The sequence below is a fragment of the Antechinus flavipes genome, chromosome 2, assembly GCF_016432865.1.
Source record: "Antechinus flavipes isolate AdamAnt ecotype Samford, QLD, Australia chromosome 2, AdamAnt_v2, whole genome shotgun sequence".
Taxonomy (NCBI): Eukaryota; Metazoa; Chordata; class Mammalia; order Dasyuromorphia; family Dasyuridae; genus Antechinus; species Antechinus flavipes.
Genome location: NC_067399.1, coordinates 516,770,125 through 516,842,213, shown reverse-complemented (window position 1 = coordinate 516,842,213; position 72,089 = coordinate 516,770,125). Strand labels below are relative to the sequence as shown.

At 34.1% G+C, this 72,089-nt stretch overlaps 1 long non-coding RNA gene across 1 annotated transcript; it reads right to left on the bottom strand.

The window, feature by feature from the left end:
* Window positions 1-32,511: 32,511 nt before the first annotated feature.
* On the bottom strand, window positions 32,512-62,799 carry LOC127551116 (uncharacterized). Its single transcript, XR_007951012.1, has 2 exons — window positions 62,607-62,799; window positions 32,512-32,854 (listed from the first exon to the last, which is right to left on the bottom strand). It is a non-coding gene; the product is annotated as an uncharacterized LOC127551116 (long non-coding RNA).
* Window positions 62,800-72,089: the final 9,290 nt, after the last annotated feature.

The window sequence follows — 72,089 nt, the reverse complement described above, 5'->3', positions numbered from 1 at the left end:
AAGGACATGAGCTGAATTATTTTTGTCTTTATGCCCCCCTTGTACCTAGCACTGTACCTCATGCATTTGATAAATGCTTGTTGAAATGAATTTCTTGAATAATAAATTCAGCCTGATTTATAGGCTCTGACATACAATTTGCTAACTGAAAAAAAAAGTTAAAGATAATCAGGAACAGAAAGAATAAACCCTAATCCACATTATAATGGCAACTTTCATGTAGCAAAAAGTATACTAAGCTAAATGCCAGACTGGGAGAATGAGACATTTTTGCAGTCATTAATCAAGGGTCAAGATGATATGACTGCCTGGTAATGACTCACTTTTAGACATCACCGACTGAATATTCAGTTGACCTCTTAATTTAATATGTCCCAATGTGAACTTTGGATCTTTCCACTAATCACACTCCTACCATGAAACTTCTCTATTACTGTAGAGTATACTACCATCCTCCTACTCCCTCAGGTTCATAACTTAGAAGTCATTCTTAATTCTTCAGCATCTCTCACCATTCATATCCAAGGTGTTGCCAAGGCCTATTGATTTCACCTTTGAAACATATTTCAAATATACACCCTTCTTGCCTCTGAAATTGCCTCCAATGTAGGGCAGAACTTAGTTAACTCATACTTTGACTATTACAATAGACTTTTAGTGCATGTAATCCATCCTCTAAATACAAAAGTGATGTTTTCTAAAGCACAGATTTGAAGACACCACCTCCCTCCTTAATTCCATTAGCTCTAGGATAAAATACAAAATCCTCTGGAATTCAAAGCCTTTATAAATTAATGCAACCCACTCCAATCTTCCAAGTCTTCTAATACCTTATTCCCTGCCCTTAATTCTTTGATCCAGTAACACTGGGATCCTGGCTATTCCATGAACAAGATGTTTCATCTCTTGGCTTTAGGTATTTCTTGGGCTGTCCCCTGTGTCTGGAAGACTCTCTCTGCTCATTTGTGCTTACTGATTTCCCTGGCTTCATTCAAGCCCCAAGTAAAATCCCATCATCTCCAGGAAGCCTTTCCTACTTCATCTTAATTTTAGTGCCTTCCCTCTGTTAATTAATTTTTTATTTATCCTATATATAACTTTTATATAAATATTTTTGTATATATTTGTTTGGTTTTTGTCTCTCCCATTAGATTGTGAGTCCTCTGAGGGCAGGGCCTGACCTATTTTGTCTCTTTTTGCATCCTCGGTTCTTTGTACAATGAGGGCACAGCACAAGCATTTAATAAATATTTATTAATTAATTGACTAGGTGATCTCTAATGTCCTTACAACACTAAATTTCAATGATTCTGTGAAAGGAATTTTGGTAGTAGACATTTGGAAGCAGTTTTTTTTTTTTTTTTTTCCTTTTTAGTAGTGGTGGTGCTTGCTAATAAGTTGTGAATCCTGCATGTGGGATTAGGTCCATCCATAATGAGGACCAGGGAAAGGAGCCAAAGAGCAAGTGAATTGGGGATGAAAATAATAAGGGAAGGATTCAAAGTGAAATAGTGCAGGGTCAAATTGGTGCAATGACAATCAGAGGAATCTCTTTTTCTCTCTGTAATGTCTTTAATAACATAATGATGAATAAACCACAAGGAACCACAAGTGAATTAGAAGGCTGGGAGTCTGTGTGAAAACTGTTCAGGGACATTTAAGCTGTTAAAGAACTTTTACAGACAGAGAATTTTCCGTGAGAATGATTGACTGATAGCTGAGCTATGTCAGAGAAATGTTTGGAAAATATTACTAGATTGATTAGAGATGGCCTGAGTCTGGGAAATGCAGTTTCTGTGTAGATCATTTGGTAGTTGTTTTAATATATTTTTACGTTACTCATTTTTTTTTCCTTGGGTCAAAAATAAATATTGGAACATTTAAATGATTTTGTTTGATTATTATATCATATTTATCTGATTATTGTTCAGTCATTTCAGTTATGTTTGACTCTTCATGATGGAGAGATTTGCCATTTCCTTCTCCAGCTTATTTGATAGGTGAAGAAATTAAGGCAAATGTGGTTAAGTGATGTGCCCAGGATCACACAGATAAGTAACTCACAAAGAGGAGTCTTCCTGATTCTAGGCTCAGCACTCAGCACTAGTTGCCTTCTTCATATGATTAGAGATTATTAAAATATCATAAAGTAAGAATAATATAATTTTCCAGTGGATAGATCAAGTCAAGATTCTAATTGTATAGTTCATTTGCCCCTTCCTACACACACACACACACACACACACACACACACAGAAAAAGAGAGAGAGAGAGAGAGAGAGAGAGAGAGAGAGAGAGAGAGAGAGAGAGACAGAAAGAGAGAGAGATTAACAAGGCAAGGATATGCTATTCATCATCAGAAAACTCTAGTGATAGAGAAACACAGAGATTAGTATTCTCCTTGAGTGTTCCACTAATGTCAGGTGGAGAGTACTACCACTAAGGTGAGCATCACATTGCAAGCACCTGGCCTCATATCACTGAAAAGTCAAAAGGGTCATTGTCCCCTTGTGGTTAAATGAATAATGTTTCACAGCTAAGGAATCAATGAATCAATGAGTGGATAAATGAAAAAAAAATTATCATATATGTAACATATGTATATAGATAGATAGATAGATAAAAGAGATACTGTACTAAAAGCTGGGGATGTGAATAATAATTGGAAAATAGTTCTTGCCTTAAAGGATCATGCATTCTAATAGGGAGAAGTAATATATATAGGGGAGCAGAAAGTAACAATAACTTTGGTGAAGTTACAAGTTTTTGGGGTTTTTTTATGCACAAAAATTAGAAAGAACACGCTTGACCCAGAGAAAAGATATGAGGAAGTATCTCCCTTCACACCTTTGCAGAGTTAAGGGATTCACTGATATGAAATATTGCACATATTGTCAGATTGATTTTTCCAATATTTTTATGAGTTTTGAGTTTTTTCCCTCTTCTTTCTCTCTCTTTTTTAAAGTCTTTGTTTTTAAAGCATAGGTCTCTGACAGATTAAAGTGAAGGAATATAGCATAATTTAAGTGATATAAAAATGAAAGGTATCAATAAAAATATTTTTCAAAGATACTTAGATGAGAATAGAAGGAAATTTAGAAGTAAACACAAATAGAAGAGCTTTGAGATTAATAGGTTGGGACACACATATATGTATAATACACGTCATACTATATTGGAATAGAAATTCACAGAATCATATATAATTCTCTTTTTGTAAGGTACTTTGTATATAAAAATGTTTTGGGGGGAGATAAGTTTAGAATTTAAAATATTTTAAAATTTTACTTAGAGGAAAAGAAACTTTTAAGGGTAATGAGTAAAAGGAGTAGTCTGCCTTACATTTTTTTAGAATCAGTGACAGAGTTGAAGCCTACTGGTTTCCCTGCTTAGATGGCTTCGTTCAAGTGCCAAATAAAATACTCTCTTCTAAGGAAAGCCTTTCCATGCCCTTCATCATTCTAGTGGCTGACTTCTCTCTATTAAGTATTTCTTATTTATCCTGTATATACATATTTGTTTATTTGTTGTTTCCCCAATTAAATTTTGTAAAACTTCGTAAGCTTCATAAAAGCAAGAATTCTCTTTTACCTTTCTTTGCCTTCTTTGTACATAGCTCAGTGACTGAAACATAGTAGATGATTTATAATTTTTTTTGACTGACTGGTTCTACAACTAGAAAGCAGGAGAAGGAGCAGAGGAAATTATGAGGCAATAGGGCAACCATTAAGGAGGCGGTAGTGAAGGATGGCTAGGACCAGTGTGGATGTCTGCAGCTGCTTAGGCAGTCCTCAATTAGGATAATGAGGACCTTGTGAAGAAGCTTGGATGAGAAGGATGGTGGTGAAGTCCTTCTCTGGGCCCAGAAACAAAACAGCTGGTAAGATGATTGGGGAAGGAAGAAAGGAAGCCACCTAGGTGATCCTCGGAGAACTTAAGGAGAGAGTTCAAAACAGAAGGAAAATTAGCTTGAGAGACAAAGTCCTGAATTAAAAAAAAATTGTTTTGCTACTAACTGGTTTTGCAACCTTGGACCAGTCACCTATTTTTTTTTTTTTTCTTGGCCCATGTTTCCTCTTCCCTAATAATTAGGTTGGACTAGATGCTATCTAGCTCTGAATTCCTATGATTCTCCTTTGCTTTGTTAATTTTTTTTTTTTTTCAGAAACATGTATCTCCTTGCATATGGGAGAATAATAAGGCCAAATGGCTCCTCTGGACACACAGCAGGAAGTATAGTAGAGCTACAGAATAGCTGTAGACCTCATTAGCCACCTGCTGACATGACAAAGCAACCAGGGCTTTGGAGGTCCTGGCCTTGCTAGGCAGTCAGATATTTTGAAAGCAATCCCTGAATGCAAGGCACTGAATGAATCGCCAAAGGAAAAGAGATAAAGAGAGACAAAGAGACAGAGGGAAAGAGAGAGACAGAGAGAGAGACAGAGACAGACAGAGACAGACAGAGACAGAGACAGACAGACAGACATATAGAGACAGAGACAGAGAGAGACAGAGACAGAGAGAAACAGAGACAGAGACACAGAGACAGAGACAGAAAGAGACAGAGAGACAGAGACAGACAGAGAGAGACAGATAGAGAGATAGAGACAGAGAGACAGAGACAGACAGAGAGAGACAGATAGAGAGATAGAGACAGAGACAGACAGAGAGAGACAGAGAGATAGAGACAGACAGACAGACAGAGAGACAGAGAGAGATAGAGAGAAACAGAGACACAGACAGAGACACAGACAGAAAGAGACACAGAGACAGAGACACAGACAAAGAGACAGAGAGAGACAGATAGAGAGAAACAGAGACAGACAGACAGATGGACAGAGACAGATGAGACAGAGGAGACAGAGAGAGAGACAGAGAGAGATAGAGAGAGACAGTATCCAAATTCCTTGATCTGATAGAAAGGGTGTTTTTGATAAGGATGGAGACCATAGCCACTGAAAGAAAATTACATGTTTCATAAAATGGTAAACAATGAATAAAGCCACCTCTATCTTTCATACAAACTGATTAGTTACAATCCTGGGCAAACCACTTCCCTATTTTAGGATCTAACTTTCTCCCTCTGGGAAATGAAGGAGCTGTGTTAAATAATCCTTAAGACCTCTTCCAGCCTCAACATTGTCATAAGGTTTTAAGGATATTTTTTTCCCTCAAGGCTGTGCCTTCAAATCCTCTTTCATTTCCCGACTCAAAAAACATCCATGTGAAATTGCAGATTGTTTTTCTATTCTCCTTTCTCTCCCCTCAAACAATACCCTCCCCTACCTCCCAACCCCCCACACACAATTTTCCTAGATATGTGAGGAAATGACTGATTTAATTATCTGTGGGATATAGGGACTAAAGAATATGGATTCATTGGTGGAATGGAGCAAAAGTATAATGCTTCCACTCCCTCTTTGAGGCCGATATACTTCATGCTCGTAACTAGTTTTGTTTAAACCTAAGAGTAAGTAGACTTTTCCAGTTACCAGCCTAGGAACCACAGATATATCTCCTTTCTTCAAAACAAAATCAAATAAAACAATCCATAAAAATAGAACTTTGGTTCAAAGATAGAGTGTTTTGGCATACCTAATTATCAAGATTAATTTGTTAAAATAAAAAACTACCAGATTTCCTACTTCCTTTCCTCCCTTTACAGAAAACCTCTCCCCGTAAAGGACTCTTGATGTCTCAGAATCTCTATCCCCACTCATCATAATATCAGGCTTGTTAAATACCCCCACCAGCTGGTGTCCTTGGATATCCCCAACTGAAGAGATTTCACAGTTTCTGTCCCTGGGACTTGTCTTAGGTGCCAAAAATCCTATTTATATCTCTGCCAGTATAGTGCCCAGGGCTCTGGGTTTGGGCTATTTTTGGCAGAAATCCTTTGGAAAATTACCCAATTGTTCCCTTGCAGTGTCTGCCACTCTAACTTGGTTTCCTTATATGAATGAGTGCTTTAAATTCCTGACCAGAGTTTGCACAGGCTAGAAAATGATAACCTGTCCTCTTGTAGGGGACGCTGACTTATTAATTTTATAACGAAGCCTCTACTTCTATAGGGTTGATGTATAAAATGTAAGAGGTATGTCAGTCACCATATTACAGAATTTCTTAAATTTTTTCTACTGCTGACAACTTTTCATCCAGGAAATTTTTATATCCCCTGAATATATAGGCAAATAAAATAAACATACAAATCAAACATTTTCTGATAATCATAATTTTACAACCCCTATATTCAGTTAAATGACCCCATGTGGGATCACAACCCACAGTTTAAGAAGCTTTGCCATATTATACTACTATTAGTGGCCACTGACAAAGCTAATGCTGTAGCTTTTGCTAAATACATTAACTACTAAAACTTTACTGCCCCACAATGTGGGGGGGAAGGAGGGAAGAGAAGAAAGTATGAGTAGAAATTTGCTAATAACCATGGAAGAGATAGGACATTTCCTACTGAACCTAAGTTCTACTTTTGTGAACTATTTTTGAGGTTTTCTTGTTTGTTTGCTTTTTAGTAATATAAGTAAAAAAATACTATTGTTGCTTAGGGATGGAACTAGGAAATCATAATTGCTCTCAATATTAGAAACAAATAAGATTGATGGGCTAAAGTACATCAGAGTAAAAGAGAGAATGGAAGCATTAGTCAAGCAAATACTTCCATTTATGATATAACATTCTTTGGTCACTGAAGTCTAAGAAATTTTTGTTTTCACTCATGATTGATGCAAAGCTCTGTCAATCTTCAGGTTGTCCAAAGTAGATTGAGCTAAATTATGCCCCCTTACACTATTCTTTATGATTGAAAAGTTGAATTTCCAGGCCTAACTACATTTTATAAATACTCTCCAGAGAACTGAACTACAAAATAGTAATTAAAAAAGAAAAAGAAAAAAAAAAAAAAGCTTGGACAGTTTCATGGCAGTCATTTTTCAGCCAAGAAAGGTAAGCAACATAAAACAATGAAAAGGACCTATAAGAAAATAGAAGAAAACCAATCAATAAATACTATTTCTTTAGCTGCCATCTAAAGTTTTCAGGCTCAGCTTCATTAACATAAGTTTAGAAACATCCCATGGAAAGTGTGATACTGCCTTTGTGAAACCTAAGCACCTATTACCTTTTTAGTATTATAAGGGAATGAAAAGGGGGGTGGGGTGGGGAAAAAGCATGTCACAAAGTCAAATGCTTTCAGAATCTTAAAGGTTATCTATTTCTATCCATACCTGAACAAGAATCCCTTTGTAACACTTAATTTGAGGCTTTCAGACTTTTAATTTCCTTTGTGTGGCATCTTTCTAGAAATGTGTCTATCTGGGTCTCTCTATCCTGTTTTCTTTTTTATTGACTCACTCTCTTGCTCCTCTTCTTCCCAGAGCTCAATATTATTTCAATTATCAATCTGTTTTCTATATTAATTTGTGATCTATGGACAATATAAAGGTCTTCAAGTCAGTTGATACTAGAGGGAACAGATGCATCAATTGACTTAAAAGTGTACTTGACCCTTTGAGGTACTCTTAAATTCTAATCCTTTAAGCATGGACACTTAGAAGGGAGCTATATTTAGTTGTGTAGGCAAAGAAAATGATGGAGAGTGAGAAGATAATCTAGCTGCCTCATTTCACTTTCCTGACTTCCTTTAAGACTTTCATGACTTTTTTAAAAGTTCATCCCAAATCACTTTCTGTATTAGCAGTTCATGCTTCTCTTCCCTGTCCCCTATCTCCATCCATGCCTTTCCACAGAGATTCCCTCCTATTTGCACAGTCTACAACTTATATATACATAGTTTCACATATCCTCAATTAGAATATGAGCTCCCTAAGGGCAGGAATTAAGTTTTTGCCTTCCTTTGAATCCCTGATAATTAGTGTAGTGTCTAACCCATAGTAAAGAGTTTAGTCAATACTTGTTCACTGGTTCTAATCTTTAAAATTTAAACAATTCATTCAGGGAATTTTACTGAAGTGTTTCTACATAGTTTTATATGTTTTAAGAAGTTATGTAATATGTATGTACGTGTATGTGTGTGTTTAAAAGACATGATTCCTGTCTGAAGAAGTTTATCATCTACAGGAAGAAGTATAACAAATAAATGTATAAATATGAAAAAAAATTTAAAAACCAAGAAAAAAGAAGCATTTTAACGCATTTAAATACACATTTAAAATGTTGTCCTTTTCATGTATGGATATTTGAATTGCTGAAAGGGAGAGGTAAAAAGAATTATCTTAAGAAAACTCACAAAATCAAATCAAGAATAAGCATAGTTTCTATAACATATTGAAGAAAGATATAAACTGTTCTGAGGACCAGATACAAAAATATCCCTCAGATGAATGTACTGAGAGAACCCATTTGAAAGGAGAATAATAATTAGGGTGAGAAATGACACAAAACACCATGGTCCATCAAATAATTTGTATGTGACAGTTTTTCAGAATTCTAATGATTATAATAAAATATGATTTTAAAAAAATCTGTTTGGGAATAATGGAAAACTTCTAACAGAACCTATATAGTCATATACCATGAAACAATAGAATCATTGAATGAGTTAGAGATACATGTCTACTTAGAAGGCACTGTTGATTTGAAGTATTAGGATTTTAAGAAATATTATATGAAGAAGCCACCAGAAGAATAGAAGAGGCAAAAAAAAAAAAATCTGAAAATAGGAGTCAAGATCAAAGTCACAGGAGGTAAGGAGGAGGCATATTATAGCAAACTAATGGGGACTGAGTTAACTAGAAGAATTCATTAAAGTCTGATAGACTTTACAACTGCTGGAAATTCATTGGAAGAGATATAAATTCTGCTGCTGTATAGAGCATTATTGAAATTTATTGCACTCACACTTCATCTACAGCTGGAAGAGAGGAAATTTTTCAACAGTGCCTTATTGCCTTCTATTGCCCTCTCTGGTTGGAGAAGGAGAAACAGAAGGAAAAAAGACTGGATTTGTATTCATTTTTATCTAAGAAGCAGTTTGGTTTTGCTGAAAGCTGAATGAGTTAAAATTAAATTCCCACTGTTGGAAGAATTGGCTAGGAAAAAGCTGTACTACTCTATTGCTATCTACAACTAAAGATGGAGCAAATACTCAAAGGTCTAAAATAGTTCTGAGGCTCTTGACTGTGCTCTGGATTCTGGTAATAGCACTAAAAGAGGGTACCATTTTCATAGCATCCTTCTAGGGGTTGCTATATGCTAAAAAGAGTTTGCTACTGCTTCACCAGCTGGATAGCAGAAATATGGCTTTGCCCAGCAGGCGAGCTGCCAGAACCAGAAGAGGACTAGATTGTGGCCAAGAGTTTGGCCCAGAAGACGACATGTATTATAGATTGCTATTTAAAGGGATCTAAGGCATCAGAGTTCGCTGTCCAGTCATGAGTATTCCTAGGCACTTGGACTTACTCATGTACCTCCTTCCAAATTTCTATGTGTCACCTACTCTTCCACACAGATACAATGTGACTTAGTCAAATAGTATAATTCACATTTAACTATAGCATGAAATATATTTTCATTATATCTACTCTTGACTTCTATTAAGTAAAGGTTATTATCATTACTGTTTTGGACTATTAATAATTAAATGTTTTGGTTACTCTTACTTCCCTTATTACTAAACAGATGTTTCATATTTTAAGAGTTCATGATTGCATTGTAACTGATCTTTTGTAAAGAGTAAGTATGCTTGTGGAGACTCAGGAGCCCCAGTGGCAAACAATAAAGGATTTATATACATGCTCACACACACACACACACACGCATAAGACCATAAGAGAGTGGGTAGCTGTGTGGAATATCAATTCCATTTCCCTGATAAACTCCAGACCTACCAGAATGAGTGAAATTTCAGCAATCAAGCCAGACCCAAAAGCAAGAGTAAGGGCCCATAACAAATACATGCTAAATATAAATAACCATAAGATGACAATCATAGGATGTAAATTAAGAGTTAACTGAGGTAACTGTGGTGATCAGAAATATTTGGAAATCTTTGAGAAAAAAATAGTGAGATGGTGCTTTTGAAGCATTGTTTAAAGAAGGAAACATAATGCTGAGTCACAAGGATCATTAGTGATCAACCAGTTCAACATCCTCATTGCACAGATGAGTAAAAACAAATAAGAAACAGTATAAATATGTGAGAGGCCATTACAGAACAGAGTCAAATGACATGGAAGAAATACCAGATGAAAGATTAGATCCCATGGGCCAGGGTACGCAGAAGTTGTCTGGTAACTGGGAAAACTCTTAACTCCATGATGTAAAGTTTTTATTTAATCCCTGAACCATGTGGGGATCATTACAGGACTCTACTTTTTAAAAAGTTTTATTGTTGTGTTTTGTTCATATTACAAATATTTATAGATACTCCTACTTCATGAAAGGTCTCTTACAACAAAAATAAAACAGTTAAGTTAAACTAATAATGCAATGAGCTCATCTTGAAAGTACATGTAACATTTCACATATATAGTATCTTTTATCTCTCTTATTTAAAAAAAAATAACAAATCTGTTTTTTCTTCTTCCCTCAAATATTCCATTGGGAAAAAAAGAAAATAAAACTTCATTTCTTGTAACAAATATACATAGTCAAGCAAAATAAATTCCTTTGATGGCTGTATATGAAAATATATGTATCATTCTGTAGGCTAAATCCATCATTTCTCTGTAATAGACAGCACATTTCTTCATCATGAATAGTCATCAGAGTCCTTATAGCTTTTAAATTTGTTTGATTTTAGAGTTTTCTCATTGTATAAATTGTTTCCTGATCCTCATTTGTTTTCATTTTTATAGTATTAATTAATAGTATAAACTGCTCTTTAGATTCTGCTCAACTAATCTGTATCATTTCATATAGCTTTTCATACTTTTTAAAAAAATCATCTATTTCCTCATTTCTTATACACAATTGTATTCCATCACATTCATATACCACAACTTATTCAGCCCTTTTTCAATTCATAATGCTTTAGTTTGTGAAGTTTTGATAAAGATGCCTAAGGAAGAGCATTCTGTAACTAGTAACTTGAAACTTAATGTAATTAATTTATAAAGAGAAGACATTTTGTGGAAGAGATATCAGAACAGATTTTGCATTTGTTTAGGTTGTGGGTCCTTGGGACCACACCACACTTAATTTTGGAGGTATAATGAAGGTGAAGTACAAAGTTATGTTAGAGAAAGAAAATTAGCAAAAGTTGGCAATGGAGGATGGCTCTCCTCCTTGTTTTGAAGAAAGAGAAAGGAATGGAATAAGAAGGGAGAGAGCCAGACAGACAGACACACAGAGACTGAAAAACAGAGACAAAGATAAAGATAGAAACAGACAGAGACATACAGAGAGACTGAAAAACAGAGACAGATAGAGAAGAGAAGAGATAAAAGACAGAGACAGAGAGAGGAACATAGAGAAAATGATACAGATAGAGGGACAGAGATAGAAATAAAGACAGGCATTGGGAGACACACAAAAAAATAAAACTGGTAAATGAGAAATTGAGAAAGTTGATTTCCCCATAACAAAATGCAACCCTTAGTTTCATATGTGTCTAGTTTTAGCTATTAGTGGGATGTCCAGATAGAAATAATTTATTGATGGTAAGAAACATAGGATAAGGTCAGAATAAAGTAAATTGGGATTATAATGATTTAAAGTATTTTAGAGAAGTAATCCAAAGGAATATGTGGAGAGAACAAAATAAAGTGTCCCACTAACACCTACAGTTAGATAATTTACATAGATAAGAAGTAGCAAAGGAGGCTGAGAATGAATGATTGATTACATAAATCTGAGAAGACTTTGATGCCCCTAAAGACTAAACTGAAAAGAACTCTGAGGAGAAAAAAAAATGACTAAGTGCCAAAGGCAACAGAAAAATCAATTGGGAGGGGAAGGCAAGGAAGAGAGAAAGAGAAAGTGTTTTCATAAGTGTCCTGCTGTCTTAGGATCCTAGGCTTAGAACTTGAAATCATTCTAGAAGCAATCTAGTTTGAAACATTCTTTTAAAAAATAAATAAGAAGCTAACGCCTAGAAAGCCTAAGGAACTTATCTGGGTTCATGAGCTAGTAGGTATTAGAGGCTGGATTTGAACCTACATCATTATCCCTCTAAAATTCTGTAATTCAGTAACATTGGCTTCCTCACAGTTTCTCACATAAGACACTGCAACTCCTTATTCCAAACATTTTCACCAGGATGTCAAGAATATGCTCACTTCCTCCTCATCTCCATTTACTAGCTTCCTCGAAATGGAAGCTGGACATTTCTACTGGGCCTATATTCCAAAGAGATCTTAAAGGGGAGAAAGGAACCTATATGTGCAGCTCTTTTTGTAGTGACAAGAAACTGGAACCTTAATGGATGCCCATCAATTGGAGAAAGGCTGAATGAGTTCTGGCATATGAATGCTATGGCATATTATTGTTCTATAAGAAATGATCAGCTGGATGATTTCAGAGGGGCTTGGAGAGACCTACAATGAACTGATACTAAGTGAAATGAGTAGAACCAGGTTATCATTATACATGGCAATAACAATATTATATAAGGATCAATTCTGAAGGATGTGACTTTCCAGCAATGAAATGATTGAGGACAGTTTCAATGATTTTTTGATGGAGAGAGCTATCTACACCCAGAGAGAAGTCTGTGGGAACTGAGTGGGGATCACAATATAGCATTTTCACTCTTTTTGTTGTTGTTTACTTGCATTTTGTTTCCTTTCTCAATTTTTCTTTCCTTTTTGATCTGATTTTTTGTGCAGCAAGATAATTGTATAAATATTTATATATATTGGATTTAACATATATTTTAACATATATAACACATATTGGATTACTTATCATCTATGGGAAGGGGAGGAAGAAAGGAGGGGAAAATTTGGAGGACAAGGTTTTTCAAAGATCTATGTTGAAAAATTATCCATGCATATGTTTTGAAAATAAAAAGCTTTCATAAAAAAATTTAAAAACCAAAAAAAAAAAAAAAAAAAGAAAAAAAATCTAAGCTGGAGCCTCACTTTATGTAAACTCTTCCCAGTTCTCCTTAATCTTAGTTCTTTCTCCCCTACATCACCCCAATATGATGCCTAGATCTTTTTATGAAGTTTGTATGTTGTCTCTCCCATTATACTGTGAGATCCTTGAAAATGGAGTTTATTCCTCTATCTTGAATCCCAAGTGTTTAGCACAGAGCTTACCAAATAGAAGACACATGAAAAAATATTAGTTGACTGGCTGAGTGACTGAATAATTTTGTTCCCCCCAAAGTATTATTTTCCATTATATATAATATATTGCATATGTATGTGTCTCTGTGTGTGTGTGTGTACGTGTATAATTTTGTAGATATGTCTAATTTTGGCTATTGTTAGGATAACTAAATACAAATTTCCATTTAGAGAAATCAAGGACAACTCGTGTGAAGGAGGTAGTGTGTGTGTGTGTGTGTGTGTGTGTATTTTTTTCATTTTTGAAAATTGTGTAGTATGGGATAGATGGAATTAGAAGAATTTTTTTAAAATGCTTGTTAAAAAAATTAGTAACTACAAATACAAAAAAATTTTTGAGGGTATTAAGAATGAAAAGGACTAGAAAAATATAAAGCACAAAAATAAAGATTAAATAAATGGGACAATTAGAATGGGCCCCAGCAGGGCCTTTGTTAATTCCTGTGTGGGTAGCTAATTTTGGGGGATAGAAAAACAATGTGCTCTAGCTCACTCTGCCAAGTGTTAGAAGTTTATGTCATGCCAAATATTTCAAGGTTTGGGGCCCCAGCAGAGCCTTATTAGTCCCAACCTATGGTTGAATGGTTACTTCCCCTGGGAGAAGAGAACTCTTGCCTTAAAAGTCTCCTCAGGCCAACTACTTCCTGAATGCTGCTTGGTTCTGCTTGTTTTGTTGTTGTTGTTGTTGTTGTTGTTGTTTTAATGATAATAAAGTGAATTCCTTCTAGAAATAAGTTTAGTCTCTTGGTAACTCTTACCTAATGAACCTGCTCTCCTACTGAAGTGACTATGTGGTAGAGGTGGCTTGTGTACTGAGTCTGAAATCAGAAAAAGCTGAGTTAAATAATATACTCATATATTTTTTAGTTGTATGACCCTGGAGAAGTCACTTGTCATTGTTTACCTTAGTTTTCCAGTAGTAAAATATAAATAATAACATCTCCCAGGATTGTTTTAAGGAAAAAATGAGATAATACTTATAAATATTTAGCACAATGTTTGGCACATGTAGGTGCTATATAAATGTTAACTAACATTATTTTAGAAGAGTTATTTTATAGTCTCAAGAATTGCAGAGTTGGAAAGACCCTTCTTTTTTTATGATAATTTTTTTCTTTTTTTTTTTGCTTTGTTCATTAAGAATGATACTCCAGAAAGATATATCCCCAAATTAAGCTGCCTTTAGGCTTTTGTTCTTCATTCTGTTCTACTCCCATCTCTATCCCCACCTCACTTTCCATAGGAAACTAGAAGGTAGATAGATGAGTGGCAATTAGGCAATACATACCCTTTTGTATAGTTAGAAAATCTATTGGGTTATTTAGAAAAAAGAAAGTCTTCTGTTTTATATGTCTTTTGATGGATAAACAGATATTTAAATAGATGCCTTTGTATGCAAGAATTAAATAATTGAAGGTAAATTAAAAGTTAGAAAGTTTTAAACTGAATTATGACCTCTAATTTAAAAATTGTCATCCATCCTTTAAATTAATGAAATTTTCTATATTTTAATGATGTTGTTAATAATAAAGTCATCTTGAGCTCAATAGGTAAGCTAGTTTATCATACCTTGAAAGATAGCCTATATCTAGAGTTTACTAAATAGATGAGCCAACAATTCAGAACCCAGAATAATGTATCAATCCATAATGAGAATAGCTTTTAATTAAATCATTGATAAAAAAAAAAGGATAACTCAATATTCATCTTCTAAGAAAGCTATTTTAATAATGATCCAATTGTCCTTTCTTAGCAATAAAGTCAAGCATTTTTAGAAAATATTCAATGACTCAGTCCCAGGAAAACTGGATGTCTTCATGTCTGTTTACTTCAATGAAAAAGCAAAGTTAATTAGACCAAAATCAAATATAATGTCTATTTAAGCCAGTGAAGCTTGTATTATTTCATGGTCTTTTCCTCCAAAATGGATGACTCTTATGGAAAAGCTTTGTCAGTCATGAAGGTGATTGAAAAAAAGCAAAAATGAGTCAATGCCAACCTATCAGTACCCATGAAAACACATTCAAAAAAACATACCTATATAATGATAGATTAACTATTGGTTAGAGAAATGCAAATTAAAACAATTCTCAGATTGGCTAAAATAGCAGGAAAAGATAATGATAAATGTTGGAGAGGATATGGGAAAACTGGACACTAATGCATTGTTGATGAAATTATGAAATGATCCAAGCATTTAGGAGAGCCAATTGGAACTATGCCCAACCATGCAACTGTGCATACCCTTTGACTCAGCAGGGCCATTACTAGGTCTATATCCCAAGGAAGTCATAAAGGATGAAAGAGAACCCACATGTGCAAAAATGTTTGTAGCAATTCTTTTTGTGGTAACAAAGAATTAGAAAATGAGTAGATGTGCATCAATTGGGAAATGGCTGCATAAGTTGTAGCATATGAAGGTAATAAATTATTATTTATAATATAAAGGTGTATATATATATAAAGCATATAAAGGTAATAAAAAGTTATGAGGAAGCTGGTTTTAGAAAGGCCTAGAAAAATTTATATGAACTGATGCTGAGCAAAACAAGCCAAAACAGGTACATTGTACACAATAACAGCAAGAATGTGTGATGATCAATTATGAAAGACTTGGTACTTTCCCATGGTTCAGTGAACTAAGGCAATCCCAATAAACTTCAGATAGAAAATACCATCTGCATCCAGAAAAAGAACTATAGAGATTGAATGTAAATCAACACATGCTATGTTCATTTCTTTTGTTTTTTCTTTTTTTTTTCTTCCTGTGGTTTTCCCTTTTGTTCTGATTTTTCTCTCCCAAAATAATTCATAAAGTAATCTACTTAAAAATAAATTAAATTAAACTGTGAAAAAAATAAAAAATTAAAATAAATGCATTAGGAAAAAAAATAATGGTAGATTAAACTGTGAATTTTTGTGCTCAGGACAAAGAACAGAAACCATATCCAGGGAAAATAGTGTTCTGTGAACCATCATCTAAATCAGGAGGCAGACATAGAAACCTTGGGATACTGGGGTGCTACATGCAGAATTGGAGTGAAACATAAGTAGAGCAAAGGAATTTGTACCAGCTCTTCATCAATTAATTTGCAATTTAAACTATTGTTCTTGCTCAGTAAGTGTTGTCATTTTTTTTTTTATATTGTGAGTTAGCAAATCCTGTTCATGTCCATAAATACAATGCCCTGAGGCAAAGCCTCAGTCTCCTTGCTCTAGTTTTGCCATTGTTTTGAGATGCCATTTCTTTTATGCTCTATTTTATTTTATATGATTTCAATCAAGCTTTCATTTCTCTTCCTCTCACTTCTCAGTTAGGGAAAATGTTAAAGTATATTTACTTTGCCAATTTGTCATTTGTCAATTGTCATTTATCTGTGTCTATTTTAATCTATAAAATGTGACCATATTTTATTAACCATATACATGTTCCATGTGAGTCAAGCAAATATACACACATCATGCTGTTTTCACCTTTGTGCATTATCAGTATAGATTGTTCCTCCAATTTTCTTCTCCTCTATTTATTCTTCTGTATTTTCAAAGTCAAACTCAAATTCAACCTCATCTATAAAGACTTCTCCAATTATTCTAAAAGAGAGGTGTCACATTGAAATAAAAATGGATCCCTACTGACTGCATGTTGACTTAGAAAACCTCAAATTAATATTATCTCAAGATGGCAGAGAGGACACATGTTTCTGTCTGACGGTCTCTTACTACCTTCACACTAATTATGAAATCCAATCTCTGAATTAGCTTTGGACTGGCAGAATCCACAAATATTGAGAATATAACAAATCACTAGCAGAAGACAATTTTGAATATCATGAGGAAAGATCTGTTTCAATGGGCCATGGAGAGAAGCAGGTCAAGAGCAAGCAGGCTGAGCCCAGACTTTGAGTGCAGGCAGCACAGACCCCAGGCAGCAAGGTGGAGAATTTATGGGGAGGAATCTACAGAAGTATTAGTTACTCTGCCCTGACTGCTAGCCAGCAGATCAGCAAAAAAGTTATAAAACATTCAACACAAACACAAAAGGTAAATAGTGAAGCCTGAAAATTCAGAATCTCACAAGACTTGGACACACACCAGTAGCAGGAGTGAGTCAGCACTGACCCAATGCAGCCACTGCTGCTTGTAGAGGAAGCTGGGACAAACAACCCTGTCCTAAAAGCAGACATTAATTTTTTAAAAATGAGTAAAAAAGCAAAAAGGGCGCTGCCTATAGATAGTTTTTAATAGTAAAGAGAACAGATTTCAAACCCTGAGGAGACTAAAAGCAGGTCATCTCCAAAAAAAGACCAGAAAGGTTATATAAATTGGTCCCCATCACACAAGACTCTCCTAGAACTATAAACTATAAAAGATCTTAAAAATGAGCTCGAAGAAAAATAGGGAAAGGAAATGAGAACTTTAAAAGAGGGTTTAGAAAAGGCAGCACAGAAATTATGTGAAGAAAATTCACTACAAAATAGTGAAATGGAAAAAGCACATAACTCCTTAAAAATAGATTTGACAAAAAAAAAAAACCAAAAAAACAGAATTTGTAAAATGGAAAAAAAAAAAAAAGCTCCCCCTGAAAAAAGAGAATCTGTGAAATGCAAAAGGAAAATAATTCCTTAAAAAATAGAATTTGTGAAAAGGAAAAAAAATTCCATAGAACAAAACAACTCGTTTAAAAATTCAATTGGACAAATACAAAAAGAAGTAAAAAAAAGTAAATGAAGAAAACAATCCATTAAAAATCAGAATTGAATGAATAGAAATGAATGACTCAATGAGACATCAACAATCAGTCAAGCAAAATCAAAAAAACAAAAAAGAAAAAATAGAAAAAAAATGTAAAATACCTATTTAGGAAAACAACTGACCTGGAAAATAGATCTAAGAGAGAGAATCTAAGGATTATTGGACTTCTGGAAAACCATGATAAAAAAAAGAGCCTAAATACTATTTTCCAGGAAATCATTAAAGAGAACTGCCCTGATGTCATAGAATCAAAAGGTAAAATAGCCAACGAAAAAAATTCACTGAACAACTTCTGAAAGAGACTGTAAAATTAAAACTCTAAGAAATATTGTGGCTAAATTTGAGAACTATCAGACCAAAGGAAAAATATTACAAGCAGCCAGAAAAGAAACAATTCAAATACAAAGGAACCAAATAAAGTTTACCCTGGATCTAGCAGCTTCCACCTTAAAGGATGGAAGGCCCTGGAATCTGATATTCCGAAAGGCAAAGAAATTTGGAATGCAGTCAAGAATAAAGTACCTTGCTAAACTAAGCATTTTATTTCAGGGAAGAAGGTGGACATTTAATGAAACAGGTGAATTCCATTCATTTTTGATGAAAAGACCAGAGCTAAACAAAAAATTTAATGTCCAAGTATAGAATTCAAGAGAAGCATAAAAAGGTAAAAAGAAAAGAACTCTTGAGAACTATATTTCTGTTATGGTTATACATAGAAAGTTCATGTATGATTTGATTTTACTGCTATAATATAAAAAAGAACCTAGAGGTGAAAAGGGGAAAAGAGGGAAAGTGGAGGTAAAATAAAAGAAATTACATTTCAGGAAGAGGCAAAGAAAACCTATTATAATTGAGGGAAAAAAGGAAGGGGGATGAACATTGTGTGAATCTGACTCTCATCAGATAGAGCTCAAAAAGAAAATATTAGACATATTTGGTATCAATGAGAAACTTCTCTTACCTTATAAAAAAGTGGGAGGGAAAAGGTGAAAAGGGAAGGGGTAGACTAAACAGGAAGGAAAACAGAAATAGAAGAAAGGTATAAAAAATGGGAGGGACTCTAAAGGGGAAAGGCTGCCTGAGGCAAGTAATGCTCACAAATAAAATGATGGGGAGAAGGGAAAGGGGAAAAGGAAAGAGTATATAATTTGGCGTTATTAAGATGGCAGGAAATACAGAATTAGTAGGTTTAACTGTAAATGTCAATGGGGTGAACTCTCCCCAAAAGTAGAAGCAAATAGACTGGATTAAAAGCCAGAATCCTACAATATGTTGTTTATATGAAACACATTTAAAGCGGAACAATATATACAGAGTTAAAAGGCTGGAGCAGAATATATTTGCTTCAGGTGAAGTAAAAAAAAAAAAAAAAGCAGGAATAGTCATCCTGCAAAAGCAAAAATTGATCTAATTAAAAGAGACAAGGAAACTATATCTTGCATAGATAATGAAACAATATCAATACTAAACATATATGCATCAAGTGGTATAGCATGGAAATTCTTAAAGGAGAAATTAAGAGAGTTGCAAGAAGAAATAGACAGCAAAACTATAATAGTGGAAGATCTCAACCTTGCTGTCTGAAAACTAGATAAATCAAACAACAAAATAAATAAGAAAGAAGTTAAAGAAGTAAATAAAAGACAGAAAACTGAGGTATGATAGATCTTTGGCAAAAATTGAATGGAGACAGAGAGGAGTACACTTTCTTCTCAGCAGTTCATAGAATCCATACGACCATATATTAGGACATAAAGACCTCAAAATCAAATGCATAAAGGTAGAAATAGTAAATGCATTTTTTTTTCAGCACATGATGCAATTAAAATTACATTCAATAAAAATCCAGGGGAAAATAGACCAAAAGGTAATTGGAAACTAAATAATCTCATCCTAAAAACTGAATGGGTGAAACAGCAAATCACAGATACCATTAATACTTTTATCCAAGAAAATGACAATAATGAGACAACATACCAAAATTTGTGGGATGCAGCCAAAGCAGTAATAAGGGGAACTTTTATATCTCTAGGTGCTTACTTACATAAAATAGAGAAAGAGAAGATCAATGAATTAGGGTTTGCAACTAAAAAAAGCTAGAAAAACGGCAAATTATAAACCCCCAATCAAATGCTGTAATATTCTCTCTAAAATGTAATCTTTTCTTGTTGGGGTTTTCTTGGGATCTCTGCATGCAGCCTTCATTTCACTTCAGTAATCACCACAAGTACAGCCAGGGATTAAGGTCCAAATCCTTTATTGTCTCTTTCCAAGTCTTATCTCCTTTCTTGCAGCCCGGTTAGCTTTCTTATAGTCCAGATCTTTTATTATCTCCTTCCTGGGACTGGGCAGCTTTCTGGAGAGCCTTTCAGTCTGGCTTTGGTTCTGAGAGCTTGAGGTCCCACCTGCCTTCTCTGGCTTCTGAATCTCCCCAACTGAATCCTGGCTAAGGCTCCTAGTTTATATATGCTCTCTTAAAGGTGTGAATCTTATAGAACTATAGTAAGTACTAAGTACCTGTACTGAACTAGAGAACTGTTAAGCACCATACTAAATTAGATAACTATTGTCTCTGTCAATTCCACTGACTTAGCACCTTGTTTCAAGTTCTGGCCCATAACAAAATGCCAAACTTGAAATTCTAAAAATAAAAGGAGAGATTAATAAAATTGAAATTAAAAAAAAAAAAACTATTTAATTAATAAATTAAACTAAGAGTTGGTTTTATGAAAAAACCCAACAAAATAGATAAACCTTTAGTTAATTTGATTAGAAAAAGGAAAGAGTAAAATCAAATAGTCTCAAAAGTGAAAAAGGAGAACTTACCACCAATGGAGAGGAAATTAGAGCAATAATTAGGAGTTACTTTGCCCAACTTTATGCCAATAAATTTGATAACCTAAGTGAAATAGAGGAATACCTACAAAAATATAAATTGACTAGATTAACAGAAGAGGAAATAAATTACTTAAATTGTCCCATTTTATAAAAAGAAATAGAAAAAGCTCTTAATCAACTCCCTAAGAAAAAATCTCCAGGGCCAGATAAATTTACATGTGAATTCTACCAAACATTTAAAGAACAATTCACTCCAATACTATTTAAACTATTTTAAAAACTAGGCAATGAAGTTCTCCTATGCAATTCCTTTTATGACACAGACATGGTACTGATACCTAAACCAGGTAGGATGAAAACAGAGAAGGAAAATTATACACCAATCTCCCTAATGAATATTGATGCAAAAATCTTAAATAAAATATTAGCAAAGAGATTACAGAAAATCATCCCCAGGATAATATACCACAACCAAGTAGGATTTATACCAGCAAAGCAAGGCTGGTTCAATATTAGGAAAACTATTAGTATAATTGATTATATGCACCAAATTAATTTAAACTATATGATTATCTCAATAGATGCAGAAAAAAAGCATTTGATAAAATCCAACATCCATTCCTGTAAGGGTCCTGTAAGAGAAGCCAGGTGAGTGCAGTTAGGATGCACTCCTAGGCCTATGGCCTGGAGATCCCTGGACATGATTAGTTATGAGTACATAGGGACTACCTTAGTGGTTGGGATCTCCAGCCATGCTGGGAATCCTGAACACTCTGAAATCCCGTCAGGAACAGGAAGTATCTCTGTCTATGATTGGCTTTCCTGTGACCTCATGGACCCAATATAAGCTCAGTGGGGGAGGAGCCCAACCCTTTTCCACTTGGAGCTTGGTCATGGGGAGAGAGACTAAGAAAGTGCAGGAGGTCTTAGAGTAAGATGTAAACCACATGAATAAAGTCTTTAAGCTTGCTTGCCAAAACACTTGGGTGCTCTGTTGTACTTATACTGCGTCCATATGAGATTGCAGCCAGAGCATCTCTGAAGGCCTCAGGAAGAGGTAAAGTTGATATTAATATTTACCAGAGATTTCTCTGATGCCCTGGGAATTAGAAGAGACTGGCAATAGCAAATGCAATTATAGCATGTTGCACATTCCTATTAAAAACACTATAGAGTATAGGAATAAATGAACTTTTTTTTAAATAGTCAGTAGCATCTATTTAAAACCATCAGCACACATCATATGTAATAGGGATAAACTGGAACCATTCCTAATAAGATCAATGGTGCAACAACGTTGCCCACTATCACCATTACTATGCAATATTCTATTAGAAATGCTAGCTTTGACAATAAGAGAAGAAAAAAAGATTAAAGGAATTAGAGTAGGTAATGAATAAACCAAATTATCATTCTTTGCAGATGACATGATGGTATAGTTAAAGAACCCTAGAGAAAAAAACAAAAAACTATTAGAAATAATCCATAACTTTAGCAAAGTTGCAGGATGCAAAATAAATTCACACAAATCATCAGCATTTTTATACATCACTAACAAAACCCAACAGAAATAGATACAAAGAGAAATTCCATTTAAAATAGCTGCCAATAGTATAAAATATTTGGGGATCTGTATTTCAAGAGAAAGTCAGGAACTATATGAGCAAAACTACAAAACACTTTCCACACAAATATAGTCAGATCTAAACAATTGGAAAAATATTAAGTGGTCTTGGATAGGTTGAGCAAATATAATAAAGATTTCAATACTACATAAACTATTTATCTCATGCTATACCAATCAAACTCCCAAGAAACTATTTTACTAACCTAGAAAAAAATAACAGCAGAACTTCAAGGGAATTAATTAAAAAAAAAAAAAAAAAAAAAAAAGCAAATGAAGATGGCCTATCTGTACCAGATCTAAAACTATACTATAAAATAATGGTCATCAAAACCATTTGATACTGGCTAAGAAATAAATTAGTTGATCAATGGAATAGGTTAAGTTCATAGGACAAAATAGTCAACAATTATAGCAATCTAGTGTTTGACAAACCCAAAGACCCCAGCTTTTGGGATAAGAATCACTATTTGGAAAAAAAAAAAGATGCTGGGAAAATTGGAAATTAGAATGCACAAACTCATCATTGACCCACACCTAACACTGTACACCAAGATAAGTTGAAATGGATTCATGATCTAGACATAAAGAATGATATTATAAACAAATTAGAAAAATATAGGATAGTTTACCTCTTAGATGTGTGGAGGAGGAAATAATTTGTGACCAAGGAAGAACTAGAGATCATTATTGATTACAAAATAGATAACTGATTATATTAAGTTTAAAAGTTTTTGTCCAAACACGACTAATGCAGACAAGATTAGAAGACAAGCAATAAACTGGGAAAACATTTTTATGTTCAAAGGTTCTGATAAAGGCCTCATTTCTAAAATATATAGAGAATTGTCTCAAATTTATAAGAAACTTTATATAACTTATTTATAAGACATTTATAAGAAATCAAGTCATAACTCTGAGATACCACTACACACCTGTCAGATAGGCTAAGATGACAGGAAAAAATAATGATGAATGCTGGAGAGGATGCAGGAAAACTGGGACACTGATTCATTGTTGGTGGAATTGTGAGCTAATCCAACCATTCTGGAGAGCAATCTGGAATTATGCCCAAAAAGTTATCAAACTATGCATACCCTTTGATCCAGCAGTGCTACTACTGGGCTTATACCCCAAAGAGATACTAAAGAAGGGAAAGGGACCTGTATGTGCCAAAATGTTTGTGGCAGCCCTGTTTGTAGTGGCCAGAAATTGGAAAATGAATGGATGCCCATCAATTGGAAAATGGTTGGGTAAATTGTGGTATATGAATGTTATGGAATATTATTGTTCTGTAAGAAAGGACCAGCAGGATGAATACAGAGAGGCTTGGAGAGACTTACATGGACTGATGCTAAGTGAGATGAGCAGAACCAGGAGATCATTATACACTTCGACAACGATATTGTATGAGGATGTATTCTGATGGAAGTGGATTTCTTTGACAAAGAGACCTAACTCAGTTTCAATTGATAAATGATGGACAGAAGCAGCTACACCCAAAGAAAGAACACTGGGAAATGAATGTAAACTGTTTGCATTTTTGTTTTTCTTCCCAGGTTATTTTTACCTTCTGAATGTAATTCTTCCTGTGCAACAAGAGAACTGTTTGGATCTGCACATATATATTGTATCTAGGATATACTGTGACATATTTAACACGTATAGAACTGCTTGCCATCTGGGGGAGGGGGTGGAGGGAGGGAAGGAAAAAGTCAGAACAGAAGTGAGTGCAAGGGATAATGTTGTAAAGAAAAATTTTTCAAAATTAAAAAAAAACAAGTCATTTTCCAAGTCATAAATAGTCAAAAGATATGAACAGACAATTTTCAGATGAAGAAATTAAAACTATTTCTAATCATATGAAAAAGTGCTCCAAATCATTAGTGATCAGAGAAATGCAAATTAAGACTATTCTGAGATACTACTACACACCTCTCAGATTGGCTAAGGTGACAAGAAAAGATATTGTGTTTCCCCGATAACAAGACCTATCCCGAAAATAAGTCCTTCCCTTACTGTGTAAGATTCCTCTAAAATAAGCCCTCCCCCGAAAATAAGCCCTATTGAGATTGCTACTATAGTGAAAGTGATCCCCTGTGCTACAGGCTACATTACGGTACCCTCTGTATGCACCGTCCCCTTGGGTGAAACACACGCCATGCTCCAAGCTACATCCAATCAGAGCTGCAGCAGTGAGCGTGTCATCCTGTTCTTCCCCAGTGATTTGCTTGCTAGCACCATTGAGAGCCGTGCTGGAGGAGAGCTGAGGCAGGACAACATAAAAACCCAGTATGTAAGTGGAAGTGAGGGGGCATGATGGAGGATAAAAGGGGCATGATTGAGGATAAAAGAAGAACTCAGGGGGCATGATGGAGGATAAAAGAACTCAGGGGGCATGATGGAGGATAAAAGAAGGACTGATGGTCATAATTTTATTATTCTGTCTGCACGGGTCACCTGTGTTTTGGCAGTTCGTTTGGATGGAAAGAAAGCCACTCCTCTAATCATCAGTAAGGGCAAGAAAGATAAGATTGAACGTGTATCAAGCATTTACATTCTTGAAACCGAAAAAGCCTGGTGTACACAAGCCGTTATAATAAAGTGGGTTGATTTAATGCTGCCACTTGTGTTGCGAGGTAACCAAAGAGGTCTGGGATTCGGCCAGCACTCACCACGCTAAAGAAATGAAGAACTTCCTTGCAGAGAGAAGAATAGATCAAGTAATGATTCCTGCAGGAATGACTGCCTATCTCCAGACCCTTGATATTGCAATAAACAAGCCATTCAAGGACCATTTGAGCATGGAAGTCAATGACTACATTGAAAATAGAATGGAAAGAAATCAGCATGGAAACTTTGTGAAGCCCTGTCTGCAAGAAGTCGTGACTTGGGTGAAGAAGTCATGGGATAAAATTACTGACAGCTGTGTTGCCAAGGCCCTACAAGCAGGTTACCTGGACAAGACATGTTCATTTAAAGAGAGCTATATTGCTGGACATGACAGATTAGGTCCACTTCTTATGAAGGAAATAGAGGCGCAAGACATCCAGGACGGAATTCAGGGTATGGACACTTATGATGATGTTGTTGAAGAAGATGACATGATCATTATTGAATACAGGTACTTTTTTTTGTTCACATTTACCTGTTTATTAAAATTGCTGTCAATGTTCATTAAAATAAGCCCTCCCCTGAAAATAAGCCCTCTGGTGTTTTTCTGTCCAAAAAAATAATAATAAGACAGTGTCTTATTATCGGGGAAATACGGTAATGAAGAATGTTGGAGGGGATGTGGGAAAACTGGGATACTAATACATTGTTTATGGAACTGTGAACAGATCCAACCATTCTGGAGAGCAATTTGGAATCATGCTCAAAAAGTTATGCATATCTTTTGATCCAGCAGTATTTCTACTGGGCTTATATCCCAAAGACATCTTAAAGAAGGGAAAGGGATCCACAAGTGCAAAAAGTTTTATGACAGCCCTTTTTGTAGTGGCAAGAAATTGGAAACTGAATAGATGCCCATCAATTAGATAATGACTGAATAAAACATGGTATATGAATGTTATGGAATATTCCATGGAATATTTTTCCATGGAAAAAATATGGAATATTTTTCTGCAAGAAATGACCAGCAGGATGATTTCAGAGACGTCTGAAGAGACTTACATGAACTGATGCTAAGTGAAATGAACAAAACCAGGAGATGATTATATATGGCAACAAGAAGGCTATATGATAATCAATTCTGATGGACATGGCTCTCTTCAACAATGAGATGATTCAAACCAATTGCAATTGTTCAGTGATGAAGAGAGTCATTTACACTCAGAGTGAGGACTATGGGAACTGAGTGTGGACCACTGCATAGCACTTTCACTCTTTCTGTTGTTGCTTGCTTGCATTTTGTTTTCTTTCTCAGTTTTTTTTTTTCCTTCATGATCCAAATTTTCTTGTGCAGCAAGATACCTGTATAAATATGTGTGTATGTGTGTATATATATATATATATATATGTATATACACACACATATATATAATATATATACATATACATACATGTATATGTGTATATATATATATATATATATATATGTTTTGCTTTTAACATATTTAACATGTATTGGACTACCTGCTGTCTAGGAGATGGGGTGGGGGGAAGAAAATTTGGAATAGAACGTTTTTCCCAAGGAGGAAAAGGAACTCTCCTTTTAAGGAGGTTTCATTTTTCAATGCTGAAAATTTATCCATGCATTATGTTTTATAAATTTTAAAAAAAATTATTATCTATATTGCATTATATTTTTATATGTCTTGGTAAACTTTTTGCAATTATCTTTAATCTTGTCCAGAATTTTGAAAGATTGCTTTAAACCATACAAATCTTTTCCTTCTCTGAATTCTTGTTGTATTTATTTTCAATCTCAAGTAATTTAGCACAACTTCTACTCTGAGGAAATGAAGGTAGTGTGCATGGAATATTAGATCATAAGCTCTTTGAAGGAATTATTAGATCTTATGCTCTTTATGTATCCCTCACAATGACCAACTCATTATAGTAATATAGTGTTGTGATCTACTTCAGATGGATCTGAATCAGTTCTTGTTCTTCTCAAAACACAGCCAGTTTAGCTTAGGGCCCTCCGAGTATCTCCAAATCCAAAGGTTCTTTCCTTTAGCCTCTGCCTCTGCTTTCTTCAGCCTCTAGCCAGCTCCATTCTTCATGTCATTCCAGTGAAATCTCTCTTGTAGCTTCTTCACTCTGAAGAACTTCCTTGACTGGTCCATTGAAGCTCTATTTATGCTAGTGCTCTCTGGCCCAAAGAGCTTCAAGGGAGGTGTGAACTCATTGAACTCCAATGAGTAAAGGTGTGAACACAAGCCTTGTATTAATTAGTTCTACTTAGTACCTTGTTTCAGGTTCTGCCCAAAACATCTTCTTGTAAGATTAGATCAACTCTAATTAGTTAGCAGTTAGTAAGGATTCCAACAATATAGTGCGAAACAAAAGACTATATTTCATACCATGTGTTTGAATGTGTCCATATACATACATAAAACACATACAAATCTAGCCATGTATCCATGTATGTATATGAATTGTACATATCTTCATGCATGCATTATAAATCTATATGAATGTAGATGCAAATATATGTACATAAGTATGTGTCCATACCTGCATAAGTATGTATCTATACACATGTATATATAGTTGCTATCATTTTTTATACCTTGTAATTATGGGGTACTGGACATCCCATGATTCTGAGCTGACCAATATGCTATACCACATTTAATCACAGGATTCTGTTCTATAAAAAATATACATCTTTGTTAAAATAGTTTTAAAAATAGATCAAGTAAAATGAGCATTAACTGCAATAAAAACATTCAGAACCAGCCAACAAAACATGAAGATTTTATACACTGTGATGTGATTTATTCTTTACAAATTCTACTCTTAATATAGCAAGTCTTAGAGCGCAATTCTATTCTCAGAGCAACAAATATAATTTCCTCTAGAAGTCCCTCATTTATTTCTGTTTTAGGAAAAAGAGTTTATTTACCCACAAATCTCTTTGACCTCTTTGTCATTTTTCTCAGAGTCAATTAGTCCATCAATAAACATTTATTAAGTACCTAATTTGTACCAAATATTATGTTAAGGGCTGAAATATAAGCATTTACTTTTTCTGTGAAGGGAGGAGTTTAAAGGGACCTGTCCCCTTCCTTCCAGAAGGCAAGATCCCCCAAGAATCTCTATTAGGAATCTTTTAGATTTTATCCTAATCATAGCTTCAAATTTCCCTTTTCTTTTATTTTCTCCAACTTCCTTTTCCCTCCTACTTATTCTTTTTTTTAAAGCAGATATTGGAGATTTATTCCAGATTTACAACTATTCTTGCTAGATTCCTTACAGAGAGTTTTAAAATATAGAGAGAAGGCTTTTTAAGATACAGAACTGAATTGTTATAGAGACAGAAGACAGATTAAGTTTTACCAAGTTTCATCACATAGGACATAATTATCCCTATAGTCAGATGAATGGATCCTATGAGTATAGGAGGTGTGAGAAGGTGCAGGTATTGCTTTCTGCAGCATGAGGAAAGATTCCCTTGAGAACCTCCAAGCACACCAGACCACAGAGAAGAGTCTGAATCAAGTCCTTGTTTATATAGGCATTTCTTCCAGGGAATTTAAAAGAGTCAGCCAGACATCCAGACAGTGGAAATGTCTCTGGCATTTAAAGCCATTCACCATCCGGCTCCAACCTACCTTTCCTGGTTTTGTATGCATTGCTCTCCTTCAGGAATTCTTGGGACCAATCTATACTGGCTTTCTTGCTGTTCCTTACACATTTCTGTATAAATATGTGTATGTATATATATGTTTTGCTTTTAACATATTTGACATGTATTGGACTATGTGCTGTCTAGGGGATGGGGTTGGGGGAAGAAAATTTGGAATAGAACGTTTTTGAAGGAATTCCACCCCCTATTTCTACCAATGTGGGTCCAAGCAGATCGTGTGTGTGTGTGTGTGTGTGTGTGTGTCTGCACGTGCACCATGCATGTGAGGCAATCGGGCTTAAGTGACTTGCTCAAGGTCACACAATTAGAAAGTGTTAAGTATCTGAGGCCACATTTGAAGTCAGATCCTCTGGACTCCAGGGTCAATGCTATATCCATAGTGCCCTCTATCTGCCCCTCTAAGCAGTTCTTGAACCCAAGCCTTCAGGATTCAAAGCCTTGCCTTCTATATACCAAACCACACATTCTCTTCTTGGCTCATGGAAGAAAGAAGAGTGACATCTGCACTGTTGAAGTCTAAGTTTCTTTCCCCTGTGTGTTTATTTTGGTGAGAGGGGTTAGGAATGTTAATGGGTGTGTGTCTTAGTTGAATCGGAGATAAGGCATGTGTACAATAGAAATGAAAGAATAAAAAATGATGAAGCCTAAGAACTGGCTGTTCTGGATTAGACTGAGCGAGCTTGCTCCTGTTTCCCATCCCTAACAAAACAGTGCCTATCTGTAACAATAATAACAGCTTAGTGCTGAGAATAAATGTTTGGAAGAAAAATAATCAATATAAATTGTCTAGATTATCTCTAACGATTTTAAAAATACAATGTTTCCATTAATTGATTAAGTAATATTTTGGATTAAAAAGGGCAAATATTGTTTACCTGCTATGTGCCTAAAACTGAATTAGATTCTGTAGAAAAGAACTGTAACTCCTCGTCCTGCTCTCAAGGGATCTTTAATCTAAATGTACAGAAAAACATACACATGAAACACACAGAATATGGTACAAATAGAATTTATAATTTCTTCTATTATCCCTGCTCCACCTTTTCCCCCAATTTATTTTCCTAATTTAGCTATGAAACAATCAATGATTCTGTCTCAGTAGGAATACAGAATGAAATGCCCCTAGTTCCATCATGCTCATGCCATTTTGTAAGGTTCTGTAGATGATTTGTGTGGACCCTTGAAGTGATCAAAGGCTGGATAGTGCTTAAAAGGATTTTTTCCCCCCACAAGAGATAGTTTAAGGAATAGAAGACAAAGGTAAAAATAAGTTCAAAGACAGAGTTAATCTTAGCCTGAAGGTTCCTACTGGCTTTTGCTGACTACTTTCCAAAAGACCTGTAGTATCCCTGAGGCTATGACTAGAAAGAACAGAGATTTTGCCCCCTTGGGAGAGGAGGCTTGAAGCTGCCATAATTCACAGTGGACCCACCAATGACAGCAGAAAGCAGCAAAGTACCTTAAAAAAGAAGACCAAAGAAGACATCAAGTCTGGTGGACTTTTGCAGCACATCATCTACGGTTAGTGGCCTTCTAAGAACAGCAAAAGTCATCAGCCATTTCATAATAGCAAATGGAGACATCATAAATGCAGAGGATTTAGAAAAATAGAGGTGTACCTCCAAGGGCATGCGTTGACTTGCAGCCATTCACGTTCACCAAGTATATATCCTGTCCTATACATTTGCTGAGCACATACATCCTCTATTCATGTTTCTTTGCCAATTATGGTTAAGGGGATATGTTACAAAACTGAAATGAGAAGGTAGATAAGGCTCTGAAATATCATCTACTTCTGAAATTTGCAAGGGGAGTTAGTAAGAGGATCAATTGATTACATACCTTGAGGACATTGTTAAAGGAAGCAGAATAGTACTATGTGTGATGAATGGCAATAGGAACACGTGGGGATTCTTTGAAGGAGAAGTAACATTTACAATGAATGATATTCTGAGAATGTTTTGTAGTGAATATAAATACAGGCAAGTCTACAACTCCTGGATGCTACTTCCATCAGTCAGCCAACAGTCATTTATTTTTATTTGTAGTTAAGATAAGGAAAATAGTTTATTCAGAATAATCCTAGATTATTGTTATAATTTTAGGCATGTCTGACTTTCCATGACTTTTCCTCACAAAGATACTGGAATGGTTTGCCATTTCCTTCTTCAGCCCATTTGACAGGTGAAGAAACTGAGACAAACAGGATTAAGTGACTTGTCCAGAGTCACACAGTTAGTGTCTGAGGCCTGATTTAATTAAGATGAGTCTTCTTGACTTTAGGCCCAGCACTCCATCCACAATACTGCCTAGTTAAACAACTGATTCTAATGTACAACTCTTCTTCTTTCTCCATTTATTTTCCCCCAGAAAGTGATGTGTGCCTGGAATAACTGAGAATTCATTGCAAACATAGTTGAGTCCATTCAGCAAGACACTAGAAAAATCGCATGCCAATTGGAGATAGACAAAGTTGTTACAAGTATTCTGTTAGACTTCTATCTCTGATAGATGATCATCATTGGACACTTAAACTCTTTGAGACTCCTTAGGAAATCTTGCAGTTCCTCATTGTCTGTGGCCATAATTAAAATATATACAAAATAGATGAAAGGTAATCTGAACAAAGGACAGTTTGGTATATTTAAGGATAGAGAAAGGTTTTTTGCAAAAAGAGACATGAGCTCAGTGTTGAAGCAAGCCAACAAAACTAAGAGACAGGGGTGGGGAGAAGAGAGAATCCTACACTTGGAGGGATGCCTAGGCAAAGCATCAAGATGGGAAATAAAGTGTCATATTTAAGGGAAGACAGTTTTGAGTTTGTGGAAGGGAAGGGAATCTAAGATGAAATGATAGAAAGGACTCAGTTTATGAAGACCTTTAAATGCCAAAAAGAAAGTTTATATTTGATTGTAGAGATAATAGGAAGTCACTGGAATTCATAGAGATGGAATTGGAGCAATGATGTGATCAGACTAATGTTTAAAAAAACTCACCTTGAAGGCTGATTGATGGATGGAATAGAATAGAAAATAAGAATATAGAATAAATAATTAGAAGGCTTTTGAAATTGTCTAGTTAATGTATGATAAAGACCTGAACTAGGGCAGTAGCTATGTAAGGAGATAAAAGACGTGTGAAGGTAGAAATGATTAGATTTGGCAAAGGATTGTATATGTGGGTTAAGAGTGAGGAATAGAGAATAATACTTCAGTTCTGAGCTCTGGGACTTGGAAGTATGGTAATGTCTTCACCAGTAATACAGAATTTAAAAAAAAAAAAAGATTTTGGGAAGAAGATAATGAGCTCTGTTTTAAATATCTTGAGTTTGCAATGTTTGAGATGCCCAAAAAGTATTTGGTGATATGTGACTATATCACTAAAGAGATGAAGGAGACATATTTTAGAGAGACCTAATTTTTTTTTTCCTTTTTGGAAGGAGAGAGTCTTAGGTGATGATTACTTAAAAACAGAGTTTTATGAGCTTAAAGGGACCCTAAGTTGCCTTTGATCCAACTCCATTCATTTGATGGATAACTTCTCAGTTGGAGAGGTGGTAAGTCACACTGAAACCTAATACTATGCCAGTTTTTTGGACACATACACCTGGAAGAATTTAAACCTGTGAGAGACTTTCTAAAACTGCCCTCTAACTTCCTTCATTAGTGCCATCATTCTCTGAATCAAAGAAACCATCACAATAGACAGATTTTCAAGAAGATTGTTTCTTTTATAACATTAGGAATCTGTTCCTCATATAATGTAGTAACATCCCAAGAAGCCAATGTTAGTCCTTCAAAGACTTTATCATATTTCTGAAACAACTTGTCTTTCTAAAAATGTTCTTATTCATACCTACACTAAGCCTACTCATTTCTTCTAACTGTGGAACTTCTTATATACATATCTCTGGCTCATTCACTGTTGGAGAATATTCTCAGCCTGGGTTCCTTGAGAGCCTATGAAGAATCTTGAGTATCAGTAGATCCCAAAGATTGGTTTGTAGAAGACGGTTTCAGAAAATTTTCCATAGGTCAATAAAGAGAGGAGCTAAATTGAAAGGAAAAGAAATGTATTAGTACATTAAGGAAAACTATTTGCTAGTATCAGCTTCACTTTACCTAGGTTATGAATTTTAACTTAAGTAATATAACTTTTCAGAACACCTTAGTAAAAAAAAACAAAAACAAAAACAAAACAAAACAATCAGGTGCTACTGATCCTGTGGCATTTTAATGGATCAATGGGATATAATCTGAAAAATCTCTAGTTGAATGTTAATGCCACATTTGTGGGTCATGGACAGCCAAAGTGTCCCCCTGACGAGCAAGGTTTTGTGTTTTCAGCTTGAGCAGATGGAAGTAGTTGAGACAAGTACATTATTCAGTATGAAACAGAAAAGAAGGCAATTCAGTAAGATTTTGTTCTATAGTCTACAACACAATGGGGAGACAGAATTGGTTCAGCTAGGTGGTACAGGATGATTCATTTTCCTGAATTTAAACTCAGCCTCAGACACTTACTAGTTATACGATCCTGGGTATATAGCATTTCACCCTTTGTTTGCCTCAGTTTCCTCATTTGTTGAAAAAATGAATTGGAGAAGGAAATAGCAAACCTCTCCAATATCTTTGTTTAAAAAAGTGGGGTCACAAAAGTCAGACTGAAAATGACTGAACTGGAGAGGAGGAGGGCAGTTACAACATATTTTGATAAATATCAAGATTGTTTTTCTTCAATTATGCTCATATCTCTGTTAGCCTTGAAGAATCATAAAGTTGCAGATCTTAAGATACAAAACACCTCAGAATCTCTCTAATCCAAGCCATGCATTTTACAGAATCTAAGGCCACACAAGGTTGTGACTTACCCAAGAGCATATATTAATAAGTACTATATTTAAAATTTTAGCCTCTAATTCCAAAGAAAGCTTTCCAATTGTTTGTTATAACACTGCCTGTTCCTCCAAAGCTCTGCTATATTTCCTACTAATCTCTCATTTGGTTTAAATTCTTTTCTCTCTCACTGGGAACAAACCACTACTTCTCTACTTCAACTCAATATTCCAGCCATTTTCACACCTGCAATCTGCTTTACATGAAGTCATAGCCTTTCCCAACTAAGGATACTTACATCTTTAGGGTCACAATTGCCAAATCATTTAACCCAATTCTGCTAACTCTGATGGGGGGAATGAACTTCAGCAAAATATCACATCTCTGGTAACAACCTAGTATGTAAGTGGGCCCCAGTGAGAAATAAATAGACTCTGTAGAATTATCATGTTCAGAAAGAGTTATACTGTACTGACACCCACTGTTATCTTAGACAATCTGGAGGTTAAGGTATAGATATCAACTCCCTAGATTATCTTATATAAACAGGATGACCATAATCAACAGATGATTTATTGATGTACACAATTAGTAGAATTTGTTTTTGGTCTTTTCCCATAGGAGATCACACTATCCTCCTTGTTAATAGAAAGTTCATTAGGGATTTTGCTCACTTGCTAATAAGCATTACAATAAAGCTTTTATTTGAATCTGTAAATTCATTCTGGATGACTCTCCACTTTTGTAACTTGTTGGACTTCGCCATGACTTGTTGGACCTCATCGATTCTACTCAGACTTTTTCTGATCTCTCTCCTTTTTCCTCTCTCTGTTTCTGTCTTTCTGTCTCATTGTATGTATATATGTGTATGTTTATAAAGCTTATACATACATATAATGTTGGCACTAGAAGAAATATTAAAAAGTTTGACAATCTTGGCCCAAACATGACAAATATAAGAGATAACTACTATCCTTGAACTTCGGCATTATAAAACACAGCCCTCTTCCTAATCTTCCCCTGCTAAAACCTGAGCTTACAAAGCTGCCAGATGAGGGTAGAATTGAGTTTTGATGTAGGCATGGAGGTTATGAGCCTATGGGAAAAACTTCTGTTAAAGACTTCAACAGTAATAGGGAAAAATAAAACAGGAGAGGATTTTTGGGGAAAAGATAATGTGTTTTCTGTATTGGATCTTGAGTTTAAGATGCCTACAGGATATAGTTTGAGAGCCAAACCCATGATTCTGGAAACTTGGGAGACATCAAATTCACTATGCAAGGTTGTTATCTAGACCTCCCCCTGCTGCTAGAATCATAAGCTCCCCCTCACTTATCTTTTTTATTGCATTAATAAAATTATTTTTGCTACTATGTTTTAGATGTTGTTGCTATGGTGTTTCCCATAACCCCCAAATGTAAGCTGTCCAGGCTATTTACAGCAAGTCACTTAACCTGTGTGGGTTTAAATGTTCTTATCTGTAAAATGAAAGGGCTGTGTATATTATTTTTAATATCCCTTCCAACTCTAAAACTCTCTGACCTTAAATAATGTTTGCTAGCTAGCAAGAGAAATCAGTAGATAGAGCATTTTTGGGGTACTTACTATGTGCCAGACACCTTACTTAGTGCTAGAGATATGAAAAAAGAGCAAAAAACAAAAGAAACACCAATGCCTACCCTCAAGGGGGTTATATACTAATGGGGGAAGGTGTTGTATGAAAAGGATCTGGAAAAGAAAGTTGTTGGGGATGAGGTAGAAAAATATAGAGATTTAGGAATGAACCAGAGAGTGAAGTAAGTTTGCATCATACAATGGCAGGGTCAGAAAATCACCAATCACATATTAAATTCAATGAATATACATTGAAGTAGTAGGAGCACTAGATTGTTTTCTATTATGTGCAAAAGCTTTGTGGCTACAGAAAGTCTCTAATTGTAAATAGATAATTTTGTGACCCTATGTCTTATGACAAAGGCAACTGTGTACTCTGGCAACTTAAAGGGAATCTTGGTAGAAGAATTTTTTTTTTTTTTTTGGGGGGTGAGTTAAGAAGATTTCAGTAGCACACAAATATAACCCAACATTAATAGCTATCATTAATAGCTATACTTCCCACTTCTGTTTATAAAGGGGGACTTCTTACTGGGCATGCTGAACGTAGATAGAGGAGATGAAACAGAAAATGACAAGATGGTGGGAAAGAGACAGGTGAAAGTAAATTGCAGGTAGCTATGACAAAATTAAAACTTCAGTAGTAGGCTATCTGCTTGAATAGTCACAAAATGAATACAAGTCATATTTTGTAAGAGCAACAGAATTTTAATCATTAAATTCCCAAACATTTATAAGCACATACTATGTGCCAAACTCTGTACTAAATAGTAGAAATACAAGTACAAAGAATGAAATGGCTCCACCTCACCCTACCTTTTAATGGGGAAGATAATATGAAATATAATTAGATAGACATACAAATTAAATATATAAAACATTTAAGTAGTATGTGATATTATAATAATCACCTACAACATAATATTGTACAGAAGTTTTTGTAGAATGTATAACATATATAGAATATCATATATATATAATATATAAGCATATATAGCATAAATATAAAGAAAATAAATATAAAAAATAAAAAAAATAAATGTAAAGTTGGGAAGATCAGCAAAAATATCTTGTAGAAAATGTTATCTGAAGTCTATCTTCAAGAAAATGAAAGATTCTATGAAGTGGAAGTGAGAGAGAGTGCATTTCTGGCAAGAGCAGCAACCAGTACAAAAACATGAATATCAGAAGGTCCTGTATAAGAAATGGCATAAAGAATACTTAGCTAAATCAAGAAATACTGGAGGAGGAGTAATATTTAATGATAATAAAAAAGATACCCTAAGGCTATTATGGGAAGAGCTTTACAAACTAAACAGAAGAGTTTATATGTTATCCTGAAAACTAAAGGAAATGATTAAAATTGATTGAATAGAAGGATCACAATGAAGGGGGAGGGAAACTATTCCCTTTACTAAAACTCTGTTCCCTTTAAGATTATCACTCTGAAACTGTGTTCCCTTTTGGAGTCTCTCCCCAGATAAATTATTTTTTGGGGATGCCGGACCCTTTGATTCATTAGAAATCGTGGTCAAAAAGCACCCCTTTGAAATGTTGTTAATTCCAATAGAAGATCTGGGCTGGATACTGATGAGCATCTAGGCCTGGAAGCCTGACTTCCTGAAGCCTCAAGACTCCTTTTAAAGGGAAGTTTCTAAACTCACTCTTTGCAGAATGTCCAAGCAGCTTGCTCTGCTTTCTAGGACCCTGCCCACTGAGAAGGCATTCTCTTCTCAATGCCAGACTCCATTTCCCTAATAGAACTTTGCCATATAGAAGTCAGTCTCTTAGCAAAAACCTAGCTCCCTATCCAACAATAAACTTTCATTTTTGCCAATTAATAATTTGGGATTTCATGAATTCTTTCTTGTGAGCCGACCATAAAGGAATTTAACAACTCTAGGACTGCCACTAACCTCATCAATAAGGTTACCTCTGCACTTAAGGAAAATCACATTGTATCACTGGGCTAGTTTGCAGAGACTTATAGCATGAAGACCAATTAGGAGACAATTATAATAACATAGAGAAAAAGTGATGAAGGCTTGAACTAAGGTGGTATCTATGTGAGTAGAAAGAAGCGGTCAGATGTGGGAGAAGTCATGGAGGTTAAAATGCAAGATTTTGCAATTGATTGGATATGTGGGGTGAGCAAGAGTGAGCAGTCAAGGATGATTGGCTTTCCTAATAATTTCATACACTGAATATAGTAACCCTAAAATGAATTTTACTGAGTCCACTGCATTAGTTGGTGTTATTTTCAGCAACTTGTATGGTTTTCCCCAGGGATTCCCTCACCTACTGATGTCATAGAGAAACGATTCACAAAGATAGTATTAAGCAACAATAGTTAGATGTTACCAGTCAAGTTTTCAGATTTTGTGAAAAATCTGTACTTGTTCACTTTAATGAAACAGCATACCTTGAGGACTCTACTTTACCTATACTGCAAGTAAATAGAGCCATGTGGAAACAAGAATAGACATACCCATCTCCATTCATTTTACTTCCTATGTAATAGCTTAGAGATACATTAAATGCAGAAGGTAAGTATGTAAGCATGCCAGGAGGTCAAAAAGAACAGACTGGGGCCAGCTGTTCCCAATTACTGCTCCAGGGAATGATTGAAAATAGTATATATAAATAAGAAAAGAACAACAACAGTGTCAGAAATCACTTATATTGATGGTCTCAAAAGACTAGCCAATTTGTTCTGCAGAAAAATCTCTTGGAGCCCATCTTTCTATTAGACAGTCTTCTCCCTTTTCCCTCTGCCCCTTTTCAGTACTTAAAAGACACAGAGCTCTGAGGCTTGATTCCCTTAATCAAAGAACATATTATCTTGGAGATATTTCTCCAAAATACTATCTCCTAAATTCTGTCTTGAACTCTGGAGAGGGCTAACTCTGAAAATTAACTCAACTGCTAAATTTTTGGGGATAATGTCACATAAATCTTCCTTAGGGAACAATTTTCAATCACTCTGATCTGTGTCTTGCCACTGAACCCAGATGGTTCTTCAGAAAAAATGAGGTTGGTGACTGCACAGCTCTGCCTCATTTAAATCCAACTCACTTGCAAGTCAAGTTCTTTCAGATGTCCTTGGTCTTCTTCAAGAACAAAAGACAAACAACAATCTGTGATTAGTAATAGCTGCCTCATTGGGGGGACCCAACTGACCAATTACAATTACAATTGAGCAAAATTCCTTTCCTCCCTCTCAATTTCCTTCCTTCCTTCCTTCCTTCCTTCCTTCCTTCCTTTCTTCTTTTCTCCATATAGTGATTCATATATTTACATGTAGGTGCTGAAATAGAGCTCTGGAAAACCAGGCTTTGATAGATTCCATTAGGATGCCAGTGGAGCTACTTGAGTAAGCCTTAAACTCAAATCACTCTAGCAGTCACTGTTTGACCAATAAGTCACAGCCCAAGTCTCTACTGGTAATTGCTTGTGTTTTCATGATTCAAAGTGAGTGTAAATAGCAATTGTTTCTGTTCTGGCCAGAAACCTTGAGGATGTTCCCTTCCCTTCCCACATTGTTTTTGAATTTGCAAATGAGGTCATCTTTGGCTGCATTTCTTACCCTATTAAATCACTGAATGGGTGTTGCCTCAGAGGAACTGAGTCCTGAGAAAGACCTTAACTTTAAAAGGCCAGAGTCTCCCACTGTACCTGGGGTCATCTTCAGTCATTTTGATCTATATCTTACCACTGGACTCTGTTGGCTAGAGGAAAAGAGGGAGATTGGTGACTTTGAACAGCCTTATCTCACTTAAATCCAATTTACTTGCAAGTCAAAACATCACTTTCCTGATATCATTGGTCCTCTTAGATAAGGAAAGCCAAACAACAAACTTCCTGTGATATTGGCTGCAGATCCTCCATATTCTCACCAGATTGGGTCTAAGTGGCCTGCCCATACTCCTTTTGAAATTTCATCTCTACTTTATTCAGTTCTTCTCCTCCCAGGCCCACCTTACTAAGTTCATCAATTAACCTAGTTCATTCCATTATGCACTTTAAAACCATATTCTATTATCTGAATCCCCTATATACTTGAACTTTCTAATCAACTTTTATCTGCCTCCTCTCTTGAATAGTAAACTGATTCTTCCTTGGTTGGTTGCTGTTCTTCATTCTTCAAGAGAATCAAAATGACATCACTATGTTAGAGTCCAGTTACAGTGAGTCCAATTGTGGCTGATTAGACCAATATGAGCACAGAATGCCCTACCACACATTGAATACAAGTAGTTTATAAATGTTTAGAGTAGCTTCTCTAACTGCACACATTGTGTTTCTTCTGAGCTAATTCAATTCTGCTTTGCTCATAGAGCACAGCACCTTCTCTGATGAGGGCATGTAATCTTGTGCCAATGTCTCCCATGGCATGCAATCAATTCTAAAGTTTTTAAGAGAGACCTCAAGTGTGTTTTTGTATTGCTTTTTCTGACCATCTTGTGAACATTTGTCCTCTGTGAGTTCTCCAAAAATTAAATCTTTTTGGCAAGTGTATATTTAACATTCAAACAATGTTGTTAGCCCAGTGGAATTGTGCTCTCTGAGTAGAGTTGCAATACTTGGCTGTTTACTTCTGGATAGGACCTCAGTGTATGGTGTCTTATCCTGCCAGGTGATCTTCAAAATCTTCCTATGACAATTCAGATGGAAGTGATTCTGTTTCCTACCTTGGTGCTGTTCAGATTTCACAGGCATACAACAACGAGATCAGCCCAAAGGCTCTGTAGACCTTCATTTTGGTAGCTAGTCTAATATCTCTCCTCTCCTACCTTTTTTTGGAGCCTCTGAAACAGAGACCTAGCTCTGACAATGCATGTGTCAATCTCATTATCAATGTGGATCTCTCCTGATAGTATACTACCCAAAGTAAACGGACTAATCCATGGCATTCTAAACATTGTCATTTGCTATAACTGATGGTTCCACATATGGATTGTGTGGTTCTAGCTAGCTGCCTTCTTTGGGGGCACTGCTTGCCTTGTTCCCATAAAGGGCAAGGACAAAAGGCAGGCACATTCCTCATTGCTACTTTCAGACCATTCTTCTGTCACACACCTTATTAAATGTCTCTCCATTGGAGATGATTGCACTTTATTTGAAGCAGCTTTGAACTCCCCAACCTACTGAACTGGAGGAAGGGCAGTATGTGAAAGGGTGGGGAGTTGTCATTCTCTCCTAACTCTTCAATGATTCAATGATTCTTGTGTTTCTTCTGAGCTAATTCAATTCTTCTTTGCTCATACAGCATAGCACCTTCTCTGATGACATCATCACTGCTCAGCTGCTAACACCCACAGCCCCAGGGTAGGCTTTGGCTTGGGGTAGTGAAACTCTCAATGCTCAGTGTCTAGCCCCAGGGCAGTCATTATCTCACACAGCGGGGGTTCTTTGCAGGGCACTTTCCCAGCTTGGCCCTGTAGGCCTGAGTTACTCCCAGGTGGGGAACTCTTTCCCAGAGCACTCCAGTACCTTGCTGCTTTTTGTAGCCAGCTGGCAGGACAGCTACCCATCCATACACCTATCACTGCTCTGCAGAGGAAGCTGGTAACCTGCTGGCTCTGAAAGCAGACCCCACAGGCTTTAACAAATGAGTAAAAAAATCAAAAGGACAATTGATAGTTTCTATACAGAAAGAGAGCAGCTTTTCAATCCTGAAGAAAATAAATAGCAGACAGTCTCCAGACAATTGTTGGTCCCCAATACAAAAGGCTCTCCTAGAAGAGTCTATTAAAAAACCTTAAAAGACAACTAGAAGAAAAATGGGGAAAGGAAAGAGAAGCTATGCAAGACAGCAACAACTTCCTGAAATGTAAATCAGAAAAGGTAAAAAACCTCCCAAGAAGTGCAGGGAAACAGAATTTATGAATTGGAAAAGATTAAGAATTCCCAAGAAAGCAGGATTTGTGAATTGGGAAAAGAAAATACTTCACTAAAAAAAAAAAAAAAAATTAGTGAAATGGAAAAAAATTCCATAGAGCAAAACAACTCATTTAAAAACTCAATTGGACATATACAAAAAGAAGTAAAAAAAGTGATTGAAGAAAATAATTCACTAAAAATCAGAACTGAACAAATAGAAATGACTGATTCATTGAGACATCAAGAATCAACCAAGCAAAACGAAAAAAAAAATGAAAGATTGGGGAAAAAATGTCAAATATTTATTTGGAAAAACAACAGACCTGGAAAATAGATCTAGGAGAGATAACCTGAGGATCATTGGACTACCCAAAAATTATGATGAAAAAAAGAGCCTAGATACTATTTTACAGGAAATCATCAAAGAGAACTGTCCAGAAGTAATAGGACTGGAAGGTAAAATAGGCATTGAAAGAATTCATCAAATACCTTCTGGAAAAGACCCTAAAATAAAGACTCAGAGGAATATTCTGGCCAAATTTCAGAATTTTCAGACTAAAGAAAAAATATTACAAGCAGACAGGAAAAAAACAATTCAAATACCAAGATGCCACGATAAGAATCACACAAGATCTGGCTGCCTCAACATTAAAGGATCAAAGGGCCTGGAATCTGATATTCCAAAAGGCAAAAGAACTTGGAATGCAGTCAAGAATAAACTATCCAGCTAAACTGAGCAACAGGACTCAAGAGAAGCAGAAAAAAGGTAAAAGGAACTCTTGAGAACTGCATTTCAACTGTGGATGTACATAAAAACCACATGCATAATTTGATTTTACTGATATAACATAAAAAAGAGAAGTAGAAATGAAAAGGAGAGTGTCAGAAAAAGGGAAAAGGGGAGATTAAAAAGAGGGAAACTACATGCAATGATGAGGCAAAAGAAACCTATCATATCTGAGGGAACTTAGAGAGGGGGAGGAACATTGTGTGAATCCTACTTTCATCAGAGTCAGCTCAAAGAGAAATAATTGATATATTTGTTTTACAGAGAATCTTCTCTCACCTCATTAAAAAATGGGAGAGAAAAAGGGAAAAGGAAAAAGAGTAATAAGGGAAAGGTACAAGAAAGGGGAAGGAATTCAAAGGGAGGAGGGAAGGATCCTAAAGAGGGAGAACTACGCGACGCAAGTGGGACCCATCAGTTTAATACTAGGGAAGGGGGGAAGGAGGGCAAGAAATAGAAAAGCATAATCTGGGGATATTAGGATGTCAGGAAATACAGAATTAGTAATTTTAACCATAAATGTGAATGGGATGAACTCTCCCATAAAGAGGAGGCAGATAGCAGACTGGATCAAAAGTCAGAAACCTGCAATATGTTGTTTACAGGAAACATTTAAAACAGGGAGATACATACAGAGTAAAGGTAAAAGGCTGGAGTAGAATCTATTATGCTTCAGGTGAAGTAAAAAAAGCAGGGGTAGCCATCCTTACCTCAGATCAAGCAAAAGCAAAGATTATTCTAATTAAAAGAGATAAGGAAGGAAACTATATCTTGCTAAAGGGTACTATAGAATGAAGCAATATCAGTATTAAACATATATGCACCAAGTGATATAGCATCTAACTTCCTAAAGGAGAAGTTAAAAGAGTTGCGAGAAGAAATAGACAGCAAAACTATAATAGTGGGAGATCTCAATCTTGCACTCTCAGATTTAGATAAATCAAATCACAAAACAAATAAGAAAGAAATTAAAGAGGTAAATAGAATATTAGAAAAATTAGGTATGATAGATCTCTGGAGAAAACTGAATGGTGACAGAAAGGAGTATATTTTCTCCTCAGCAATTCATGGAACCTACACAAAAATTGACCATATATTAGAACATAAAGACCTCAAAATTAAATTCAGGAAGGCAGAAATAGTAAATGCTTTCTTTTCAGATCGTGATGCAATAAAAACTACATTCAACAAAAAGTTAGGGGTAAATAGACCAAAAATAATTGGAAACCAAAGAATCTCATCTTAAAGAATGATTGGGTAAAACAGCAAATTATAGACACAATTAATAATTTTACTCAAGATAATGACAACAATGAGACATCATACCAAAATTTGTGGGATGCAGCCAAAGCAGTAATAAGGGGAAATGTTATAACCTTAGAGACTTACTTGAATAAAATAGAGAAAGAGAAGATCAATAAATTGGGCTTGCAACTTAAAAAGCTAGAAAAAGACCAAATTAAAAATCCCCAATCAATTACTAAGCTTGAAATTCTAAAATTAAAAAGAGAAATTAATAACATTGAAAGTAAAAAAAAAAAAACTATTGAACTAATAAATAAAACTAAGAGTTGGTTTTATGAAAAAAAAAACAATAAAATTGATGTCTTTGGTAAATCTGATTAGAAAAAGGAGAGAGGGAAATCAAATTAGTAGTCTTAAAAATGAAAAGGGAAAACTTTTCAGCAATGAAGAGGAAAGTAAAGAAATAATAAGGGGTTACTTTGCCCAACTTTATGCCAATAAATTTGATAAACTAAGTGAAATGGATGACTACCTCCCAAAATATAGGCTTCCCAGATTAACAGAGGAGGAAGTAAATTGCTTAAATAGTCCCATTTTAGAAAAAGAAATAGAACAAGCTATTAATCAACTCCCTAAAAAAAAATCCCCAAGACCTGATGGATTTACATGTGAATTCTACCAAACATTCAAAGAACAATTAGCCCCAATGCTTTATAAACTATTTGAAAAAATAGGGAATGAAGGAGTCATACCAAATTCCTTTTATGACACAGACATGGTACTGATACCTAAACCAGATAGGTTGAAAACAGAGAAAAAAAATATAGACCAATCTCCCTAATGAATATTGATACTAAAATCTTAAATAAGATATTAGCAAAAAGACTACAGAAAATCATCCCCAGGATAATACACCATAATCAAGTAGGATTTATACCAGGAATGTAGGGCTGGTTCAATATTAGGAAAACTATCAGTATAATTGGCCATATTAATAACCAAATTAACAAAAACCATATGATCATCTCAATAGATGCAGAAAAAGCATTTGATAAAATCCAACATCCATTCCTATTAAAAACACTTGAGAGTATAGGAATAAATGGACTTTTCTTTAAAATATTCAGTAACATCTATTTAAAACCACCAGTAAGCATCATATGTAATGGGGACAAATTGCTACCATTCCCAATAAGATCAGGAGTGAAACAAGGTTGCCCACTATCACCATTACTATTTAATATTGTATTAGAAATACTAGCTTTAGCAATAAGAGTTGATAAAGAGATTAAAGGAATAAGAATAGGCAATGAGGAAACCAAATTATCACTCTTTGATGATAATATGATGGTATACTTAGAGAACCCCAGAGATTCCACTAAAACATTATTAGAAACAATCCACACCTTTAGCAAAGTTGCAGGATAAAAAATAAACCCACAAAAGTCATGAACATTCTTATATATCACTAACAAAACCCAACAGTTGGAGTTATAAAGAGAAATTCCATTTAAAGTAACTACTGATTGTATAAAATATTTAGGAATCTATCTGCCAAGGGAAAATCAGAAACTTTATGAGCAAAACTACAAAACACTTTCCACACAAATTAAGTCTGATCTAATCAACTGGAAAAATATTAAATGCTCTTGGATTGGGCGAGCAAATATAATAAAGATGACCATACTATCTAAACTAATCTATTTATTTAGCGTTATACCAATCAGACTCCCAAAAAACTATTTTAATGACCTAGAAAAAATAATAACAAAGTTCATATGGAAAAACAAAAGGTCAAGAATTTCAAGGGAATTAATGAAAAAAAAATCTAATGAAGGTGGCCTAGTTGTATCAGATCTAAAATTATAATATAAAGCTGTGGTTACTAAACCATCTGATATTAGCTAACAAATAGACTAGTTGATCAATGGAATAGGTTAGGTTCAAAGGACAAAACAGCCAATAACTTTAATAATCTAGTGTTTGACAAATCCAAAGATCACAATTTGGGATTAGAATGCATTATTTGACAAAAATGGCTGGGAAAATTGGAAATTAGTATGGCAGAAACTAGGCATTGACCCACACTTAACACCGTACACCAAGATAAGGTCAAAATAGGTTCATGACCTAGGCATAAAGAATGAGATTATAAATAAATTGGAAGAGCATGGATAGTTTACCTCTCAGACCTGTGGAAGGGGAAGGAATTTATGACCAAAGAAGACCTAGAGATCACTACTGACTACAAAATAGAAAATTTTGATTATATCAAATTGAAAAGTTTTTGTACAAACAAAACTAATGCAGACAAGATTAGAAAAGAAACAATAAACTGGGAAAACATTTTTATAGTCAAAGGTTCTGATAAAGGCCTCATTTCTAAAATATATAGAGAATTGACTCTAATTGATAAGAAATCAAGCCATTCTTCAATTGATAAATGGTCAAAGGTTATGAACAGACAATTCTCAGACGAAGAAATTGAAACTATTTCTAGCCATATGAAAATATGCTCCAAGTCATTATTAATCATAGAAATGCAAATCAAGACAACTCTGAGATACCACTACATACCTGTCAAATTGGCTCAAATGACAGGGAAAGATAATGTGGAATGTTGGAGAGGATGTGGGAAAACAGGAACACTGATACATTGTTGGTGGAATTGTGAATACATCCAGCCATTCTGGAAAGCAATTTGGAACTATGCTCAAAAAGTTATAAAATTGTGCATATCCTTTGATCCAGCAGTGTTTCTACTGGGCTTATACCCCAAAGAGATACTAAAGAAGGGAAAGGGACCTGTATGTGCCAAAATGTTTGTGGCAACCCTGTTTGTAGTGGCTAGAAGCTGGAAAATGAATGGATGCCCATCAATTGGAGAATGGTTGAGTAAATTGTGGTATATGAATGTTATGGAATATTATTGTTCTGTAAGAAATGACCAGCAGGATGAATACAGAGAGGATTGGTGAGACTTACATGAACTTATGCTAAGTGAAGTGAGCAGAACCAGGAGATCATTATATACCTCAACAACAATACTGTATGAGGATTCTGATGGAAGTGGATTTCTTTGACAAAGAGAAGATCTAACTCAGTTTCAATTAATCAAGGATGGACAGAAGCAGCTACACCCAAAGAAAGAACACTGAGAAATGAATGCAAACTGCTTGCATTTTTGTCTTTCTTCCCAGGTTATTTTTACCTTCTGAATCTAATTCTCTGTGCAACAAGAGAATTGTTTGGTTCTGCACACATATGTTTTATCTAGGATACACTGTGACATATTTAACTTGTATAGGACTGCTTACCATCTAAGGGAGGAGGTCAAGGGAGGGAGGGGAAAAGTCGGAACAGAAGTGAGTGCAAGGGATAATGTTGTAAAAAAAATTACCCAGGCATGGGCTCTGTGAGTAAAAAGTTATGAAAGAAAGAAAGAAAGAAAGAAAGGAAAGAAAGAAAGAAAGAAAGAAAGAAAGAAAGAAAGAAAGAAAGAAAGAAAGAAAGAAAGAAAAGAAAAGGAAGAAGGAAGGAAGGAAGGAAGGAAGAAGGAAGAAGGAAGGAAGAAGGAAGAAAGAAAGAAAGAAAGAAAGAAAGAAAGAAAGAAAGAAAGAAAGAAAAAAGAAAGAAAGAAAGAAAGAAAGAAAGAAAAGGAAGGAAGGAAGGAAGGAAGAAAGAAGAAAGAAAAAAGAAAGAAAGAAGGAAAGAAAAAGAAAAAAAGAAAAGAAAGAATCTACCAGTCAACTCAGAAAAGAGATCCCAAAATGAAAACTCCAAGGAACATCATATTCAGAAGTATCAGACCAAGGAAAAAAATACTACAAGTAGTCAAAAAGAAAGAATTCAAGTTTCTGGGAGTCTCAATCATGATTACACAGGACCTGATAATAGCAGCATCAATGACCAGAAATTATGAAATGTGATATTCTTGAAGGCACAGGAACAAAGGTCACAACTAAGATTTACTTACCTGGTGAAATTAAGGGGAAAAATGATTATTCAGAAAAATAGGATTTCAAATTTCCATAAAAAGATCAGAAATAAATTTTTTTTAAGAAAGAGAAGACTAGAAGTAAATAAAAATTTTACCCTCCAATAACAAGAGAAAGATAAACAGGTTTAAAAAAAAATAAGATATTAAATAGAGGTAAACTATTTACATCCTTACATGGGAAAAAGATACTTGCAATTCTTTTTTTTTTTTTAATAGCTTTTTATTTATAAGCTATATGCATGGATAATTTTACAGCATTGACAATTGCCAAACTTTTTGCTCCAATTTTTCCCCTCCTTCCCTTCACCCCCCTCCCCTAGATGGCAGGATGACCAGTAGATGTTAAATATATTAAAATATAAATTAGATACACAATAAGTATACATGACCAAACCATTATTTTGATGTACAAAAAGAATCGGACTCTGAAATATTGTACAATTAGCCTGTGAAGGAAATCCAAAATGCAGGCAGGCAAAAATATAGGGGTTGGGAATTCAATGTAATGATTCTTAGTCATCTCCCAGAGTTCTTTCACTGGGTGTAGCTGGTTCTATTCATCACTGCACAACTGGAACTGATTTGGTTCATCTTATTGCTGAAGATGGCCAGGTCCATCATAATTCATCATCATATAGTATTTTTGTTGAAGTATATAATGATCTTCTGGTCCCGTTCGTTTCACTCAGCATCAGTTCGTGTAAGTCTCTCCAGGCCTTTTTGAAATCATCCTGTTGGTCATTTCTTACAAAAAATAATATTCCATAATATTCAAATACCATAATTTATTCAGCTATTCTCCAGTTGATGGACATCTACTCCATTTCCACTTTCTGGCCACTACAAACAGGGCTGCCACAAACATTTGTGTACATACTCCCTTTCCCTTCTTTATGATCTCTTTGGGATATAACCCCAGTAGTAACACTGCTGGATCAAAGGGTATGCATAGTTGGATAACTCTTTGAGCATAGTTCCAAATCACTCTCCAGAATGGCTGGATGTGTTCACAATTCCACCAACAATGTATTAGTGTCCCTGTTTTCCCACATCCCCTCCAACATTCACATTATCTTTCCCTGTCATTTTAGCCAGTCTGACAGATGTGATACTTGTAATTGTTAATAATTCCATCACTAATAATATAGCTAGAAGGAATACACATAGACAAAGGAGCAATGAATAAGATAAATTAGAAGGAAATTTTTAAAAATTCAAGGGATGACAAAAAGGAGTATATTGGATGTAGAAGCAAGAGAGAGGTAAAATGCTGTAAATTGTTTCACATAGAGGCATGAAAGATGGGCAATGAGCATCACTTGAACATTACTTTCAACAGTATTGGCTCAAAGAGGGAATAATATATACTATCAACTGAATATAGAAATCTGTTTTACCCAACAGGAAAGAAGTGAAGGAGATTAAATAAGGGGTGGTAGGAGATGGAAACTGATGGAAGAAAGGGCAGATAAAGGGAAGTGGTAGATAGAAGCAATACTGATGAGAAGGAAAAGATGAAATGAGAAAAGTCAAATAGGAAGAAGAATAGGACAGAGGGCAAAACACAGTAATCATAACCATGAATGTCAAAAGAATGAACTCTCCCATAAAATGGAAGTGGATAGCAGAATGGATCAAAATTAAAAAATTTTTAAAAAGAATCCTTCCATATGTTGCTTACAAGAACCACACTTGAAAAAGACACACATGCACACACACGCACACACACACATACAAAAGCTAAGGGGTTGGAGGAGAATCTATCATGCTTCAGCTGAAGTAAAAAAAAAAAAGGACAGTTTAGCAATTCTGATCTCAGCCAAAGCTAAAGCAAAAATAGGCCTAATTAAATGAGATAAGGATGGAAAAAACATCTTGCTAAAAAAAATACCATAGATCATGAAGTAATATCAATACTAAACATATGTACAAGTGGTATAATAGCAAATTCTTGAAAAGAAATTAAGTGAAATACAGGAAGAAAGAGACAGTGAAACTGTACTGGGGGTGGGGAGGAGAAGATTCTCAACTCTCCCTTCTCGAATTTAATAAATCCAACTGAAAAATAAACAAGAAAGAAACTAAAGAGACAAATTGAATCTTAGAAAAGTTAGAAATGATAGACCTTTGGAGAAAACTAAATAGGAATATGAGAGAAATTTATCTTTCCTTTAGTAGCATATAGCACCTACACAAAAATAGCCTATGTTCTAAGGCATAAGACCTTCAAAAGCAAATGTAAAAGAGCAGAAATATTAAATATATTATTTTCAAGTCATGGCATAATAAAAATTGCATTTAACCCAAGGCAGTGGAAAGATAAATTATTGGAAACTAAATAAAGAAAAAGTGGGTCAAAGAACAAATCATAGAAATAATAATTTCATTACAGAGAATGACAACATTCCAAAATTTATGGGATGCAGCCAAAGCAGTGCACAGGAAAAATTTTATTTCTCTAAATTTTTCCATCAACAAAATGAAAATAACAGTTGATTAGTAAATTGGGCATGAAACTAAAAGAAAAAAAAAAACCTTGAAAAAAGAACAAATTAAAAACCCCAATTGAGCATCAAATTAGAAATCCTAAAAATCAAAGGTGAGATTAATAAGATGGAAATAAAAACAAAAGCAAACAAACAAAAACTATTGAGTTAATAAATAAATATAGCAATTAGTTTCATAAAAAAAAAAATAGGTCAAATAAGCCATTGGTTAATTTGATTTTTTTTTAAAAAAGAAGAAATCTAAATATCCAATATCAAAAATACTGCCACCAATAATATTAGAGAAACCATCAATGTAATTGACCCTATCAATAACAAAATTAAAAGAAATCATGATTATCTGAATAGATGCTGAAAAAGCTTTTGGCAAAATATAGCACCCATTCCTACTAAACTCATTGGAGAGCATAGAAATAAAAAAGCATTTCTTAAAATAATAATCAGCATTTATCTAAAACCATCAGCAAGCATTATCTATAATGCAGACAAGCTAGAAACCTTCCCAATAAGATCAGACACGAAACAAGGATGCCCATTATCACCATTATTATTCATTATTGTACTAAAAGGGTTACCTTTAGCAAAAGAAAAAAAAAAGAAATTGAAGAAATAAGAATAAGCAACAGAATTATCACTCTTTTCAGATGATATGATAATATTCTTAGAGAAGCTTAGAGCATCAACTAAAATATATCTTGAAATAATGAACAATTTTAGCAAAATTGCAGGACATAGGATAAACCCATATAAATCATTAGCATTTCTTTATCTGACCAACAAAGCCCAGCAGGAAGAGATGAAAAGAGAAACTCCATTTAAAATATCTATAAATAATATAAAATACTTAGGAAGCTCCCTATCAAGACAAGCCCAAGAACTATACGAATATAATTACAAAATACTCTTCATACCAATAGTCAAATCTAAACAATTGGAAAAATATCAATTGCTCTCGAGTAGGATGAGTCAATATAAAAAAAAAAAAAATGGCTATTCTGTCCAATTTATTTAGTGCCATATCATTCAAACTACCAAAAAAGTATCTGATAGGCCTAGAAAAAAATGACAGCACAATTAATCTTTGAAGAACAAAAAGTCAAGAGTCTCAAGGAATTAATGGGAGAGAAAATACAAAGGACAATGGCCTAGCAATGCCAGATCTCAAACTATATTATAAAGCAGTATTCATTAAAACTATCTGGTGCTAGATAGGAAAGTGGTGGGCCAGTGTAATAGACTTGGTATATAAGATAAAGTATTCAATTGCAAAAACAATCTAGTATTTGATAAACACAAAAACTCTAGATTTTGCAAGAAGAACTTGTGATTTGAGAAAAACTGCTTGGGCAAACTATAAAGCATTAATATGTAAACTAGTTACACACCAAAATTTCATACCACATACCAAGATAAGGCCAAATGCATACATGATTAAAACATAAAGGTTGACATTATAAGCAAATGATGAAAAAAGCAAGGAATAGGTGACTTGACAGATAAATGGGAAAAAGGAAAATTAATGATTAAATAAGAGATAGAGAACATTATGAAATACAAATAGATTATTTTGATTATAATCAATTAAAATGATTTTGTATAAACAAAACAAGGCATTTTTCAGAAGAAGAAATCGAAGCTATCTATATGCTTTTGAAGAAGTGCTCTAAATCACTTTGATTAGAGAAATGAAAATTAAAACATCTCCCTGATACCACCTCACAATAATCAGACAAAAAATGGAAAATGATAAATGTTGGAGGGGATGTGGGAAAATCAGGACACTAATATCCTGTGGAGTTGTGAACTAATCCAATTATTCTGGAAAGCAATTTAGAACTATACTCAAAGAGCAACCAAACTGTGCATACCCTTTGAACCAGCAATGCCACTTTAGGTGACCAAAAAAAAAGATCACAAATGGAAAATAATCTACTTTTGCAAAAAATATTTATAACAGTTCTTTTTGTGGTGGCAAAATATTAGACATTAGGAGGCAGCTATATTAATTGGGGAATGGTAGAACATGTTGTGGTTTATGAATGTAATGGAATATTATTGTGCTATAATAAATGATTTATAGATAGATTTCAGGAAAACCTGGAAAGACTTGTACAAATTAATATGAAGTGGAAAGAAAAGAAACAAGAAAACATTGTATTACAATATCAGAAACATCCTGTGATGATCAACTATGATTAATTAACTTCTTCTTAGGAACACAGTGTTCCAAGACAAATACAAAGGATTCATGAAAGTAAAATGCTATCCATAAGCAGAAAAGAACTGATGGACTCTGAAAGTAGATGGAAACATGTTTTTTCATTTACTTTATTCTTTTTTGTGTTTTTTATCTGTTTCTTATTTTACAATTATGATTAATATGAAATGAGAACACATGTATAAACTATTTCAAACTGCCTATCATCTTTAGAAAACAGAGAGGGCAGGAAGCAAGGAAGGAGAAAAAATTTGGAACTCAAAATCTTATAAAAATAAATGCTAAAAATCTTCCTGACATGTAACTGGGGAAAATAAAATATTATTTTATAAAAGAAAAAAATAAAATCAGTGTGACTTTGGACAATTCACTTCCCTTCCAGGTCTGTTTCCTCATAATAAAAGGAAGGTAATGGATTATATGAACTTATATGAACTTCTAACTCTAGACCTATGTTTTTGTCATATTCAATAGAAAAAAAAATGGGCTGCATATTTTTTAAAAAATTACATTTTTTAAAATAAAACCGTTATTTTTCACAACTTTTTGTAGGGGGAATTTTTTTAAATGAGTGACACAGCTTTAAAAAAACGCAAAAACTATTTTGACTATGAAATGTAAAAGCTTTAAAAAAAAAAAAAAAACAGATACACTTACTAGCTATGTGACCTTGGCAAGTCACTTAACCCCAATTGCTTCATCAAAACAACAACAATAATGAAAACAGATAGGATAAAAATCATTCAATCAAGAAGCATATATTAAATATCTGTAAGTACTGTTCATCTTTGGAATTTGTTGTTTGTTCAGTCATGTCCAACTCTTCGAGACTTCATCTGGCTTTTGTTTAGTTTTGGGCTTTTTTTGGCAGAGATATTGGAGTCATTCACTATTTCCTTTTTCAGCTCATTTTATTGCTAAAGAACTTGAAGCAAAGAGAATTAATTGACTTGCTCAGGGTCACAGAGAAGCAAAATTTGAACTCACAATTCCAAGCTCTCTATCCATTGCACCTGACAGCTGTCCTGTATTGAACATTGAAATAGGGAAGAAAGAGAGAGAGAGAGAGAGAGAGAGAGAGAGAGAGAGAGAGAGAGAGAGAGAGAGAGAGAAGTCAATTTCTCTGCTGATTTTCCATGTGACTTGCCCAAAATAACATAGCTATTAAAATGTCTGAGTCTGGATATTAATTCATTTACCCAACTCCAGATTCTGTACTCTATCCACTGTGTTATCTAGCTATTGTATAATTAACTCCATGGAAGCCAATGAGATAACCAAGAGAAAAGTGTAGAGAGAGAAAATGAGAGATCCCAGAACGGAGTCTTGGGATACAAGACCAAAAGAAAGAGAAGAGAACTGGGAATGAGCAATATCACAAAAGTTCAGGGAGGAGAATGTATCCAGGGAAATACTGTCCATCATCAGTGTTAAATGCTACAAGGAGGAGTTCCAGAATGAGGAGGACTAGGAAAAGATAATCAGATTTAGCAATTAAAAGATCACTGATTATTCTGTGGAGAAACATTTTAGTGGAATGATGAGAGCAAAAGCAGGAGGACTATAAAGGATTGAAGAGTGAGTAAGAAATTAGGAAGTTGAGGCAAAAATCGCAGAAAGTTTTTTCTAAGAATTTGAGAGAAGATGAGAAAAGAATAATAATTTGAGGGCTATGATACAGAAATAGATTGTCAGTGGAGGGGATTTTTACAGTATTTTTCTTGGATAAAATTCTGATATTCAAAATATATAGGAAACAAGGACAGATATACAAGATTATAAGTACAATTACTCAATACATAAATGCTTAAATGATGTGATCAGCTTTCAAAAGAAATATTTCAAACTATCCAAATATAAAATATTTTTCCTCTTCGCTAATAAGACAAATGTAAATTAAAATAGCAGAGGTTTCACCCAATACCATGCAAATTGGCAAAGATAAAAAATGCAAAGATAATATTGTAAGAGTTGCAAAAAGATAGGTATGATGATGAACACTGCTTGTGGATCTAGGAAGTGTTCCAGTTATTATACAAAATGATTTAAAATTTGCAGAAAACTCACAAAGCTTCTCATGCCTTTTGACTCATTTGGTAAGGATATTCCAAGGAATTTCTAACACAGAAAGAAAAGACCCATATATATTAAAAGACTCCCCATTGTATTTGGGGGGAGGGAAGCTGGAATCAAGGTTGGTGTGCATTATTTAATACTGTAAAAACTGTGGTATTTGAATGCAATGAATGAACGATATTATTCTTGCTTTTGGGGGCAGAAATATGGAAACACATTTTGCATGATTTTCCATGTATAATTGATATCTTGTTATTTGTCTTCTCAAGGGTATGTTAAGGACCTGGAGGAAAGTGGAAAATTTGGAACTCAATGAACTGTTGAGCAATGAAGTAAGCAGAACCAGAAAAACAATATATAAATACAATGATTATATAATATAAGAAGCCAAAAATTCCTTTTAAAATGAAACTGAACATTATGTAACCGTATAGTTCTAGAAGAGTGATAAGGAAATCTACCTATTTGCTTTTTTTGGAGAGTCAGAGATCAGTAGATACAGAATATTTTATACCTTGCCAGCTGTCATAATTGTATTGTCTGGTTTGACATCATTATTTTTTAAATTTATTATAAGGATCGCTAGATAAGTGGGTAATGGCACATTTGGAGATGACTGTGATATAAAAGTAAAAGCCATCAATTAAATGTTGCTATTTTAAGTCACAAAACAGCCTATTTCCTTCCTTAATAATACAAAATTCAAAATCTCCTTTGGCCTCTTCCTCTGGTTCAACATTCCTCTCCTTTGTGACTCCTATATCATTCTCTTCAGCTATTATTTCAAATGTTTTCTTATTTCATCTTGTCACCCACCATATTCCCAAACTTCATATTTACAACTTAAATAGAAACTATTGATTAGAATAGCTTCCCTTCTCATCATCTTTCTTTCTATCTTTTCTTCTTATCAAAGAAAAGACATTCCTCCTCACTAAAACTAATTATTTTTCTGGTACTTTTGATCCCATTTTTTCTTCCTTTCTCCGGAATAGTGATGCACTTTAAATCTCCTGTCCTTTCCTGTATCTTGTTTTCTTCTTCACTACTGCTTTTTCATGTGCCTACAGTTTCATGTCCCCTTAACATCACTAAGAAACTTTCTTTCAATGTTAATCCATATCATCTATCTACAATCCTTGCTCTCTCCACACTTTTAAGCATCATCTCCAAAGCACAATTTCTTTCTTTCCCTCTTTCTCACTAATCTCCTATCATTTTCGACTATTCCCAGATCTCTCTGTCCACCCTTAACTTTTCTCTTGACCTCCAGTTATGACTCTCTGTCTACAGGACATGTCAAATGATCCTGTAAATATTTTAAGTTTAACATGTCCAAAACTGAATTCGTTATCTCCTCCCTCCCCCACCAAAATCTTTTCCTCCTCTTTATTACTTTATTATTGTTAAGGATACTATAATCCTCCCTCCCACTCAGGTTCACAACATAGGTGTCATCCTCTTTTCCTCTCTTTCTCTCACCCATCATACCCAATCATTGGAATATTATTGGAAGAGTTGCAAAAAGATAGGTATGATGATGAACACTGTTGGTGGATCTAGGAAGTGTTCCAGTTATTATGCAAAATAATTTGAAATTTGCAGAAAACTCACAAAGCTTCTCATGCCTTTTGACTCATTTGGTAAGGATATTCCAAGGGATTTCTAACACAGAAATTCTGTTGTTTTTACCTTAGTAAAGTCTTTCTTATACAACTTCTCTTTTCTGATACTATAACTGGTACAATACCTTCATTACTTCAAACTTAGACTATTGTAATAGAAGAAAATAGTTTGCCATCTCTGATTCAAGTTTCTCCCACTCCAGTTAATGTTCTACTCTGCTGTGAAAATGATCTTCCTAAAGTATCAGTCTGGGCATACTAATCCCTTCCCTCTGTTCAATAAATTTTATTGGATCCTTATTACCTCCAGGATCAAACATGAAATTGTCATTTGAATTTTAGAGCCCTTCATAACTTGATTCCCTCCTACTTTACAATCTCTTAAAGCTTACTATCCTTCATATATTCTTGAATCCAATGACACTAGCCTCTTTATTTTTCCTCACTCACAGCATACCACCTCCCATCACCAAATGAACATTTTCTCTGGTTGTCCGTAATTCCTGGACCTTTCTACCTCCTCAGTTCTGCCTTTTAGTGTCTCTAGTCTCTTTCAAATCTCAGCTAATTTCACATCTGTAAGAAGCCTTTTCCATTGCTCCTTAATCATAGTGTCATTCCTCGATATTATTTTTAAGTCATCCTGATATATACAGGTATATCCTGTATATACCATGTAAATAATTGTTTACATATTGTCTGCTCTGTTACTCTATCAGCTCTTTTCTTTTATTTGTCACTATTCTTTTATTTGTTTACTTGTTATTCTTTGTTTTTGTTTTGTGTTGATTTTGTATCCCTATCATAGTTAATTAATAAATGTTTATTAACTGATATGATTCTTTTCTAATTTAAAATGCTATCTCAATTTCTAACATATCTAATATCTACTTCACTCTGAACACAACATTTTCTGAATAGTTCTTCTTTGAGTTCTTTATTCCACACCTTACTTGACTTCCCAGGTTGAGCCTTGCATTTTAATCACTACTTTCTGCTTTCCTCCAGCTCCCTTTCTTCTCTCTCTCTCTCTCTCTCTCTCTCTCTCTCTCTCTCTCCTACAAGATGCATTTTTTTTCACTTTTTTTGGTAATTAATTGGTTTACTTTGCATTTCCCCTAGGGTTTTCTTTACAAAGAGATAAGATTCCTGAAAAATCCCATTTCTTCAAACTCTTCCCTGTGACCTAACCATAGCACGTGAATCTGCATAGAAATCATGTGTCTCAAATACCCTGACATATTAACATGGCTTTTTTCAATTCATATTCTGCATAATTAGCAGAGAACAATAACATGCTCAACATCCCACATTTCTATTCTATCCTATCCCTCTGTGAATCCACCCTCAATTCATAATCACTGCGACAGATTTTCTTTTGCTGTTTCTATAACCTGATTTCTTTTGAGTTTGGTATATATATTTTTTCCAGACACTGGATCTATGGTTTTTGCTAAACTATATGACTACATCAAAGGGCCCAAGGAATTCAGAGAAGGAAGGCATAAATCAGAACATTAAATCTAGATGATTAAATATTATTCTTAAAAGTTAGTACAGCAATGGGAAAGGCTTATCAAAAAAGATCTCACATAAATTTGGCAGATAGACAAATACAAAAATTTGAGCACATTCAGGAAAGAAGTTTCTTTTCCTTCTTTTATTTAATACATTTCTGAATAAAATATGAAACATTCATTCCAGACAGCAAGTCATGTCAGCAAAACTGTGCTTCCTCAGTTCAAATCTAGACTCCATCAGTAATTAGTAGTGTGGTCTTGGGCAAGTCACTTAACCCAATTTTCTTCAATTGCTTCATCTCTAAAATAAATTAGAGAAAGAAATAATAGCAAACCACTCCAGTATATTTACCAAGAAAATCTCACGAGGTCATGAGGAGTCAGATGTGACTGAAATTACTGAACAACAATATTTATTACATCACAAAAAAAACTGAGTAGGAGCTTATTTCACTGATATAATTTCAAATAGCCTAAGGAAATTCAGTCAAATTTAATGTTTTGTTGATTTTTCTCCCTGTTTCTTATATAAATCTGTGTCATCATTATAGTCTCTTGTCCTGCAAGTTTTGGAAATAATGAAAAAAGCAGCACTGAAGATCTCAAAAGGCTGGAAAAATGCTTCAGATTTAATAAAATAAACTTTTAAGTAATAGGCATAAAATCCTAAACATATAATTTCTCTGATCCATATTCTCAATAAACTAGTTACATTATTTCCAAATGTGTGTAAACTGTCATTTATCTATTAGTCAGGAGTATGCTAAAGCCAGCTGAAACTGACTATTGAGAAATAATTGTTAAATATTCAGTATGAGAATTTATTTAAAGCTCAGATTTTGTTGGTTGCTTAGCCCAAAGGTCAGCAAATTATTGCCCAGAGTGAGTTAAGACTGGTTTTTACATTTTAAAATACAAGTGAATGAGATTTGACCCTGGACTATAGTAGCCAACCTCTGATCTAGGTTTAAGAAAAGTGATAGAGAAAATGTTAATAATACAGAATTAAGTTTAAAAAGATACAAAGGATATGCGCACACACCCACGCACACATATACTAAAGCTGGTTGTTAAACATTTACCTTTGCACTTCTACATATGGTATTGATTAATATCACATAAATCCTTTATGGGTCCATTACCTAATGATATTGAAATGTTCTTGGAGGGCTTTTAATTTTTGAGACCAATGCAAGTGCCAGGTGTAGGTCTGTTTCATACTACATGGCATTCTTTCTCCAGTAATACATGTCCTTCATGATATATTTATACCACTTTTTATTCATTAAGCAACTTACTGAAACAATTTCACTAATGCATGAATATAGATTTAAAAATATTAAATCAAATATTTGTCTATGAAATAAAACAATATATTAAGAAAATAGATTACTATGTCTGAACAGAGTATATAATATAAGTATTTTTCAAGATCAAAAACATTAAGAGTATAACAAAACATATGACTATATTAATCTAATGCAGAAAAAGCCTTTGGTATAAGATTTATTTGTGATTAAAATATTAATAAAAATAGACACAAAGGATTTCCCCTCAACACAGTAATTTTTCTACTGTAAGCAAAGAGCCAACATAATATGCAATGGAGAAATATTTGAAGTATTCCCATTAAGAACAAATACAAAGAAAGATTTTCATTTTCATTCCTTTTATTTTATATACACTTAGATATTTTAACAATTACAGAAAGATCAGAGATAACAATAATAGAGAGGTAATAGAGAAATTAACAGTGGAAATAGAGTATTTAGAAAATTCAAATCCAAAACTCTTAAATACCTATAAATGAATTCAGCAAAACTACATAATACAAAATTAAGGGGGGAAATGGTGTTTAGGGTTATTTAATAGTAATAAAGATCAAGAAAACACAAATTTAAAAAAGAAAAAAGATCTTTTTTTAGGATCTTACAAGAACTCTGATACAAAAATGGCCAAAAGAAAGAAATCAAAGAGCTGGCACATATTCCAAGTTTATGCAGGAGTCAAATCAATATAACAGAAATGATACTCTTTCTAAATTATTTTAATTGAAATTTTATGCCTTTATATCACATATAATTACAATTAAATATTTTCTCCTCTCTTTTAACAAAAAATTAAGAAAGAACAAGAGCAGTATAACAAAAATCAAACATTGCATTTACTTGATCTGCTATTATATGAAATTTTCTACACACATAAGCTCTCACCTCTGATAAGAAGGAAGGAAGTATATTTCCATATCTCTTCTTTGGGGTCAAGTTTGACCATTCACTTTCAATCACAGCATTCAGTTTCAAGTGTACTGTTGTTAGTGTTCTTTCCATTTGCATTATTGAAGTCTTTAAACCGAGGTGCACATCAGTTGGGGAATGGTACACAAGAGTAATAATATTATTGTACTATAAGATACAATAAAGTGAGTGGTTCAAGAGAAACTTGGGAAGACTTGTATGAGCTGATATTGAGTGAAATGAAAAGAATTGTAAGAACAATTTAAAACATTAGAAAAAATTGAAAAAACAAATAAACAATTTGGGATGACTTAAGAACTTTGGACAATACAAACATGGCAGCTGATAATTGATAGACTAAAGATGCAGAATGAGATGCATTTTTTGATATGATCCATACTAAAATGTGTTATTGTTGACTAAGCATTTTTGTTATAAAAACTTTCTTTTTTATTTTCTTATTTTCTAGTAAGGTAGAGAAAAAATAAAGGTTTATTTAGTTTTTTTTAATTAACTTAATGTTGAAAAGTATGTTTATATGTAATTGAAAAAATAAAATACTTGAGAAAAAAACAAAAAATTAACTTAAAATAAGATAACATTAAAGGATTTGACAAATGTTAATGTGTTTATGTAAATGTTAATTATACATATTTCATATTTAATTATATACAGATTAAAACAAATATATATTTATGTAAATATTATTTTAAATTTTTTATTTATTATAATAAATTAGTATTTTATATTGTTCTAATTACACATAAAGATAATTTTCAAGATTTATTTTTCTAACATTTTGAGTTCCAAATTTTTCTCCCTCTCTCCTTTGTCTTCCTCCTCACCTCAACATAGCAATCTGATACAGGTTTCACATATACAATATTATTATTACATATATATATATGTAGTTTTCTTGATTTTATTTACTTAATTTTGTATTAATTCATGAAATAATTCCATACCTGGTTTTATTCATAATTTATTTAGGATTTAGGAATAGAAAAATGTTCTATAACTTTCATGTACATAATTTGAATAGTTATTCCCTAATAGATGAGTATTTATCTACAATATTTTCAGTTCCTTGCTACCATGAAAGTGCTGTTATAAGTATTTTTGTATAGAGCCTATCTTTCATCTCTTTGGGATACATAGATAATAGCAGAATTTCTAGGTCAAAGGATATGAACATTTTAATTACTTTCTAAGTAGAAGTGTAAATTACCTCCCTCCTAAAAAAACTTCTTTATGGAACCTGACAAAATGGTAATGCAACTTGTATCTATCTATCTATCTATCTATATATATATAGAGAGAGAGAGAGAGAGAAAGAGAGAGAGAGAGAGAGAGAGAGAGAGAGAGAGAGAGAGAAAGAGAGAGAGAGAGAGAGAGAGAGAGAGAGAGAGCGACACAATAATATTATGCAAAGTGAAAAAACACCAGCTAGAATAATGGAACATACATTCATTATAACCATCTCAGGAATAATGAATGAGGATAAATAGAAAAAAAAATATTAAAGTGATTGACAAGCATTAAGACACTATCAGTTGAAATTAATTTGAATATGAAGAATAAGAAGAATATGAATGCTAAGCTACTTTAATTTTTTAGTCAAGTCAACAAGGATTTATTATGTACATACTGTATACAACATTATGCTGTATGCTGGCACTGATATTCAATGTTAAACATTTAGTCCATAAAATAAACCATCTTTGTATATAAAACAAACATGCTTTGGCTCAGTTTCTCATCTGTAAAGTGATCTGGAGAAAGAAATGGCAAGTCAATCCAATGTCTGACAAGAAAACAACAGATGCAGTCAAGAAAAAAAATCAGACACAACTAAAACAGCTGAACAACAACATCTTTTAAATGATACATATGTATTATATATGATATTCCTAATGTAATGGGGTTTAGCCAATAGAGGCCTTATCTTTCCAAAATACATAAACTGCTCTGCCTATTGTCAACTCACAGAGTTTCTCAGGGAATCTGCTGTCAGATATGTATGTGGAAATATAATGCAGGAGCTCTATCCTTCTTTTGAAAGATGAGCAGCATGAATAACCAAAATCAGATGGCTTTTTGTTTCAAGGAAGAGGGAGGAGAGAGAGAATTTTGTTTAATATTGTAATTTTAAATTTATTTGTCTAATATTTTCTCCAAGTTACATCTAAAACAACTTTTTTTTTACAATTTTTTCAAAATTTTTGAGTTCCATATTTCCCCCTATATCCCCACCCCCAGCCTTCACCAAGAAATCACGTGTGAAATCATGCAAAACATTTCTATAAAAGTCATGCCATGAAAGAAAACATAGATCTTCCACCATACAACCTCCCCAAGAAAAACAATATATGAGAGAGAGAGAGAAGAAAGAAAGGAGGGAGGAAAGGAAAATACTTCAATCTATATTTATATATCATAAGTTTCTTCTCTGGGTATGGTTAGAATTTTTCATCATTTGTCATTCAGAATAGGTATGAATCATTGTACTGCTGAGAATAACAAAGTCATTTACAGCTAGTCATCCCAGAATATTGTTATTATTTTATATATAATACATTTCACTTTGCTTGAGTTCATAGAGGACTTTACAGTTTTTTTTTTTTTTTGAGGGCATCCTGCTCATCATTTTCCACAGAACAATAATATAATTCATTCAGCTATTCTTTAATTGATGGGCATCCCCTCAATTTCCATTTTTTTTTTTTTATCCTGAGAAGAAAGCTGCAGCCAATATTTTTGTACATATAGGTCCTTTTCCTTAAAAAAAATCTCTTTCGGTATTCATGTCTAGTAGTTGTATTGTTAGGTTAAAAGATATACACGAATTTATCACACTTTGGGTATAGATCATACCTTTTGATCATTTATCAATTGGGGCATGGCTCATATTTTTTATAAATTTGACTCAGTTCCTTCTATGTTTGAGAAATAAGGCCTTCTCAAAGAAACTTGCTTCAAAATTCTTTTTTACAATTATTATTACTATGTTTCCCCCATTTATTCTACTCTTTCTCTCTTTTCACTTTGTCCATCCTTAAAAATGATTTGCTATTGACCATTCCCTCTCCCAAAATGCCCTCTCTTTTATTACCCTTCCCCCTTCCATATCCCAATCCTCTTTTATTTTCCTACAGACTAAGATAGATTTCTATACTCATATTGAGTATACATGTTATTTCCCCTTTAAACCAATGAAACCAACCAAACTAATGAAAGTAAGGTTCACTCACTTACCTCTCCTCCCCTTCTTCCTCTCCATTATAAAGTTTTTTCTTGTCTCTTTTTTATGGCAGATAATTTACACCATTCCACTTCTTTCTTTCCTTTTCTCCCTATACATTCCTCTCTCACCCTTTAATTTCATCATTTTTTTTAAAAGATGTTATTTCTTCATATTCAACACTCACCTGTACCCTATGTCTCTATATATCCCTCCAAACCTATCATAACAATGAGAAAGTTCTATTGAGTAACAAGTATCATCCTCTGATGTAAGAATGTAAACAGATAAACCTTTTTAAGTCTCTTATGATATCACTTGGAACTCAGAATTTTAAAAAATGCTGAAAATAATTTTATATGTTTTATACATTTTAATTGGATAAAATATTATTTAAAAAAGAAAACAAGCTATACATGATAAAGACAAATAACTTCATATATCATTATTTATATGAAAATTACTATTTTAATTTTCTGTTTCTTAAATTCAGAATAAAAATAAAACAATAATAGCAATTAAAAAAAAAGAAAAATACTCCATCACTGTTTTCTTCTGTTCACTTACTACACAAAGGCAAAAAGTTTTTTAACTATTTGCTGACCCAGAATTCAATTAGAATACAAAAGTCACAGACAAAAGTACCCTCTCTAGCAATCTTCCACTGAGGATGAACCTTCAGAAGGACATGAAGTAGGGGCAATTACTTTGCCTTGTCCTCTTACTCCAAAAGCCATGTGTCTTTGGATGTATGTTACCTAAGTTTCTTCTCTATCTGTTCTGCTGATCCCACTCTTAGGTGAATGAATAGAAGATATGAAATGGAATAATAAGTTACAAACTTGTATGATTTGAAAAGTTGAAAGAAACACCAAAGATTAAGCAACAGCAATCTATGGCAGGGATGCTTACTCATGCATAAAGAACTAGCATCTCTACCTTTAACCACCTTAGTTTAGGGCCTTGTAAAATTGTTGTTTATTATTTTTTTCCTTGTAAAATCTTGAAAGGTCAGAAGAGTCACTAGAGCTCAGCAGGTAAGTCCAGGAAGGTTTCAATTCTGGAGAATTTCTATTTTGGCATTTAAATACATCAAAGAAACATCAAGTAACTGTGAGTCGCTGGGCAAAGATTGGCCTAGACCAAAAGAGAGAGAGAGAGAGAGAGAAATGATAATGCCATCAGTGTACCCAGAGGATCATCTAAACAGAAAAAAAGTATTATGTTATCTTATAAAAAATGTCAAAAAGTCTGTCAACAAGGTAGTATACAATTCACAGAGAACTTCAATTATCCACACATCTGCTAGAGCCTTCTCACTCTGCTAAAAACACAGCAATTTGTCATTTAGTGACCTATTTTAATAAGTGTATAATGATAATATCTAGCTTTTGTCATTATGTTATATAACATATAATTATAGCTATATTAAGACAGTTTGCAAAGTCTGTTGAAATTTTATCTCATTTTGTTTCACAATTACTCTGAAAGGCAGGTGTTATTATCTCCATTTTATAGATAAACAAGTTGAGATAGACAGAGTTTACAAAATTTGCTCTGGATCATATATCTATTAAGTGTGTGAGGCTAGATTTTCAGGTCTTTCTAATGCCAAGTCCAGTGCTTCAATTTTATCCTTCAAAAAGTGCAAAAGTTGCAAATAGAAGCAATGGGAAAGAAATGGTATTCTGGACCTAATTATTACTTATAAGGGAAGGCATTTGTTGAAATAATAGGAAAGCCTAAAGACCACTCTACCTTAAAATTCCTGAGAAGGAAGGAGAGGAAATTCAGACATAAGCTTATATGCTGCCTGGACTTTGGAAGAACATATTTCAAAGCACTCAGAAAAAAACGTAAGTAGAATCCCATAGATAGAAATTTCACAAGAGAAGTCAGTCCTGGAGAAATAGAAAAATTTCTAAGATGAAATTCAGAAGACACAAAAATAACAATTCTAATGAGGAAGAAAGGGAAGACTTGTCTAAAAAGACTGGTGAGGTACCTCAGTAACCAACTTAAGAAAAAAAGAAAGAAAAAGAGAGAAAGGAAGGAAGGAAGGAAAGAAGGAAGAAAGAAAGGGAAGAAGGAAGGAAGGAAGGAAAGAAGGAAGAGAGAAAGGGAAGAAGGAAGGAAGAAGGAAGGAAGGAAGGAAGGAAGGAAGGAAGGAAGGAAGGAAGGAAAAGAAAGAAAGAAAGAAAGAAAGAAAGAAAGAAAGAAAGAAAGAAAGAAAGAAAGGAAAGAAGGGAGGAAGAGAGGAAGGAAGGGAGGAAGGGAAGAAGGGAGGAAGGAAGGAAGGAACAAAGGAACAAATGAATGAACGAAAGAAGGAATGAAGGAAGAAAGAACAAGAAAGAGAGAAAGAAAGAAAGAAAGAAAGAAAGAAAGAAAGGAAAGAAGGAAGAAAGAAAGAAAGAAAGAAAGAAAGAAAGAAGGCAGGAAGGAAGGAAGAAAAAAAAAGAAAGAAGGAAGGAAGGAACAGAGGGACAGAGGGAGAGAGAGAGGAAAGAAAAGAAGAAACAAAGGAAGGAAGAAAGAAAAAAGAAAGCTCTGAAGTTTATGAATGGAAGAGATAAGGAATATTTTTGAACACTAAAGAAAAGAGAACAATTAAAGAAGAGCAAGGACTATTGTTTGAGTTGGAAGGAATAATGATAACAGATAATGGAATGAAGGCACAATGATAAAAGTGTTAATTTGCTTCTAATTTCTTGGATAAGAAAACCAACCTTTGGACTAGAATTAGTCCTGGAGTCATCATCTTATAGATTTAAGTCCATTAAACCACATTACCTTATTTTACAGGTGAGGGAACTGAGGTTGGGAAGAGTTAAGTTACTTGGCCAAGATCACATAACTACTAAGGTGTCTGTGGTATAATTTGAATTCAAATCTTCCCAACTCCAAGCTCAATTCTGTCCACTTTGCCACCTAATATCTGTGTGATCTTAGACAAGATATTTGATTAAGTAGTTCCCTCACAGATGTCATCTGTAAAAAATAGTAAAGCCAAATTGACTGGCCTCTGAAGTATCATCCAACACTTGATCTATGATATTATGGTCCTCTGAAAAGCATTAATAATATCAAGTTGTATCCCAAGTAAATAGAGATGGTGGGTTGTTTCTTTATTTTTTTAAAGTGTTTAACAGCTCTTGATGAGTTCAAGTTACCTGACCCAGACAAATTATATCCCAAGGACTAAATTAATTGGTAGATGTGTTTGCTGAATCATGTCTGTGAACACTGAAAGATCATTGAAAGGAGCTACTGGTCTACAGAAGGGCAAACTATAGGCCAGTCAGCTCAATATCAATTCTTACAAAATTGTACAACATATTATTAGGGGCATAGGAATCAACATCTGAAAAAGAAAGCAATGCTAACAGAGAGCCAGCTAAGCTTGAATAGGTCATGTCTGACTATTCATATGTCCCTTTGTTGTCAGGATTTCTACAATGATACATGAAGGACTACTATCAATAACTTTCACCTCTAGCTTAACAAGGACTTGGCCAGGGTGTCTCATTCTTTTGTTTCAGACAATGTGAGTTATGCTATTAACTTTATAAAATATTGTTTATTATTATAAGTTATATTATTATTAATTATAGATGCATATATATTATTAAGTAGTGGTGAGGTAGAGCTTCTCAAAGGGGCACATGTGAATTCAGGGAATATAACCAACAGTAGAAAGATATGTCTTTTCCCTCATGTCCCAAGAGTCTGACACTAACAACTATACATATCTTTACCCATGATCACCCCCAATTCTCCTACTCTTCTGTTACCATACAACTTGTGAGCTCCCAATCTGTCTCTTTCTGGATTGAGGGTTGGCTTCAAAGGAAAGTTATTAACCAAACCTGAACTGGACAATTACAGTAGAAGACACAGTAGAAGTGTCATTGGGAAAATATACCTCCTTCTTCTATGACCCTAGCTTATCTCTCAGGAAAAAAATGAATTGCTTGCAAGAGTATACACTGAGTAATTAGTGGTTCCAGAGTCAGAGTTAAATAGCCATTTATGGTTCGATCTTACTGTAAGATACCTGAAGTGCCCCATCTATCACAAGAGTTTCTGGCTCTGGACTCACATGGACTAGGTTCAGGCTTTGGGAAACCCTGACTTCAAAGAGAGGGTATCATTTTCCCTCTTATACTCTTTGGCTAATTAGACTCTCATCTACAGTATTCTAAAAAAAAAAAAAAAATCCCCTAGAAAGCTTGGTTTGAGGTCATATTAACAGAGTTCCTTCTGGAAAAGTTGCTCAATGTACAAATTAGTATCAGATACAACAGAATGTTTATGTCCTGCATGACAAAAGAATCATTTAAAAACATAGAAAACTTATGGATGTTCATTGAAAAATGCTTAAAACATGAAACAATAGTCCACAATAAAGGACTCAGAGGTGCTCATAAACAGAGAAAACACTTGAGCCATTCAAAGCAGTCAGAGAAGCTCTTAACTTCTAATATACTTCTCTGTAGGTAAAGACTATTAGGATACTTCTGAGATGGCTGAAATATTTTACTTTACATCATCAGTTTCCATTCTTCGAGCAACAAAGTACTTAATGTCTATATCTTCCCATCAGCCATCATGCGGAAAATGATTACCTTCTTCTCCAAGAAAAGTGAAATTCTATAGGAAACTAACAGGCAATCATCACCCAGGACTCAAAATGACTCCAGACCTCTTAAGCTTATGAGATTATCATTAAGGCTAGAAATATCTATTTTTTAAAAAAGTATTTTATTTTTAATTTGTGGAATAAAATTAGAATTTCCATAAGACAATATAATTTTAAAAATGATTCACCATGAAATTACAACTCTATTATTATGAAATTGCAAGTTGTTCTTTCTTTTAAATACATACTAAAGTTATGTAAATTTCTTTTTTTTTGTCCTTTTCTCCCTCCATCCATTTCAGGACTGATGTGATAAGAAAAAGAAACAGAAAACTGAAGAGATAGCTACAGATATGAAATCTAGTTTTAGGATCATCCAAGAAAGCTAATATTTTTGCTGCTATATTTGTGGAGTACAATAGTCACAGTTGCACTTCTACTGCTTGGAAGGCCTAGATCCCTTCAAAGTTGAACTCATCTTATCTCCTATGTAAGGCCTTTCCTGATTCCTTGGATTGTTATTACTCTCTATGTCATGAAATTATTTTCAATCATGTTTGACTCTTTGTTGACTACATTTGGATTTTTTGGTGGGGCAAGGATACTGGAATAGTCCTTTTTTTCTCCAGTTCATTTTATAGATGAAGAAACTGAGGCAAACACAATTAAGAGACTTGTTGAGGATCACACAGTTAGTAAATGTTTGAGACCAGATTTGAACTTAGGAAGATGAGTCTTCCTGACTCTAAATCTAACATTCACTGTGCTACCTAGCTGCCCTCCGATTAAATAGATGTCTTCAAGCAAAAACCAGCTTACCATTTGTTATCTATATTAAATAGAAATAAAATATTTATTGGGCATTTAAAATGTTCTAGGTTCTGTACTTAATATTGGAGATATAAATACATTATGATATAATTTCTTATTCAAAGCTCTGAAGTTTTTTGTAATTGTGATCCTCTATGATTCCATGTCCTGAGTCCCAGATTAGTGTTCTTCCTTCTTATCATTTCTATTGAGAAGAATGGCTGTTCTTATAATATGGAGGTAAAATTCATCCAATAAGTTCTTACTATACATCACTAATGTCACTCATATACATATGAACCATCTGTAGAGAAATCTAGCTAAAATAGTATAAGCTAACTTATAGTTAGCAAAAGCCATCCAACCTCAATTTCTCCCTTACAAAAGGTATGACCACAAAGGAAGATGTTAAATTTATGCAAGAATGGAAAACAGATATTAAGACTTGAGAATTATTTTTATGCTATGGTGGAAGAAACAGAAGTTCTAAGAATCATGATATTTAAAAGGATTCTCATTGACTGGTAATTCCCTCAAATCGAGCCCATAGCCTATAAAAATCAATAATGAGTAAGGTTCAATGCTTTTGATGAATGAAAGAATAAGTGGGTTGAACAAATGAATGAAAAAGCATTTGTTAAACATTTATCATGTATCAAGTACTAAACTGGGTACTTGCGATATAAATATGAAAGTAAGGCTACATACCCCTTTTACTAGGGAGCAACATAATATGTCTATATCTATCTATCTATCAAACCAAGGAAAAATTCTTTCTTTTATTATTAGGATGACAAGTGACAAGTATAGGCATAAAGTAATTATTTAACACAATATTTCTTATTTTTAAGCACATTTCCATATTAGTCATGTTGTAAAAGAAAAAAAAAAAAAAAAAAGAACGCAAGGGAAATACCATGAGAAAGAAAAGACAAATGAACAAACAAAAATGGTAAAAATAGTATGCTTCATTCTTCATAATTCTTTCTCTGGGGACAGATGGCATTTTCCATCCCAAATCTATTGGGATTGTCTTAGATCAAGTTATTAGTGAGAAGAGCTAAGTCTATCATAATTGATCATCATGTAATCATGCTGTTGCAGTTGACACACTATTTCTAAGAACAATGGTGGTATTGATTGTGTTATAGAGTTGGAGATCAGCAATGTAAGAACATGGCAGGTAACAAGATTCCTTGAGGGTACAATGGTAGGCAGTGTATGGCAAGAAAATGGCCAGAGTGAAATATGAAGTATAGTTGGAGTGGTCTTCAATGTAACACAGAGTGTGAAGCCTACTGTATATATTGCAGAATTAAGAGGATTAAAATTCCTTCAGAAAGGTTCACTATATGTGTAGAGAGTAATTTTAAGTGGTCTGGAGTGTTCAGTACTTCTTGCCACTTATTTCCATTCCTATGAAATGCATTATAGATTTATTGAGTCCAAGAACTCAGCACCCAAAATGTTGAAAGCTTCTATCATTCCTTATTATGAGTCAGTGTGACTTCAACAGAGTCTATTAATTCTGCTTGAGTCCCAGAAAAATTGTGTTTTCTCAGCAAACAGGGACTTTGTGTTAAGACCCTATTTTCCCATAATTCTTTGTGAATATTCAGGGAATAGGACAAAGTTGTATTCTTACTGCTGAAAAATCTGTCATCTACTAAAATTGGTTTGCCTATCATCTAAGAGTGTAGCTCTAATCATACTTATCTCTTTATCCAAATATAATAGAGCCTTGGGGAAATATAAGTGCTTTCTCTCCCATTATGTATATAGTTGGTATTCTGCTAGAATTTGGGAGGAAAACTGAGCATAAGATTTTCCTATCGTTGAGGAGCTTACTATCATCTCTAGAAGACAAAATATAAACATAGGAAAATGTACGTGTGTGTGTGAGTGTGTGTATGTGTATTATGTGTGTGTATGACAGAGACAAAGAGAGAAAAACAGAGACAGAGACAGAGACAGAGAGAGTTGATGATATCCATATGTTACTTGAATAAAGAACAGTAATGAAATGAAATTTAAAATTGAAAAAGAAAGCTCAAACTAAGCCAGAAAGTCAAGGATCTATAATTGTTTATATGGATGTATATGCTTATGTAGTGTGTGTCTGTATCTACACATAGTTATCTATCTATATGCAATACATGTATATGTATATAGCAGAACTTCATTGACAAACTAATTTAAAATTAATGCTACTGATCTAGGGAAGCCACTAGAAGTACCCAGATATACTCATTTGAAGATGTGAATTTGAATTCAAGATCTGTTCTCTATTACTAGTGACCCTGGACAAAGGTCATTTCTGGGCTTCATTTTCCTCAAGTAAAAATTAAGGAGATTGAACTAGATGAGTTTAAGTCTATTCCCACTTTAAATCTTGTGATCCTGAGAGATTTTGGAGTAGAATAAAAGTCATAGTTCAAAAAGATGAATTACATATAGTGTTTAGAGGTTGGAGTAGGCAAGGGAAAAGATAGAAACATTAAAAAAAGCACCTTCAAGAAATGCAGATAAGAGGTAAAAATGGCCTGAATTTGGGTGCTGGTAATAGAAAAAGAAAGGAATGAACAGATGTAAAAGCTATCAGCTGGTCTCAAACTAGTTGTTTGAAGATTTTTGGATGGGGAGTGGGAATATGAAGTGTGCTGATTAACCACGTAAAACTGTCTGCAACTCTGAGGAATGGTTTTGTGTCTGCTCTGAAGAGCAAGTGGGTTTTATTTCTGCCAAGATTCCCTGTGATATTTTTAAGACATTACTTGTTACCTTCTTCTTGCTTTTGTGAATTTTTTTATGCCACTATAAATGTGAACATGGGACAAAAGAACTTGTTTGGATGAAATTCAGCCCACTTGTGCTAAATCAGAGGTGTGATTGAAGAAACACATAAATAATGTCACTTCATCCTGGGAACAGGAGAAGAAGGAGTGGTTCTAGGGTCTTGAGTGATAGTTCAATCTCTGCTAGTCAATTAATCAGATGACTGTGGGCTGGCTTCAGTTCTTGCTCAAGGGGAAAAGCCTGAAGAATGGACTATGGTTTGTGCTGTTTATCCTTAGAAATTCACTGGCATTCTAGAAAGTGTGGGGAAAGTCATCAGTTGTTGGTACTATTGCCATGTCATTTGAATAAAGAATTGTGACAAAATGTAAGTGACAATGAAAAAGAAAGCTCAAAATAAGCCAGAAAGGCAAGAACCTGTCTTTGTAAAAGCAGCATATTAGATAAACAAGGGAAAATCAGATGAAGATGTGAATTCTGGAATCCAAAAATAAATAAATGGATAAATAAAGATAAATAGAAAAGGGGAAAAATAAATGAAATTAAGTGAGTTGTGGACAATTTTTATTTTTTTATTAAAGCTTTTTATTTTTCAAAACATATGCATGAACAATGCATATGAACAATGAACATGAACAATGAACAATGAACAATGAACAATTTTTCAACAAACAACAACAAAACTTGTGTTCCAATTTTCCCTTCCTTCCCCCACACCCTCCCCTAGATGACAAGTAGTCCAATATTTGTTAAACATGGTGGAGATATGTTAAATATAATGTATGTATGCATATTGATACAATTATTGTGTTGCACAAAAAAAAAAAAATCAAATCAAACCAGTAAAAAAAAAAAAAAAAAAAAAAAAGAAGCAAAATAAAATGAAAGCAGGCAACAACAAAAAAAAGTGAAAATGCTATTTGTAAACCACATTTAGTTCCCACAGTCCTCTCTCTGGGTGTAGATAGCTCTCTTCTCACTGAACAATTGGAGGTGGTTTGAATCATGCATTGTTGAAGAGAGCCACTTCAATTAAAATTGATCATCATATAATTTTGTTGATGCCATGTAAAAGATCTCCTGGTTCTGTTCATTTCACTTAGCATCAGTACATGTGGATTTCTCCAGGCCTCTCTGAAATCATTCTGCTGATCATTTCTTACAGAACAATAATATTCCATAATATTCATAAATAATAATTTATTCAGCCATTCTCCAATTCATGGGCATGCACTCAGTTTCTAGGTTT